At 36.2% G+C, this 60948-nt stretch overlaps 1 protein-coding gene across 1 annotated transcript; it reads right to left on the bottom strand.

Annotated features, from left to right (window-relative positions):
- Nucleotides 1–2337: 2337 nt before the first annotated feature.
- On the bottom strand, nt 2338–49703 carry OPRM1 (opioid receptor mu 1). Its single transcript, XM_045805387.2, has 5 exons — nt 49564–49703; nt 49027–49462; nt 6426–6778; nt 5187–5707; nt 2338–2382 (listed from the first exon to the last, which is right to left on the bottom strand). The coding sequence occupies exons 2-5, from the start codon at nt 49317–49319 to the stop codon at nt 2338–2340; spliced, it is 1212 nt and encodes a 403-aa protein (XP_045661343.2). The 5' UTR covers nt 49320–49462; nt 49564–49703.
- Between the last annotated feature and the right edge of the window lie 11245 nt (nt 49704–60948).

Raw genomic sequence — 60948 nt, 5'->3', positions numbered from 1 at the left:
CTTTTCCTTCTCGAATTATCTCTCCACAGATGTTTTATAAAAAAAAATCAAGGTCTAGTTTTTGAGAGTGATGTGGTTGATTTAAAAAACTAGGCTTCTGCTTTTAGTTTAGCTGGGGATAATATAGCTTTGTAGTTAATACGATTGCAAAGCATCTCCTGATTTCTTGACATGCTACCTGGATTAAAATGTTAGGAAAATGCTTTAAAAATGGTAACCGGAGGGCTTAGGGCTGGGCTTGTCATATTAATGAGAAGAAGTTGGCAGGAAGTACCATAATATTAGCTTTATCAATGTTATATCACTATATCCTATAAGACTCACTGATAGAAAGTGAAGTCTTTGTCCAATTATAGCTACATTATTTTGCTAAACACAAGACTCATTTGGTGAAAAAATTCTTACTAATCAGCTTGACTAAAATGGTAGCCAGGTTAGACAAAACAGTAACTTTAATAGCATTTGGATAAAGTTACAATTTAAATCAGTTTTCAGTTTCATGTTTTATTCAAAATGCAGATACTTGGACCCTACCTTGACCTTGACTCAGTGAACCAGAATTTCTTAGAGGAGTTTCTCAGAACTTATACTCATAATAAGGTTTGAGAATCTCTGGCTGAGACCACGTAATAATATTTGAGCACAAAGTGGCATTGTGTAGGAAAGCAGACAAAAGCTTTGGATTAATATTAGAAGCCCAGATGTTTGTCTGGGTTCTGCCATTTACTGGTGGTTTTATCTTTATAATCATTGAGCCTCCCTGAGCATTTAGTTTTTCATGTTTACCCATCAGGGCTGTTGTAGGAAGCCAAGGTGATAGTGCCCACAAAAGCACTTTTTAATCTGTATGCTGTGATACAAATGTAAGATAGCATTATTATGATGGTTATGGTTAATACAAACTCTTAAATAATAATCCAACTGGTCTAATAGAGTTGTTTCTTTTCCCATATAAACATTAAAGGACATAGTCCAGATATCACAACAGAAAATGCATTATGGAATGCAATCAGGGTGGGAAACCAAGCAGTGAAGGCAGGTTGGCGTGGCCAGCATCTCAGGTCTGAGCTGATCTGAACTGATCTGCACAAATGGGGAAGTGCTGTGAAGCAAGGTAAAGTCCAGTCACAATGGTTGTGTGGTACACATAACAGAGAAATTAAATTGCACAGAGAGCAGATGGAAAATGAATGTCTATGCCTAAGTCTACTTAATAAAAATCTAGAAGCCATAAAGACAATGTGCTGAACATAAATCAAGCATGGAGTCCTGCACCTGGAGCAGGAGGCTGAGCCCTGGAACGCACAAAAGGACATGAGGACATCTTTTATTTTTATTTTTTTATACATAGCCAAGGCAAGACCCCTTTAGGACACTGAATCCAGCTCTTGGTCGGCTCATCAATAGCACTTGTGAAAAATAAAATTAAAAGACAAGCACAAATGTAACAATTTTTTCTTCGGAAAGTAGAAATTTTGATCAGACGATTAGAGAAAAGAAAATGAAGAAACCCTCCTGTGAATATTTTCCAGTTACTGAAGGGTGAGCCTGGAATAACATCAGAGTGTCATGTAAGCATTGAGGTTGTCAATCAGTTGCCTAGGAAAGGGGTCATTCTTACCGCCCTCCATATCTTCTGAAATATCATGAGCCTTCTGATCATTCATTCATTCAACAGATATTTTTGGAGTACTTTTTAAATGTGTCAGACACTGTTTTAGGTAGCTGCTGGAGGAAGAAGAAGGAGCAAGGCAAATTTGGTTCATGCCCTCAGGAAGTTATGCCTGTCCAGGGCAGCATGGGCCTACTGTAGGTAGTTGGCCAAAGGGGCCACAAAGATTTCCCTCCCTATATCCACACCCCTTTGCCATGTAACTGTAGCTCCTATCATCAAGAGGTAAGGTCTGTTTGCCCCCTATTGAACCTAGGACTTGGGACCACCATGAGGTCAGCGGGGGCTAACGTGCTGGAAGATGAGGACCCATTGGAGCTTGACACTCTTGCAGGGCTCATCCCAGATCAGCTAGCTGACGTCAGTTCTGCCAGCTGCCGCCGCCCCTTGCGTGCACCCAGCTAAGACCGGAAGAACATTCTAGCCCAGCCCCACTCAAACTACTGATCCACAGAAGCACGAACTACATAAATGGTTGCTTTAAGCCACTATGTATTGGACTGATTTGTTATGTAGCAAAAGCTGACCGAGTAGCCCTTAACTATGTAAATATGATGCAAAGTTTATTTGGGACACAGAATTTTCTCATACGGCTTATCAAATTACCTTGATAACATCCAACTCTTCATTTTGCGCTGTAGGGACATGGTCTCAGTGTACAGTTGTCAGAATACAGACACCCTGGGAAGGTTTGATATTGGATCTCTGATCTGCAGAATATGAAGTTGACTAATGCGCTTGAAACATGACATATAGAGTAAAATCTATGTCTTGGAGAAAATACAAATACGTAGGTGGGACATAAACATGTACGACAGCACCAACTCCAAACAAGCAGTCAAAAAGTTCATGCAAATCCAATTAGTTTTGCTTCGCAACATAATGGCTCCTGGCGTCAAAACAAAAACACAAACGAACAAACAAAAAACCCCAAAACCTGTCTGACAGATTCTGAATTTGTCTGACTAACCAACTATATTCTATAGACACGGCCATAAAGTCTCCGATTTTTCCTTCAAATAATTTCATTATTTTAATATATTATTGAAACTATCACCAAAGGCTTATGTATGGTTCCAGATGTCTGTGTGTAACCGCCTCGATTCTAACAATGACACATCAGTGGAGATGAGTGAAACAGATCTTGGATTTATCTTAATTTTCAAACGTGTCTTTTCCTCTTTTCCTGGCAGCCGCTCTTCTCTGTCCAGCCCTCCCAGCTGGGCATTTTGGGAAAGCAGCCAATTCCAGGGCTAATGTGTTTCTGCTGTTATCTGACACTGATGTTGCTTCATAGAGGCTGCAATGAAGATAAGCCCTAATTGGATGTATTTCTAAAGCAAACCTTTTAGTTACTTAGAACAGAGCTTCCTCAATTAGCTTCCTTTCTCCTCTCTCTGGCTATGCAGGAACCACACTAATGTGAAAATGCTGGGTCTGGACGGGAGTCAAGAGCAGGGTCGGGGCAACTGAAGGACAATCAGACGGAACTCAGGAGAAGCTCTCTGCCAGGCAGGTTGGGAGCTGTGTTTTCAGGAGAGCAGGTGAGGGAAGGGCACTGGGAGAAGCAGAGGTGACAAGAGGCCCTGGGGAAGTGGCCCAGCGTAAGGCTACCCACAGCCCCACCCCAGCACGCCTGCAAGAGAGGGAAGGTGGGGCAGCTCCCGACAGAGCAAGAATCAATACCTTATAGCGTGCTCCATCCCTGGGCGCCAACGGAGGTACTTTGTTCCAAGGCAAAATGTGTTAACCTTGGTTTAGGATTGGGAGTTTTAAATTGCATTCTGCAATATATTATCCTCAGGTCAGGGAAAATCTATCTGAATCCCTACCCTCTTTAAGTTACCCACAAGCTTTTGGTAGCAGCTGAGAGGGAGAGCTGGGTCGTAGAGGAAGCAGGTTTAGAGTTCTTGATGTGAAAAAAACATAGCGAAAAGAAGCAGAGGAGAAAAAGATTTCTGTCTTTTACTCAGTCTGAAATGGAATTAGAAGTGACACAAAGTAAATTAGTAATTTCCCCTTGGTTGGTAGTGGGTCGGCCATCATTACCTTCTACGGCCTGGAGGGCCCAAGTGCCAGCGTTCCTTTCAGCATTATTTAATATCAGAGGTGTGAGCATTAGCGCCCCCTATGGCAGACCACGTGGGCCTCCTTAAGCTAGGCCTGTGGTCAGTAGGAAAGGGTGAGCCTGGGTGGGTCTGGGCTGGGGCCGGTAGTGGTGGTGGGGGAGACAGAGTGGGGCCTGGGGAAAAGAAAATGAAGAGGAAGCAGCCGCTCTGTACTGTAAGGCTTTCCGTCTGCCTCCTCAATTAGACTTCCTCGTCTTTTTTATGGAGGCATCTGTTCTCACAGTCCTGGCTTCCGACCAGGTTCTGACTGAAGGATTTACTTCACTGGGAGTTCGAATTTCAGTTCTGTGTTATAAAATTATGGAGGCTGCGATTTTTGGATGCTGACCCTATTATTTGAAAATTTACTTATTTAAATTAATATTAAGAGTTAAGTGGTATGTTTGATTTACCTTCTAGGTCAGATTCCAAATTTTGCACATGTGGCTTATCAAGGTCATGTTAACTTAGAGACAAATTTTTCTCTTTTCTGATTCTCATGCGATTCTAGTACTGTGTATAAATCTTGACTCGTCCATGCAGGCTGCCCTCTGTACTCTGCGCATAGCAATCTATCTTCCAAAAAATAGTCACTCCTCACCATATTAACCCGGACTGGTATAATGACTGTTAAAAAAGTAAGGTCGTTCTAATAAGTAATATGTTTGATGTTTCCTCTAGAGTTCAGGTATAAAAATTGACAAAGCAATGGCTGGAAAAGTTAGGGCTGGCTGTTTTCTTTCTTTCTTTCTTTCTTTCTTTCTTTCTTTCTTTCTTTCTCTCTCTCTCTCTCTCTCTCTCTCTTTCTCTCTCTTTCTTTCTTTCTTTCTCTCTCTCTCTTTCTTTCTTTCTTTCTTTCTTTCTTTCTTTCTTTCTTTCTTTCTTTCTTTCTTTTTTTTTTTCTCTTTTCTCCTTTGCTGTGGCACTGATTTGCTGGGAACATCTGGCACCCATCACCACAGTGAGTGAAGTGATGACCCTTTCTCTTTAACTACAGAACCAGAACAGGGTTGACTTTTGAGAAGCGACAGGCATATTGGAATGATATGCATGAAACATAAACACTGGGGGAAATGAGAAGAATTCTAGAACAGCAACACTTCCACAATGTGCTAACATCATTAATTTTGCATAGAAGCAACAGCTGTGAAGATACTGACTTTTAGCAGCTTTATGGATTTCTAGTTGGTGTATCTCTGTAGCTAAATAAATACATACAAATACATAGAGCTGTTTATATAATATACACCATAATTTGCTCTTCTCCTCCCTCAGTCCTCATGGGGGGGAACCGCCATCCCTTAGTTACTGATTCACTTCTAATGGATTAGAAATTTGGATTAGTACAAACTCTATAATTTTTATGTAACCCCCAGTAAGTGTACCCGATTCTAGAAGCTGCATACCTGATGGTTAGTCCTATCCACTGTATTGGCCGTGGAGGGGTGGTCTCTAGTGTTCTGACGGATTCTAGTGGAGTTTTGTTGCTCAATGGTGGAGGAAGTTGGGATACAGAACTCTCTGAAGCATCGTTTGAAGTTTTCATCCAGAAATGCGTAAAGGACTGGGTTCAGGCAGCTGTTTGTGTAACCCAGAGCAATGCAGAAGTGCCAGGAAACGGTCTGGAATGTAGTTTCTGGGATTGTAATCAAGGCTTTAATAATGACATAAATGTGAATGGGGGTCCAGCAGACAATGAACACAGCCACCACCACCAGCACCATCCTGGTGATTCTTCGCAGATTCCTATCCTTTTCTTTGGAGCCAGAGAGCATACGGACACTCTTGAGGCGTAAGATCATCAGTCCATAACACACCGTAATGATGAGGACGGGCATAATGAAGGCAAAGATGAAAACACAGATTTTCAGCAGGTTTTCCCAGTACCAGGTTGGGTGAGAGAATGTGAGTGTACAATCTATGGAACCTGGAAAACAATAATTATAAGGAAGAATTAGCAGCAACATCTAATTATAGCTTTGACCAGAACTAACTTAAAGACATTAAGAGAAGCCAATAAGGGAAGATTTAAAGAAATTGAGGGAGAAACAGCTCTCTGTTGATTTTCAGGGAGAGTTATTTTTAGATTTTTTTCCCCCTAAATATCTCATTTTTTGTCCATTTTGGTCACAGTCAGCTTTCATTCAGTCAACAATTGTGGAACCTTTCACTGTGAGCTAGATCCTCTATGGAGTATATGTTGACATAAAAAATACAATAACTGTCCAAAGTCTATAGGCAGTTCTAGCTAATGGATATTTTCATTCTACTTTTTGATGCGTGGTTGACCATTCTCATACGAGGACTAGAAAAATAAATTTGTCATATTGGCAGCCACTTGAAATTTTTAAACAACTTAATGTTTTTTGGGGTTTAAGTTCTAATCACTCTTGTAGGAGCTATATTCTTATTTTCCCATCATTTTGATGAAGTCAATGCAGAGAAACCAGGAAACAATAGATTATATTCTCTTTAAAATGTTTAGTGTGCTTAAAACTTGCGGGAAAATTCCTATTACAAAGCATTCAAAGGCATTTTGCTAGAAAAAAATCACCAAAATTACAATTTGACTAAGAAGTTGGACCACTCATGACTTCACCAGCATGTCAATCTATAAACCCTTCGTCCCTCAGGCCTGCACTTACCATGCCTGTACTTTGTTGTTGCCATGAACATTACAGGCAAACCAATGGCCGAAGAGAGGATCCAGTTGCAGACATTGACAATTTTGGCATTGCGGGGAGTACGGAAATCCAGGGCCTTGACGGGATGGCAGACTGCGATGTAGCGATCGACACTCATGGTACAGAGGGTAAAGATGCTGGTGAACATATTATAGTAATCTATGGAGATTACAATCTTGCAGAGGATGGTTCCAAATGGCCATGTGCCCATTAGGTAATTGACACTCTGGAAGGGGAGGGTACTGGTTGCTAAGGCATCTGCTAGAGCGAGGTTGAAAATGTAGATGTTGGTGGCAGTCTTCATTTTGGTGTATCTAGAAGGTGAAGGAGGAATGGTGGCAAAGTCAGAAAAAGACCAGTGTGAAATATATATAAGATTCCAATAATAAAAAATACTACAAGGGTTAGTGGAAAGCACTTAAGATTAGATATGGAAGAACTCTTTTCTGATACTAGATTGGCTATTCATAATCACGTGTCTGTGAGCTAAATGGTTTCTCTACCAACCAGTTTTACAGTCTGTAAGATGGCCATAATAGCAGCTGCCATACTGATTTATTAAGTCTTTTTTTAATGTGCCAGACACTGTGATAGATGTAATAGACACAGGGAGTGCTCAGTCATATATCCAAGTCCACTGATATTCATGAAATGAATATAAAATGAACAATAATTAACTTTAACTCTAAATATGTAAAAAAAAATTTCAGATGTATATAGTTAATAATATGGAAAGTATAATCATGCAAAAATGTGTATGTATATATATTAATGTAATAGTGCAAGTATGTTTATATGTATGTATAAATATATCCGTGTACACACACACACACGCACACACACACACACACACACGCTATTATGGTGGCACAAAGAAGGAATGAAGGGGTAAGATAAGGGAAGAAGAATGGTATCCTGGAATTGCAAATGTGCAAGTTTAATCTCATATTGGTAAGAGTAGCTTATTCTAGATAGAATACCTAAATAAAGGCATAGAGTTGAAATGGTATGATGTGTGTGTTTTGGCACTGCCAAAAGGTAAAATCGCACCAGAGAATGACAGTAAATCTGATTGCGTAGGACTACGGAGGCCAGTTCATGGAGGGATTTGTATGCCCTTGTAAGAAGGATGAACTTTATCCAATCCATGATGAGGCAGCTAAGTCTGTTTGTTTTGTTTTTATTTTTTAATAGCTTTATCGAGGCATAATTGACATACAATAAATGGCATATAATTAAAGTGTACAATTTGATAAGTTTTGACATATGTACACACTTGCAAAACAACCATCTTAATCAAGATCAGGAATTGGCAAACTGCAGCCTGCGGACTTGGTTGGGCTGCTGTCTGTTTGGTTGGAACACACTCACATTCATTTAATTACTTCTTATCGATAGCTGTTTTGATGATGCAGTGGCAGAGTTGAGTAGCTGTGATAGAGACCATATGGCCTGCAATGCCTAAAATATTTACTTTCTTGCCCTTTACAGCAAAAAATGCCAACTCTTGATCAAGATAATGAACGTATCCATCACCCTCAGAGTTCCTTGTGCAGCTCCTTAATCTTTCATCTTCCCTTCCCTGCCTTGACCCCCGGCCCTAGGCAATCACTGGTCTTGATCTGCTTTCTGTCATTATAGGTTAGTGTTCATATTCTAGAATTGTATGTAAATAGAATCATTCAGTAGTATTCTTTCTGTTTAGCTTCTTTCACTCTGCATAATATTTTGAGATTCATCCACATCTTGTTGCATGTATCAATAATTCATTCTTTTTTCTTACTAAGTATGGATATTATTATTATTATTACTGAGTATGGATATGGATATCATTGTGTGGATATGCCAGACTTGTTTATCCATTCATCTATTAATGGGAATTGAGTTGCAGCTTGTTTTTGGATACTGAAAGTTGGCTGTTATGAACATTAATTAAGTCTTTGCATGAAAATATGTTTTTCTTTCCTTTGTGTGAGTATCTGGGAGTATTGTATGTTTTCAAGGCCACAGAAATTAGAACTTAGAAGTGATGAGCAGGTGGACAAGTGATGACAAGTGGACAACACTAATAAATTACATATGATGGTAGAAATATCTTGCTAATGTATTGTCCACTTGTCAGATGTATTTGGCATTCCACATTACCTTAATGTTAGGAACAGTATTCAATTTCATTCTGGAAAACCATTCCTTTTCCACTTTTAGGCTGTAGGCTTTGTAGTGGGCTCTGTTACTAGTTCAAGGTATCAAAATGTAAAGTGTAAAGTGATTGGGGCCATGATGAATGTTGAGGGATGGTCTCATGTTTCAACCAGAGCCAATAAGATTTGGGGGAGACTTCTGGAGAAAGGGTAAACTATTTTTAGATAATTTAACTGGAGAGAATGTAAGGTTGTTGGAAAAGCCTGTCTGAAAGTGCATCCGATACAGAGGATGTGGATTTGAGAGAGCAAGAGAGGACTATCTACCTGAAGCCTTGGACTTTTTGTTTACAGGGTGCAATCAATTCACTTTAAACTTTAGCCTGTGTTTTTCAGTTACATGAAATTAAGAAGCTAACTCATTTAGCCCAAGATGGCTGTTGGTTGGAGGCAATATTATTATGGACTCATTTTTTAGGGCCTTAATTCAGTATTCAAGAAAGTTTGCTTGGTTTCAATAAGCACCAGGAAGCTGCAGTTATAATGGAGAATTTTATGAACTCTCTCAGGGTCAACAGACTCCAATTGTTTATTTGAGCTCTAAAATTCTGATACCCCATCTTGTCTGTCAAAATCACAGAAGTTGCATTAATGCCCGAAAGTCAGATCTGGGGTTTTTTGAATTGCTTTTGAAGTTTTATTTCTTTAAAAGATTTAAAAAGGAAAAGGTAGATAAATCCATTTAACTTGAGGAGGTAAACCAATTTGATGTTAGTGAAGACTCTAATTGTGGCAAACGAAAAAAAGTGATTCAGACAAGATCCTCCAAAGTCCAACAACAGACAAATAAAAACAAAATTAAAACTATGACTTTAAGGATTTTAGAATAACTGACCTGGATGCTCAAGAAGTTTAAAAAATTTTGATATTTATAAAAATAAATTTCTCCCACAAAGAAGGAAAAAAACCCAACTCTTATTTGCTACACCAGTGATAATAGACCTGCATGATACAAAAGCATGTTCAACTCATTAGTCACTTTCCCACCCAGCTGACCTTACATTTCACATCTTATCTTTAAGAACGTATTATGTTAAATAATCAGGTTCTTTACTGTCAGTTTTATGACTCAGAATACCTCTAACCTTTTCTTTGGGCTCATCGTGGCACTAGATATTTATTGATGTATGTTTATTTCAGTTAAAAAAATTTTTCTCCCCCAGAACGAGATATTTGTGAAACAAAATTAGGTTAGGGTCCTACATGACAAGAGGAAAATTGATTATCTACAAAAGCTGTTTCAACTGGTATTTTACAGGAACAAAGCTGTTTGACTTTTCTCAATTTATCCAAAGATCCTTTCTCTAAAGATAGCCAGTGTTCTTACCCCAATTACTCACACTTTGAGTCACGGCAGCATATAAAAGAGGGTTTAGCAATTTCCTAAATGTGTGTAAGAGAATTATACAAGACCAAAGGTTTGAGAATTCCAGTCGCCTCCAACGTAATCTATGGGACAGTCTGATCAGAAAAGGGGTCATGCAGTCCAGCAAACACGAGGTTTTCATTCTGTTCTGTTCTGATGCAGTGGTATGAATGTTGCCTCAGAAAAGTTACACGAACAATCGGAGTCACACTATAAGTTATAGGAGTATACAAAGCAGTGTTAGCAAACATGACAAAGAGGTGAGTTAAAGGAAGGATCGTCCTTGTGCTCAGTTTACCTGAGTGGACCTAAGTAGAGCCCCTAGATATTAACATACAAGCCTCTTTCCATCCTTTGTACCTATTCCTTCTTACTGTTCCATGAATGAGTTTGGTGACAAAATGGGCAAGTGACATGGAGGGATATATGACATATCCTTGGAATGTCTCTCCTGGACTCAGAGGGCCTTTCTGACCTTGGCTGGTTTTACTGTGCCCACTGAATGGGGGCTTTTCCTCGAGGTAGAGGCTCAAGCTATTTTTTAAAAAAGTTATTCCCATTGAAATTTTCCTAGTATGTATTTTAAAAAACCTGTTCCAGGTGATTGAGTAGCTTATTTGCTATATAAATCCAAATATATTACCATGCAATTATTATTTTTGAAAAATTATATTCTCAGGACCTTCAGCGTTTGACCCATTTTAGGGAGCTTCCAGATGCTGTGTTGGGGAAGAGACATTATGAAACCCATTTAACTGGTAGCTCAAATATTCTCCCAGGTTTCATATATGCTTTTTATTTGTAAATGCCCTTCTTCTCTTTGTGGTTATAAAAAAATTCTTATTTATTTTCAGACCCATTCTTGGTGTCATTTTTGCAATTATTACTACTTGCCAAAACATCATTGATTTTGACCAACATATGTTGAATGAAGCCATACTGAATAAATTACTTGTGTATACCCAATGGGCTTTGCAATCCTTTTGTTATTGTTTTATTTTGAGTTAATTTTTGTATTGTGATGGCCTTGTCTCTGGCCAGCAAAATAATGACCAAGGAAGCTTGAAAAGAGGAAGAACATATTCTAGAATCCAGCTTGTCAGTTTTGTACCATGTCATCCCCTACACATTGCTCCACTAATTTCTCTAGGAATTCACTACAGCGCCAATTGGGATGTGCAGAAGACTTTCACCTCTTTTTGGACTAATTTTCTGCTCTTTCATGTTTTTACCAAATGGAGTTTTTCTCTCTTTTTTCCTGTTTGCTAATCCCAGTGAAGTAGAAAGTTATCTGATCCAGTAAGGATTCAATGAGCCCTTTCCAGCACTGTGCTTGGAAAGATACTTTTCTTCCACCTGCCCTGGCTTTTATGTCTATACAACCTCACATAAAGAAATCCATGCTTTCAATAGAGAAAATAAAGTATTAATTAGGTGAGCAAAGTGGTTATATGACTACCTACTTAAATTCCTCATTTATTGTCCATTTCATTCTGATATTTCAGGCAAGCATGTGTGTGTGTGTGTGTGTGTGTGTGAGAGAGAGAGAGAGAGAGAAAGAGAGAGAGAGAGAGAGAGAGAGAGATTGAGATCTAAAATAAGAACCAAAGCCAAAGCCTATGATAATACTCTCATTAACATAGAGAGACCATATACTAATTTGTTATTTTTTGTTATGTTCTCCACTAGTTTAGGGAAAGAGGGAACAGGCGATTTCTCATTTTGCTATAAAATGTTTTAAAATATTTCACTTATATTTATTTCAAAGTCGCTTTATGTGGTCAATGACCAAATTTCTAATAAGCTTATGCTAAAAAAAGGAGAGAGTAGTAACCTCAGACCTCTGAGTCCTGTGGACAAGAAAGACTATTGCCTGCTAGTTTGGCTCAAAAAAGAAGACAGAGAGAGGCTTATAGGAAATTAAACAAAGAGACACCTCCTTCCAGAGGTTAATTGGCTCTTTCCATCTCTGTGTCACCAGAATGTGATGACCATCAGGGACTTTTTGGGTGAGTGTTACTTTCTCTTTATCTACACCTTCTTCATTTTTCATTCTCTCCCATCTCCCATTAAAGACAATTCATGAGAAAAATATCTCTCAAACAGAGCAAGGGAAAAATCTGCTTTCTTGAAGTAGATTGAATGGATTAACCTTTTAAATAGAAAATGTGAAATGAATAAGTGATTATATTTTTGCATTTGTGGCTTGGAAAAAATCAAAGTAAAATCCGTGTTTCCTCTTCATAATTGTGTAGAATCCTAAGAACATTAAAATCGAATACATTTCTACCGTATCAACTCTACTGCTGATCTCATCATTTCATTCTCTGTTGCCTATTCTTTGCCTACTTTCATCTTTATTTCTCTTATTTTATTGTATGCATTTTTGTAAGGTTCTTTAAGTTCTCCTTTTGGAAATGGAACTGAGGTGGAGGATGGAGTGAGAACATGGCTACATGCCCATACACCACTCCTCTGGTCAGAGGAAAAAGTGAGAGACTTCCATTATGGCCAAGAGACTTTGCTTAATCATTTTTTTTTTTTTTGAATTGTGCTTTTTGGAAGTGCTTATTTCCTGCTTTATTTCATTTCTGAAAATTTTACTTCAGAACATGAATAGCATTTATTTCATCAGAAGTTTATATGGAAAAAATTATGTTTTGCCTACTGATGCCAAATTCTGTGATAAATAATATTTAGTATCATAGAAAAATATTACTATGCTAAATCCTCTGATGTATTTAACCATTATAACTGGTTGAAATATTCTTGTCTTTAGCTTTAGATTTTTGTTTGCAGGAAAATCTTGCAAATAGACGAACTGACTTACAAAACAGCATGAGAACATTTACCTCAGAGCTAGAGCTTTTGGTTCATAAATAACAATGTTTTGCTTTTATTTTAAAGAACTGGTTTTTAGAACTTAGAAATATCTTAGATTTCAAATTTGGAAACTCTAGGAGAAAAAGAGATGTCTTCTATTTTAGAATCTGTAAGTTTTGTACTTAAAAAGTAATCAAATGTACATTACCATTAATTTCAAATAATGGTATGTCCCCAGGTACTTGATTAATAATGAAGGAACAACAATAACAAAAAAGAACACGACTTCAAAATATGATAAAACAATTCTATCAACATCAGTATTAGAACATTGCTTTCTGAAGAAACTCAAGCATATGCTACAGATTATAAATTTTTAGAAGACATGCTCTGCCTGTAAAATTATTAGCTATTATACTTAATACAACAAATATAAGGCTTCATTTATACTTTTGGTGATGATGTGCATATAATCACTCACTATCAGTGAAATATGAAAGATATCACAAATAGGAAAGTTAAAAGAAATAAAAATAGAGAAAATGTCTCCATTCAGCACAGAACTCAGCAGAAGATGGGCACCAATAAATGCTTGTTGAATGGAATTAAATATAGAATGAAGGATTTAGGTTATTTTATTTTATTGTGGTAAGATAAGCCAAACGTTTTTTAGGGAACCAGCAGTTTTTAAAGTAAAAATCAAGAGGGAGTATTCCTTTTTTTCTATCAATTCTTTGTCAAATTAAAAAGAACTTTGGTCAAAAAGGTCATGTAATGATAATTAGGTACTGAAAGGGGCTTTCCAAACCATGTTGTTTGATCACCTGGTTTTATGGTAAAAGGGCCCAAAGAATGGAGAGATGTACAAATGTTTGAGATTGTTTCCCTTCTTCTTTAGGCTTCACCTGAAAGTACAATGTGCCTTCTGTACTGTAATGTGGGCCATGTACATTTCTGGGAGTGTGTTGCTGATAACATTGCAAAGTAGTTTGCCCCAGAAATACTCCGCCTACTATCTAGCTAAAACATGGTAGGTATGCAAAGCTTTTTAATCTTCTTCTCAAAAATGGTCATGCTGGAACATCTTGGAAATCTTGAGACATTTTATCGTTATATTGAATGTTGCAACAGAATCAGAGTTTATATTTATTTATTTATTTATTTTTTCATTTATTTATTTATTTAATTTATTTTAGTATGTTCAATTAGCCAACATATAGTACATCATTAGTTTTTGATGTAGTGTTCAACAATTCATTAGTTTTTTTTTTTTTTAAAGAATAGCTGAGTAGATATTCTTTGCTTTACTTTCTCACAATCCTTTATCAGTTCTACATAGTTGATCCACAACCTCTCTCTCAAGGGCTCTGACTACCTTTCCAACTCTCTTTTGAATACCTGCGCCTGCTATTGGCTTCTCAAATGCAATATTTCCCCACATGTAGTTATTCTTTCTTACTCCTTAATCACCACTACCACCACCATCACACAATCAACAACCACAAAATAATCAGTAACATCATTTAAAAAGATGTAACATATGGAGAATTGAGGTGATTAGGAAGAAGGATCAACAAGACTTAATTACTTTAAAGAAATAAGGAATAAAGGAGGACGGGTATAATATGAATCCCAAATTCTAGTATGGAAGAATGGAGAGGGTGGTAATACCATTATCTAACAGGGAAGGAATACAGGGAAAGGAGATTTGGTATTGATAGTTTGATTTTGAGCTTATTATGTTGTGGGACAAGGAAAAATGATTATATTTGAATGTCAGCTAGAGCAATTCATTTATAAGTCATCAGCCTCTGGATGGTAATTCCAATCATGCAAGAGGATGAGATCACCTTGTGGCAAGATGCAAAATGTGAACAGTGTTAAGCCAGAGAAGGACAACGTTTCAGAAAAGGACAGAGAAGGAAGGAGGTAAAGGGAAAGGAGAGGATATGAATGTGTTACACAGGATGCATCAGAGTGTGAGTGGGAAGGAAATGAGGTTTAAAATGTCAGAGCCAGAATGTGGGCACAAGTCCTTTAATCACCAGACATACTTTTTTTGTAAGTGGGGGGTTTGACTTTTATAAATATCCAATCAAAATAGTTCTTTCTTATCATGACTGTATTTGATTATATAGTATAAAATGCAATTACTCAGGAATAATAAAACTCTTGATAACTGTTTGAAATAGAGTTTATCAGATTCTTTATTTTGAAAGCATGAATTTGTAGCAGTCCTACAGTCATTAGCACGTTTATATGTGAAATTGCATATTTCATACGTCCTAACATATTGGATCACATCTTACTTATTTGATAAATGCTTTTCTGATAAATCTTATAGCTCATATAAGAAATTTTATATGTATTTCCCTAAATTTGACAATTTATAATTTTGTACAATGCCACTATCAATCTATAAGGGAAAGAAGTTTTTCCAAAGAATCAATAAAAATAAATAAATTTTGATTGGCTATGTTAGAGGAAAATTAAATTAGTTTTCTTCTTTTCCATAGGAAAATGATAATGCAAAATGGTATCAAATAATAAGGCATTCAAAAACTATACAGCCTAAAATTTAGGAAAGTTTTACAAAAGTATGGCAGGGAATTAACTAATAAAAATAGTATTATTATGGATTTTGTGATGTTTGTGGTATTTATCAGCTTTTAAAAATTTGTATTTTTAATGATTTTTCAACCTAATTATTTGCTTTAATTTCTAATTAATTTCAACTCAATCCAATTTAGTTCAATTAATTTAAATTTAATTTCTAAATTAATTTTTAATTTAATTTTAAAAAATCAGTGTCTTAAAGTTCCAAAGCATATGAGCTGTGAGCTCTGCCTCACATATTCTGAGGCCATCCCTGCCTACGTCTCAACTTCCACTCACAGGGTACTTCCTGAGATTCAATCCCGTGATCTCTCTGGTTTCTGCCCTGGGCTTTCTACCACACAAGTTAACTGGAAGGCTCATTTATTGAGTCCGGCAGGGGTGCCTCTGGATGGCACAGTAGTTGTCAATTTAAATAATCTCCTACATCCCATTCTTGGATCTCCTCCATATAATGCAAAACCATCTCATTTCCTCTCTCTGCCTTGCTCTGCCCTGTCACCATTTTACTTCACCATCACTATCCGATGGTACCATGGGATGCTCTATGAGGCATCTTATTCCAGAATTCTAACCAGGAGTGAGGTCAAATCTCTTACTGTTTTGGGTTCACAGATTTGTGATTTATATCCTCCTAAAGGGTTGGCCCCTGGAGTAAGGTAGCGAGGTACGTAAGTGATAAAGGCAGGGCCCCAAATAAAGAGTTGACCTCCCTGTTCTCTTTTTCCTATCCTTCAAATGGACTTGCTCTAGCCCAGAAAGTTCTCTCTCCTCTTTGTGTTGCAGGAAAATTGCAATTTTTGCTAGCTTTCTGTCCTAACCTATGGTTTATTATATAAACTCTATTCTCCCAGTCCTTTAGGCTGAGCTTTCCATAATCAAGCCCAAACTTTTAGAATTCATTCAAAACATTTGTATTTTTTGTCTACCTAGTCTTGCATTTTAAAGCTAGGGCTTTCAAAACTCTATAATGGAACTTACAGTCAAGACCTTATTTTTTCCATCCACTCTGGGTTCTTTCATAGCCTCCTCTTTTTTTGGAAAATAAAGCTCAGCCCCATAGTTTGGTTTTAAATAAAAAAGAGCTGCAGGATTAAAAAGGAATTATTGAAAGGGAATATATGCATTAGATAGTATTTTAGTTTATTGTTTTGCCAAATTCCTATTAGATATCTGGTGAAGAAATGAAATAGGTAGTTGGAGTCTGAAGTCTAGGAGAGAAGACACACAGGAACTGTGAATTTGGGAGAGGTTAACATTTGTATAGTATATAAGCCTGGGGCCATGGAAGACCACTTGAGAAAAAAGTCTTCACAGGGGAGAGAAAATGGCTCAGGTTAAAGCCCTGATAAAGATGGAGAACTAAGGAATAGCCAGGATTTAAAGAAGAAACCCAGAGCTAGGGTGAAAGAAACCAAGAAAGGAAAACTGTTATGGAGTCTGTAGTGGTCAAATTCACCGAATACTGCAGAGATTAAGTAAAATGAGGACAGAGGTATGTTAGTTGGTTTTAGCAAAATACACATTATAAATGGTCTTGACAAGTACCATGGAGTGGTGGGGCTGGAAGATATGTAGATAAGAGCTAAAAATCTCCGCCCCCAAAAAGAGTTAAAAAGCAAATGGGGAGCGAGTTGGGAGGAGGATGTAGAATGCTTTTGCGATATTGTGCTATGCAGAATACAGGGAGTGTGATTTCAAGAAAGGATTTTTTAAAAAACTTAATCTGATGTACCAGAAAACGTGCGTGTAGTATGGAATCATGTAGTGATGAAAATTTGATGAATCGGGGAAGTAAGGGATACTCATGGGAGCAATGTCCTTGAGAAACTGAAAGGAAATAGGATTCACAGCACACATGAATGTCGGGTCCCTTCTTGATTATTACTAGCAGCAAGACTAAAAGTAGGGAGACAGATACAGAAAAGGTCTGCAGACTCATTGAAGACTTTTTTGCATGCTTATATTTTCCCCATGAAATCCTTCTCTTGGCCTCATTTTCCATTTTGTGGTTTCCATTTCTGTTTTTTGTTTCATCAAGCTTCTAGGGAAAAAAATCCATGTTCACTGTCTTCACTTCTACTGTGTAGGCATGCAATAAATATTCGTTAAATGAATGAATGAAGTAAAAGTCTGGGGCATCAATGAACAAAGTTGATGGAGCAAGAGAGGGGAGCAAGATGGGAGATCTGGCAGAGAGGAGAGCAGGAAAGTAAATTCATCAAAGAAACATTTGCTTGGCAGTGGTGGGCACTCACTTGAGATTTGTAGTTTGCAAAACAAGTGGTTAGAATGATGGATGGGAACACTCAGTTTTGAGGGAGTACCAGATTCAGGGTCTGAATTAGAAGGTATGAGTCTGAAAGGAGTAGGGATCCCTAAAGGGGAGATTTTGGAGTTGTTGATGAATCATGGTAGGGTGTGACTATGGAAGATGAGGTTAAAATCAAGCTAGAATAAAATATCACCAGTAAGCCCAATTCAAACACCATCCTTCACAATGCCTCTTGTCCTTCCCATGGTGTGATCTAGACTCTTCCCATAATGACTACTACTGTGATGCTGTTTCTACTACTACTATGTACTCCTCTTGTCCTCACTCTTTCTCTTGTTTTTCTGCTTCCTTCTCTTTCTCTTCCTCTTCCTCCTCCTTTCTTCTTTCTCCTGCTTTTCCTCCTCCAGTTAATCTGGTTTGCATGCAGTTGTGCATTTCTGCTATCTTCCGTGGCACATGTCTTTCTTTCAAAATAGTTATTACATCAAACTTGTCTTTTTTTTCTCTTCAGTCTTTAAATTCATTCAAAATCCTCTATGGTAACACAAGTTATACACAAGTCCCAGATAAAACTAAAGACCGTTGAATTCCCAACTCCAGTATCAAATGGCTGTCTTTTTCCCAAGCGCATACACACACAGTCTTACAGTTTTGGTCTATTACACAGCTTTTACAATAATTATATGCATAAACATATAAACAAAACTCTTAGAAAATGTGCAGTGCTGTATTATTTCCTTAACTCAAGAAGTACCATGCTGTCTGCAGCATTTTTGAGTTTCTTTAGTTTTTCAATCAGCAATATGATTTTGAAGACTCTCCATTTTAATACCTGAGACCTAATTCATTCTTTTTAACTGCTCTCTAGCAGTATTTTATATATCCTCATTTTACATATCCTTTTAGTTGATTGGCATTTGTGTTGTTGACTTCTTCAATATTGACAAGACCGCATGGATTTCGTGTCTGTCCCTTATGCTCATGTGCAAGTCTTCCTCTGGGCCGGCAATGCTGGGCCATGGATGATGCGTGTTTTCTGTTTAGAGAGATCTCCCTAATCATGTGGAAAGAGGGCTGTACTCCCACCTGTAACATGACAGTTTCTGGTTCCTACACTTTCCCCATATTTTGTGTTAAAAAACAGTCTTATGAGTGATATATACTATATCATTATCATTTTAGTTATGACTTTACTGATTATTCTAGAGGTTGAAAATAATTCATGTATTTCTCAGTGAGTTGTATTGCCTATTCCATTAATATGTTTTCATTTTTTGCCCATTTTTGTTGGGTTATCTTTTTCATATTGATTTCTTAGAGGTTAAAAATATATATTGCAAATATTTCCTCGCAGACTACTGCTCTTTATTTTATGTTATTTGTGTGTGTGGTTTTTTTGGTCCCTTAGAAGGATCAAATTTTAATTTACCTTATGGGGTGTGTGTGTGTGTGTGTGTGTGTGTGTTTGTGTGTGTGTGTGCGTGTGCACATTTTTCACAAAGGCCTCTTTTATTCTATTTCAGAAACCATTAAAATTTGTCTCTAAAATTTCCTTTTAATAATTTAAGAAACTTTTTGAATGCATTTTTAAATTAAAAAATGGTGCATGCTTAATGTAAAAATAAATCAAATAATACAAGAAAGTGTGAAGAATAGAATAAAAAATAAACTGAAACTCTAGCCCCTGAAGAGAGGGGATTTCGCCGTTTTGGCCAATATCCTTCCAAACATCTCATACACAAGAAGAATAACGTTTATTAATATTGGCTACATGCCTGTTATGGAATAAGTTGTTTACAAAATTGATGGGACAGGCACTTTATCATTCCCATTTTACAGATGAGCAAACTAAGGCTCAGGAATCAGCAGTCTTACCCAAGTTTGTAAAGCCAGTGAGTGACAGAACTGGGATGCCCCCTGGTCTGTTCACTGCTCTGGTTCCCTCCCCCCAAAAAACAAAAAGTTCCCGAGTCAGGGTCTGAGTCTTAGTACTCTTCCACCAAGCTCATAGTAGGCACTCAAAAGTGCTTATTTTATTTGATTACTTAAAAAATACCCTTAACCTTTTTCAAAGAAACCCCTGCACATAATTTCATCCTGGTGATGAAAGATGTCAGTTTCTCATATTGTGTCTCATTCCTGAATGTGATCAATTTTAGTACTTGAAACAGATTATTTTGGTGCTTACTTCAACATCTGTAAATAACATGCTTATAGTGTACGTAGAGGGTGTAACCTCTAAAGTATCTAGTTTGGTTTGTCATTCAAAGTGGGTTTTGCTCACCTTGTAAATGCTTCTCCATTCATCTTTTTCTTTACTCCCACGGTGTTGATGAGGACTGATTTTATTCCCTTACATCATATTATTTTCTTCTCTCTTTTTTTGCAATTTTACCTCTATCTTTTATGTTTTTGAGCCTCATTAAAATGTGAGAATTTCTTTTTAAAAATTTATTGTGCTTGGCATTCAGAGAACCCTTCCAGTTTAAAGTCTTATCACTTTCTTTAGTCCTGGGAAATTTGGGGCTCTTCTTCAGATACTGCCTCTCTGCCATTCCCTCTGTTCTCTGCTTCTAATAGAGTCATCTGAGCTATTTTGTCTTCCCTTTTGCACCTTATTTGCTTTTCCACTCTCTACTCCTATCCCATTTACTATTCTTCCAGCTCACTGATACACTCTTAGCCTCCCTTCATTCTGTTTTTCAGGTCACCCATAGAGTCTTGAATGCTAAAAATTATGGCCATTATTCTCAGGATTTCAAATTTATTTCTATATTTCACAGACACTTAAGTGTCAGCTATTGCTCTGAGTGTTTTACAAACACTAAATAAATAGGTAGGTATTATGATTATCTCCATTATACAGATGCAAAAACTAAGACAAACAGTGGCTAAATAAATTGCCTTCAGGGCTTCTGACTAGAAATTGCTGGGGCCAGGATTGAGCCCAGGTTGTTTGGGACCTTCATTGCCATCCTTTTTTATTAATAACCATTTCTTATTTCCTAATTGCTTCTTCTTGTTTCATGGGCACAATACTCTTTTTCCTCCTCCTGAAGATACTAAATATATCTTAAAGTCCTTGTGTGATTGCTTTTTCATTGTTTCTTCAAGTGTCAATTCTTTAGCTTGTTGTATTCCCCCCCAGACATCATCTCTTTTATGGCATAGTCATTCTATTAACAACATGATGACTATTGATTTTGAGATGATCCTTGAAATTAATATTCCTTGGCAGACTGTTCACACCTGTGCTGTGCAGCCTGACTGGCAGCAGAGGTTAGAATCTGCTCCTGAGCCTTGTCCACCATAGTTTTCTATAAGAAATGATGGCGGGGTGGGCTTGAGTAGACATAGTCCATTGGTGGCCACCTTCTAATTTTTAGAGCATTTCTGGTCTCTCAGGTACAGCCTAGTATGTCTGCCCCAAACACTGCATCAGTTTTAAAATGGAGAATGTTGCTTCTGTCTAGTCTGTAGACTGGAAAACACACAAAGGTCAACTAACATGGCTGCCAGCTCTGTGGAAATCCAGTCTGTTATGAAATTCCCTGTGCTGTGTCCTCCACAACCCGAGGCTTAGATTGTCTGTTCTCTGTTCCAGATATTCGTTCATGGTTCAGTTTGTCTTATGTAAAAGAATCTTTTTTCTTCTGAATTCATATTTCATGAGTAGAGTCATCAATGACTCTAGCATTCAATCTCATCTGCTGCATCATTCACTCCTTTCAAAAGGAGGAAGAGTGACATACCTAGTTTACATGTTTAGGGTGACGAGTTGGAACAGGGTAAAGAATATGTATACCTTTAACCCTTCTCCTATCTCTTTTTGAGACTCCGATGCTCAAAGGAAACACAGGTTATATCCAACTACTTCACGTTCTATATTTTAAAGGGGCTGATTTCCAAATGAGGAGGTCACCGGTGGTCCAGGACTATGAATAGGTGGATGAGTGTATTTCATTCTGGATTTAGAATTAGGAAACAGTTAATACTGCATATCTAAGTCACACCTACCAGCAAAGGATTCATCCTAATAAAGCTGGTTTTTTTTCTCCATTTCATCTCATCTCTCAGTTGGTTCAAACACTGACAAGGAAAGTAGGTGTGGCATTTAATAGACTCCTATAAACACCCACATTACTTACCAAGAATTTCTCTATAATTTTCATAAATTTACATGTGTCTGCTGATTGATTTATTTTTCTAATTTATGCTATTTAAAAAATAATTTCTGGGGTGTCTGGCTGGCTCAGTCAGAAGAGCATGTGACTCTTGATCTCCAGGTCATGAGTTTGAGCCCCATGTTGGGTGTAGAGATTATTTAAATAAATAAAACTGAAAAAATAATTTCTAAAAGTTGTTCTAGAGTTTGGAGGCTGTGAGTGGAGTGCTGTGCTTGTTTTCAGTCGATCTGAAAATGAAACATTGTATGGTATTTACTCTCAACAAGTCCTTGAGTATTCAATAAAGGCAAATCTTGTACTATTAATGAATCTGAGAATAAATTTCAACTTTTTGCATGCTTGCATATGAAATCTTAGTGCCGTGCAACCTATGTGGTGATTATATTGGAATTAGCTGTTTTGTCTTTTGGTCTGTAAGCTTCTGGAGTATAGGGACCACACTCAATCTCGACTCTACTGTCTGCTTGCCCAAGCAACATAATGAATTCTCCTGACTCAAATACCTGCATCTATATATCTCTTTAAATACGACATTCCTGTTCATCTCGTATTCTTAAGGAATCCTCTCTACCTTAATAGAAACAAATCATACCTTCTCGTCTGATGTCATCTTATCACTCACATTGATCCCCATTATCTCTCCTCTATCACCAGAGGAGAGCAGGGGATGGCATGTAATGGTAGGGAGGTAGAGGAATATGAGGGGAAAAGCCCCTGCCAGCTTTCAGGGAGCTAGCCTAGTTTCTAACAGCCTGGCTGTGGTATTTTTCTGTGGAACATAATTCTATAGAATATTAACATCATAGGAGAACTCTTCTTGGCCGTGATGCAACAAGACGAAACCAAGTTGACTCTATAACTATGTCTGAACAGAGATAAAACCCAAATCACCCACAACCATAAAAATGCCAAACATCTCCCCTCTCCTGGTTAATATTAAGTGACCGCTGCTTCTTCTTCAATGATGACTCCAGCCCTACTTTGTTTTTTCTGTGTCCTAGATAAAAAAAATCATTGACAGTCATACATCAGATTACTCTTGCTTTGAGACAACACCCTGTCCAGATAGACCTCTGTTTCCTTGAATCCCATCTTAAATCACTAAACAGGAACTAAAATTCCTGTGGTGTACTGTCTCTTTGTGCCAGGCATTGCTATACAGTAGTCCCCCTTATCCGTGTGGACTACATTCCCAAGGATGCCTGAAATTATGGATACACAGGATCAAACCCTGTGTATACTATGTTCTTTCTTATACATCTATACCTATGATAAAACTAATTCCTAAATTAGGTACAATAAGATAAGAGGCTAACCACAATAACTAATAATAAAATAAAGAATTTATATCTATTTCTCTATTATAAAATAGAGAAATTATATCAATATACTGTAATAAAAGTTATGTGAATGTGGTCTCTGTTTCCACCAAAATGTCTTATTGTACTGTGCTCAGCCTTCTTGTGATGATGTGAGATGATAAAATGCCCATGTGATGAGATGATGTGAGGGGAATGAAGATAGACGTTGTGACACAGCATTAGTCTATTGACCTTCAGATGCTAGTTTTAGAAGAAGGGTCATTTTCCTTGAGAGGACTGGTAACTGCAGGTCTGGAAAGCGAAGCCGCAGGTAAGGGGGCACGGCTGTAAGCAGTTTACTTGGATTTTCTTGCTCAGTCTTCCTAACAGACTTATGGATTGCATATTGTCACTTCTTTTTGTAGAGGAATAAACTGGGGTTCACGGAAGTTAAATGGCTTGCTCAGGAATAACAGCGGCAGAGGCAGAATTTAAATCCACATCTCTTATGCTTTACACTCTTCACTATTACATGGCACTGCTACAACACAAACCATGCAATATAAGCTGTCTATATAACAAATACTAACTTTTAAAAAGTGCACTGAGGTTTACAAACACTTCTACATACATTGTGTAGACTAATGCTCACAAAAGTCTTACTGGTAGCTGAAGCAACTATGGTTATTGTCCCCATTTTAAAGGGAACAGAGGTTTGGAGCAGCATCCAGAACAAACGTGTAGCATTATACATTTGAAATACCAAGGTATTTTGTTGCTATGCGAACAAAATACCTGTATAATTTAGATGTTTTGCATGTGGTTGTGTGTGTGTGTGTGTGTCCTGTGGAAAGAACTATTAACCAGTGTTTAACAACAGCACAGCATGTTGGAGAGAATCGTGTATCAAGATACTGTGTAGTGAGTTGAAATAGAAATGTTCTCATTGCTCCTGAGTTTTGCAACAGAGAGATCTAATTAAGATACACAAAGACTCAATTTCAAATTCCATTTGTCAAAACTGTTGATGGGCATTCCCTGTCTACCTCTTCTAATGTGTCATAGAACCTGCCGTTATCTAAATATTTTGGCATTCAATTAATTCCTGCAAAAATAGCTGTCCGAAATCTTTCAGGACCGAATGAATGAGAAATAAAGGTAATACAATTAGTTTCTCTCTAGATCTTCACTTATGTAAAGTAGTCTATTTATGAAGACTGTTTTCCATCCAAGAATTATACATTCTTTATCACTTAATGACCTGGGATGCTGGTCATGGGGATGATCAGCTCATGATCATGATCTCAACTTATATTTTGGGTAAAGAGCCCTCTAATGAATATCTTATTCCTTTTTAAGATCATCTATTACTTTAAAAAACTTTTGTCCCCTTTTATTTTCATATTATTGTGTTCTTCTTCATTATAAGATTGTATACCATTATAAAAAACATGAAGAATATAAAAGTGAAATACCAAACATCATAAGCTTAACATGTAGAGACAAACTCTTGTAACATTTTATTATATTTAATAGTTTAATTTTGTGATCAAAGTTATACACTTCACATTTCCTTTAGCTTAATATAAAAACTATAGGGGACCTTTTGTTATGAAATAGAACATCCGAAGAATTATAGGCATGTCTTTAATTTTCATAAGAAACATTTATATTTTTTTTACAAAAATATTATTTATTTATTTATTTTTGTATGTTATATGTATTTTTTTATTTCAAGCTTTTATTTAAATTCCAGTTTGTTAACATATAGTGTAATATTAGTTTCAGAAGTAGAATTTTGAGATTCATCACTTACATACAACACTCAGTGCTCATTACAACAACAGACCTCTTTAATACCCAACACCCATTTAACCAATCCTCCACCTACCTCCCCTCCAGCAAGCTTCAGTTCGTTCTCTATAGTCAAGAGTCTATTTTATGGTTTGCCTCTTTTTTTCCCTTCCTCTATGTTCATCAGTTTCATTTCTTAAATTCCACATACGAGTGAAGTCATATAGTATTTGCCTTTCTCTGACTGACTTATTTTGCTTGGCATAATACACTTTAGTTCTATCTATGTCATTCATTGCAAGTGGCAAGATTTCATTCTTTTCGATGGCTAAATAATGCTCCATTTTGTGTGTGTGTGTGTGTGTGTGTGTGTGTATCCCACATCTTCTTTATTCACTCAACAGTAGATGGACATTTGAGCTCTTTCCGTAATTGGTTATTGTTGATAATGCTGCTATAAACATTGGGGTGCATGTGTCTCTTTTTTCTTGTATCCTTTGGGTAAATACTTAGTAGTGCAATTGCTGGATAGTAGGGTAATTCTATTTTTAACTTTTCGAGGAACCTCCATACTGTTTTCTACAGTGGCTGCACCAGTTTGCATTCTCACCAACACTGCAAGAGGGTTCCCCTTTCTCTGCATCCTAGCCAACGTCTGTTGTTCATTTTAGCCATTCTGACAGGTGTGAGGTGCTATCTCATTGTAGTTTTGATTTGTATGTCCCTGATGATGAGTGATGTTGAGCATTTTTTCATATGTCTGTTAGCTATCTGTATGTCTTCTTTGGAAAAATGTCTTTTAATGTCTTCTGCCCATTTCTTCACTGGATTATTTGGTTTTTGGGTGTTAAGTATGATCAGTTCTTTATGGCTTTTGTATACTAACCTTTTATCAGATATATCATTTGCAAATATCTTCTCCCATTCTGAAGCTTGCCTTTTAGTTTTGTTGATTGTCTCCTTCACTGTGCTGAGGCTTTTTATCTTGACGAAATCCCAACAGTTTATTTTTGCTTTTGTTTTCCTTGCTTCCAGTCTCATATCTAGTAAGAAGTTGCTATAGCCAATGTCGAAGAGGTTACTGCCTGTGTTCTCCTCTAGGATTTTGATGGTTTCCTGTCTAACATTTAGGTCTTTTATCCATTTTGAATTTATTGTTGTGTATGGTATTAGAAAGTCAGCCCGTTCCATTCTTTCATATGTTGCTGTTCAGTTTTTTCAACACCGTTTGTTGGAGAAACAGTCTTTTTTTCATTAAATATTCTTTCCTGCTTTGTCAATGAGTAGTTGACCATATTGGGTTTTCTATTCTGTTCCACTGATCTATCTGTCTGTTTCTGTCCCAGTACCATAAGGTTTTGATCACTACAGCTTTGTAATGTAACTTGAAGTCTGGAATTGTGATGCCTTCAGCTTTGCTTTCCCCCTCCTCCAAGATTTCTTTGGCTATTTGAGGTCTTTTGTGGTTCCATACAAATTTTAGAATTGTTTGTTTTAGCTTTGTGAAAAATGCTTTGGTATTTTGATAAGGATTGCATTAAGTGTGTAGATTGCTTTGGGTAGTATAGACATTTTAACAATACTTGTTCTTCCAGTTCATGAGCATGGAATGCCTTTCCATTTCTTTGTGTCCTCTTCGACTTCTTTCATAAGTGTTCTATAGTTTTCAGAGTACAGATCTTTTACGTCTTTGGTTAGGTTTATTCCTAGGTATCTTATGGTTTTTGGTGCAATTTTACATGGGACTGATTCCTTGATATCTCTTTCTGCTGCTTCATTATTGCTGTATAGAAATGCCACAGATTTCTGTACATTGGTTTTGTATCCTGCTATTTTACTGAATTCATGTATCAGTTCTAGCAATTTTTTGATGGAGTCCTTTGAGTTTTCAACATAGAGTACCATGTCATCGGTGAATAGTTGAAGTTTTACTTCTTCCTTGCTGATTTGGATGCCTTTTATTTATTTGTGTTGTCTGATTGCTGAGGCTAGGACTTCCAGTACTATGTTAAATAAAAATGGTGAGAATGGGCATCCCTGTCTTTTTCTTGACCATAGAGCTCAGTTTTTCCCCATTGAGAATGATATTAGCTGTATGTTTTTCATATATGTCTTTTATGATATTGAGGTATGTTCCCTCTGTCCCTACTTTGTTGAGGCTTTTTATCAAGAATGGATGCTGTACTTTGTCAAATGCCTTTTCTGCAGCTATTGAAAGGATCATATTGTTCTTACTATATTTTCATAATTACTTTTTTTTACCATAAAATCCTCTAAGTGTCAATACTAAGTCAAACATACATTTATTTAACACCTTTTAATTTTTGTGGTAAGCAATGGTTTTGTGGTAAGCAATGGTTATCAACTGAGACATGACCCTCCTGCTTTGAAGGGATCCTTAGTCTGGTAAGAGATGAGAACTGATTGATTTCAAAATAGTATGTTAGATATTATGGCAAGGTAGGGGTGACGTGGCAATGTTGAGAGGAGAACCTAACCTTCATTTAGTGTCAGGAAAGCTGCAATTATTCAAAATATGTTTTATTACCTGGGAATATCCATGAAAATATCAAATTTGCTTCTTGGAGTCATATGCCTAGTCCATGCTGTGGAGGATTGTGTATCTGATGGTGGTAGGAAGAGAGTAGTAGAGGGATGGCCCCAAATAAGCCAATCTACTATCTGTTTTCTAGAAATAAAAGTAAATCTTGTTCTTCCAATTATTCTATCATGTATCTGTTTTCCAGAAATGCTGTTAAATACATTTAAATTGGCAAATTTTACTATTCACTTTACTGATAGTAATTATCAAAATTTTATTGCCAGTTTATTTTCTGCTGTGTGAACTAGGACTTCTTTTTCTTGACCTAAGCTTCATATTTTTAAATGTCTGTGAAATGGTTAGTCCATTGTGTGGATTCATCAGTAAGATGAATCTGGATTTCTTAGCCATACGTTATCTTATAATTTATTTCTTTCCATTTTCTGGGGAAGAACCCCACTCTCATTTTCCCTTGTTATTATGGGTATTGTCACCTCATCTTTCTTCTCCTGGAGAGGTGTAGTCCATTGGCTTTTCAGGGGGAGAAACATCTCACCACTGGTAATTCTCCTAATGTTTGTCAGTTTTTGGTCTATCATGTTTATGCAAGAAGCAGAATTCCATTTACTCATAATCTCTTGGGATATTTCATATTACCCAATCTGTTTTCTTTTTTTCTTTTTTTAAATAATTTTTATTTTGTTATATTAGTCACCATAGAGTACATCCCCAGTTTTTGATGCAATATTCTGTGACTCATTACTTGCGTATAACACCCAGTGCACCATGCAATATGTGCCCTCCTTAATACCCATCACCAGCCTATCCCAATCCTCCACCCTTCTCCCCTCTGAAGCCCTCAGTTTGTTTCCCAGAGTCCACAGTCTCTACCCAATCTGTTTTCAAGGCATGGCATGTGGAATGAACTGGAGTAGAATGTATGGAAAGAATTTGGCATAGGAGTTGAAAAGGCTAGGTTTCCATATTTTTCATAAATGGCCCCATAAGCCATTTGAGAAGAAAAAAAAAAGTGTCACAGGTAAGAGCCACAAGTGAGAAGGGAAGATTTCTATTGACTCTATTTAGGCTGTCTGAAGTAACACCAAGATGCCTTGCTACTTTTATCTGGAGTAATTCCAGCTAGCTTGCCTCTAGCCTGTCCATCTGATGTTTTGCTCACCAGGAAGATAAAGGCATGAAATAGGATGCTTTTCTTTGAATATTTAATTAGGTGACTCCTGAATAAAGGCCTATCTTTCCTTGCAGAAATTCTTCTCAGATTCTTTTAGAATTAATTCTTCCAGATTCAGTTTTTCTCATTCACTAATATCTCCTTACGGCCCTTATCCCATTTGGACTCCTTGGGACAGTGAGTTGGAAGAAGGAAAACGCAGACTCTACGGACTTGGGTTCTCTACTTGAATGTGGAAAACAACCCTGGGATATATATTTGCTTCTAAATTAAACAATAGAATTTTAGAATAGAATTTTAATTTTAGGAATTCTAAGTTTATTTCAATCATTAACTCTCAGAGAAGTGATAATACAAAAGTTATTATTTTCACAAACCAGATAGGGGGCACTTAAACTCAGAGGGTTAAAATTAATCTAGCATTAATATAACAGTGTAATCAATTCAATATACTGAAATATTTCAGCAACCCTATGTCCTATGACCATTTCTTACTCTTTTGGCTTCAGGATAAAAGAGTGAAAAAAATATACAGTCAAATCCTCAAGAAGCTTACATTTTCCAAATTGGAAATTTCCTCTTTCCAGAAATGTACGAAGGGATCACTGATGTAAATAGAAATATAAAAATGGCATGGTGTTTGGCTAGATAACAGATTCAAAAGCCAAACTTGATCTATAGCTGTCAGCACTGAGTCTGGCATACAAACTCTCCCCTGATCAGTGTGTTGATATGAATTATTGGCATCCATTTGTCACAGCATAAAAACATGCTATTGGGGATCTGTCCAAATTAGACAGTAGCTATGGATCACAACTGAATTTTTGTAATTGAAAGTTTCACAAATAATGGTTTCTATTAATTAGAACTAATCAGTCTACCTTTCAGCTGAAAGGTAGACCCAATTAGACAGATCCAGTTGGTCCAAAGGCATACGTCCACTTCAAAGTGTCACAGTCCAATATTAAGGAGAAACTCCGGATTTAGACCCTGTAAGGACACGAGTTTTCTCTTTGCTTCATTTCCATGTCAGTGGGGGCACAGCCTAGCAACAAAGGGAAAATCATGAACAGGTTGTCAGTTAAGGAATGTTCTTGGAGGTATGATGTAGAAGATAAGATAAAAATCTAATCAGCCCTGATGAAGCCTCCATAACTGGCTTGAAAATCTTGCCTTGATGGAATTAAACATAACAGTTTTGAAAGTTAAATTTCAGGGTCACGTATATCTTGATTCAAATCTTAGTTCTATCCTTTAGTAACTGGACAAACTTGGGCTTCTTACTTATGTTTTCTGAGTTCTATTTTTCTCTTCTGTAAAACTCGGAATATAATTAACACCTTTTTTAGGTGGTTCATGTAATGATGACAATTTTTAAAGAATGGTGTATTTAAGGATTGCTAATATGGAATCTAATGTGTAGTAACTTTCAACAAATGTTAGCTACAAGGATGGATATGTTTCTGGTGGGTTTCAAGTTTATTGAGGCCGATACTATTCTCCAACAAGACACTGGTAAATGTTCATAAAAGTGTTATTTTTATTTTGCTTGTACCAACAGTATTTGTAGCATGTTTCTCATGTATGCTAAGGTTGCATCCTGACCTATGATTATTCTAAAAAACACAGCTATAATCTTTGACCAATTATCTCTCCCCAGAATATTTTGGTTCATTAAATGCCTGACCTCATGTATGTTAGCTAGAGTGCTGATCAGTATGTTTTACATATCAGCTTAACTTCAAACAACTGTTGAACAAAACATCTCAGTTACACCAAAGCATGGTATCTATCACTGTACTAGAATTAAACTTTTTGGTGGAGCAGAAGCCATATAATTTTATATAAAATATATTTTAAAAGGCAATTAAAGCAAGGGTGTGTAGATGACATGTTAATTCATATGTTCATGGATTATTTTGAGTTTCTAAATTGTTGAGAAAATAATGCTCTTGTGGAAATGATCATTGGTGTGGTTCATGTGTTTTAATATATGTGTTGTGGCATTGATTCATGTAGTAATGTCTTTCATGGAAATGTGACATATTTATTTTTATGCAGGAAGTATCTCCTTTGTTCAGAGAAATAATCCTTTTCAAAGGATGGCATCAATTTTTCCTTTTAAACTTATATCCTAAATTCCACCAAAAGGATAGTAATTTTAGATAATAGAAATTTGCTGTCTGACTTCCAGGTTGAGCTTTCTGCTGCCTGTGTTCATGTTACAAGGTATTCAGAAGACTGGTCAGGGTTACAGTACAGTGACTGTAATGAATCTCCTAAAGCAATGATTCTTGGGGTTTTTCTTCCTCTGTATCCTATTCATTTAGGACTCTACTATTCCATTGCAATATCTGTATTATTTGTAAAATGTTTACAATAACTGCTTTGAGAAATACTTGTAAGTTATGGCTGATAGGATTCTCTTTCATTGTTTTCTTAAATTAACCAGGGACCTGTCCACTCACTTTTCTTTATCTTGTCTCTGAGACATAAATAATGCCTTTAAAAATTTTGGAAAAGTGAATAAACACTTAAATCAGGAGTTAACCCATTGCTGGGCTTGGTAATAGAGAAAGAACTATACTAACTGATTGTTAAAAAGCTTGGGAATAGTGTTTGCCTGATAGTGTGGTTGAAAAATATAGGTTAGTGGTTATAGTTCTATCCTTGGCATTTATCAACTGATGAAATGGTTTGATTTTCTTCTCCACTAGACTGTACTTTTAGGGACAGAGAGGACTATATCAATTTTCTCACTGATATATCTAGAGTCCCTGGGAGAGTGCTTTGTACGTGGTTAGTATCCAACAAGCGTAGCAAATAAACCCATGAGCCTCACTTTCATCCTCTTTAGTATTAGTCCAGTTAACAATTTTTTTCCCTGTCTATGGTCACAAAAAATTTATGAAATTCAAATTAGTCAATATAATGAAAAAATTAGGGTCCTTTAAAATTGTAAGGTATAATATTTTTTATTTAGATATATGTTTTATTTATTTTACAAAGAAGTTAAATAAGCTTTCTTTTGTTTTAGAAGGAAAGACTGTGGGATCTCAATTTATGCTGCCTGATTTTAACAGGACCTCTTATTTGGGTGGCCTTGGTTCACCAGCATCATCAGAAGCACATTCATACTTAATTTTATTCAACTCATGTGGTTGCCTTTTCATAGGCAATGGGGGCTGGATAAGTATGAAATTATAATGTCTATAGTAATTTCCCTTGTTCTTGGCAGGCACAATCAGGTTCTGATGTTCAGGTTATACTGCTGGCAGCATTTTTTAATTAACATTTAATACTCCCCCTCAAAATGCTCAATCTCTCATTGGCACTGAACCCACTGTTTCAGTGGAAAAATGCTCAGAAGGCCTTCCCTTTCATTGATCTCCTTGTTCCCCACAGTTTTTATACTTGGAATAGTCTTAATTCTCAGGGACACTAAGTTCCATGGATGTTATTTTTCTACAGCGTGGTTGCTTATTTATACAATTCATTACCCTTAGGACATTTACAGACATGGCTTTGCAAGTTCTGAAAAAATCTATTAGGTAGGTGTTAGGAATAGACAGACACACAGACTCACTGTATCATCATTACTGCATCCATCATGAAGAGCTCCACCTTTTTGACCAATTTTACTGTGATTAGTGAGTCAGACTCATAAAAAAAGCTAGGACTCTCTTCCCAGAGATGGAATTTTAAATGCCTACATTTCCAAAGCTAGTGTTTGAGAACACCGTTATTATAAGTTATTTCTTCTAATTCAAATAAACAACGCTGATGGCTAAAAAGGAGTTTCATCACATGCAATCAGCATTTTGACTTAAATTCTGCTTTAGATGCTTTGACTGTAATATCAATTTAAATGTGAAACATTTAAGTAACAAATAGCTATTTGCTCCCTAAAACAATTGGTTTGCAAATTTTTATATGTATTTTATATGTATAAAAAGGCTTATCAATAAGGAACCAAGTAAACTGCACTTCTCTGTTTTTAGAATTCTCTTAGAATCATCATGGTGGTCAACAAGATGATCTTGGAATGATCCAGTGTTGGGAAGAAGTTGACTCGAATGAAGGGAAGAATGACAATAGTGACACCCATGCAATGCCCTGCTTTGCGTCTGCAGAAATTGTGATTCCAAAACAATAAACTGTATTTCAAAATATTATAATGGGTAATATATTTGACTTATGAGAAAACAAAGCACTGGCTGAGTGTTCAGATCCCACATGCTCATGGTGTGAGCCTAGTGGGAAGGAAGATGAATTCACAGTAGGAGGGGAGCAAATTATAAAAGCAAGGAGTTTTGTTATTCATATATCACTTTCATATATCTCGTGTAATTTGGACCTAAAATCCATGTGAGATTGATTATGGTTATTATTTCTTTAGTAAAGATTAACTAATGAGATTTAGGGAGATTGAGTGACAATGTTAACTAGCAAGAGGCAGGGATTCAAACACAGTTCTTCTCGTTCCAGGTTCAGCACTCTGTCCACTCCACCATATGCCTATTATGAAGAGAGCCAATTGGTCAATTTTTGGGAAATTTTGGAAACATCCTGAGCTTTAGCTTTTCTGAGAAGTAATTTAATTTACTACTTACTCTATAAACAGCTTCTTAAAGTTCAGAGAAGACATATGTATAAACCTCTTAAACCTTGACAAACAAGCTTCAGTTTTCTCATCCATAAAATGAATGGTGTTTGTGCCTCTTAATCTCGGCTGAACATTAAAAGGCCTTCCTGCCTATGTCCAAAACTGCCCCCAGAAATTCTGATTTAATTAACCTTAAACTTGGTTGGAGATGGGCTTCCATTTTTTTTTTTTTTAAGACTTACCAGGTGATTCTGATGTGCAAACCAAGATTGAGCACCACTGGAATGCATGATCTGGGAGGTCTCTTTCTATGTGTCTGAGCATATTGCAAGGATTTATTCAATAGTTCTGATGTTCCAAGAGCTAATTGGAATGAAACTAAAATTTTATTATTTATTTTAACCTCTCTGGGTTCCTTGATAGAATATAGATCTAATTCTCACGTATGTGATTCTGGGATCTACAGAATTGCTTAGCTGGACTGTCTATCACCCAGTTAAATCTCTCCTCAACTTTGCTCCCCTTGCAAACTTATACCCAGTGGCTATCTGGATGAGCTAAAGAATTCCTGTACATGCCAGAAAGTTTTCTCTGAGCACAACTCTTCAAAGTAGCAGCCATTTGGAGACAGATAGAGACTGAGTTAAAGAGGCGGAGCCAGGCAGAAAAGAGATTTCAGTGAATCCTTAGAAAATCAATGAGTAAAACCATGGACAAGAAACTACGGGATTACAAACACCACAGAATGCGTCGGCCTAACTGGTTCTCCTTTTAATCCAGCTAGCCAGTCTGAATACTAAAACACAAGGGATAATATTTCTCAAAGCAAACTTTGAGAACTGCAGAAAAAGATTTTTTTTTTAAATGAGCAAGTTACATAAATTGGAAAGAAAAAAAAAAATCCAAGCAATGAGCTTTTGTGCTTGAAAGGGCATAATGAGAGGTTGAATGAAATGAAGCTGCCAGTCACCATCTGGGTGCATGGAGGTGGGTGCAGAGTGGCTGCTGTGCAGGCATAGGTGTCTTTGAGGGCAGATTTTGTATTTGCTAAGAAGTTAATATGAATTTGCAGATGACAGTTTCAATTTTTCCTGAAAGCTTCAAATAGTTGAAGATGAAAATACTGTGAGAAAGCCTAGAAAATTGCACCGATTTAAGATAACCATAAAGCATGTCCAATTGAGGGAAACTTTTCAGCAATGCTATTTTCTAAGCACTTATTCCCTAATCACTGGCTAAAGGTGGTAATGAATATTGCCGATTATCTGGGGGGAGAAGAGCTCAAGATAGTGGCATAGGAGGATCTTGAACTCACCTTCTCTCACAAACACAACAAACCCACAGCTATATATGGGGCAATTCCTTCTGAAAAGGACCTGGAAGCTAGCTGAACAGTGTCTTCATGACAAAAGTTAAAAAGGTCACATCAAGATGGGTAGGAGAGGCAGACATGGTCTTGCAAGAAACCCCAACCCCACATGTGGAGAGATTTCTTTTTTTTTCTTTTCTTTTTTTAAAAAATATTTTATTTATTTATTTTGTCAGAGAATGTGTGAGCACACAAGCAGAGGGAGGGGCGGACAGAGGAAGAGGGAGAAGCAGACTCCCTGCTGAGCAGGAAGCCCAATGTGGCACTCCATCCCAGCACCCTGGGATCATGACCTGAGCTTAAGGCAGTCACTTAACTGACTGAGCCACCCAGGCACCCCAAGGAGGGATTTCATAATACAGAGCTTGTCCCTCAGGAGTGAGGGGTTTTTGTCCCATATCAGGCACCTCCACCCTTGGGAACTGCACCAGACAGATTAGCTCTGAAAGAGTTTGGCCTTAAAAGCGACCAGGGCTTGCTTAAACCATAGGGTATAGGGACAGAAAATCCACTCTAAAAGGGCTCAGCACAGATCCACTCACACGGGGACCCAGTACAAAAGCAATAATCTGAAAGGCGACTAAACCATATGAGAAGACTTGTTAATTAACCTTAAAGCACCTTCCACAGGCAAGAACATTCTGGGACTCTGTCTGGGTATGGAAGTGCTGGCAGGTGCCGCTTTTGCATTCACCTTCTGCCTTATTGGTGCTGGGGCTTGTGGGTACCATTTATCACACCTGCCTTCTGGCCCGTTAGCTCCAGGGGCAGTGCCCCATCCCCTCACACCACAGCCATAGTTGTTGAGTGTCCTGCCCTCATGCACCACAGCTGGGCAGTCAAGTACCTCACATTGCACCTTGGCGGTGGGCTGCCCTGCCCCAGTCCCCATGTGTCACAACCACAGCCTGCTGCTCCACAGATGATGGGTATGCACAACCCACATAGGGAAGGCCCCTTGAGTGCCTGGCTCTGGTGGCCAGCAAGGATTGTGTTTCTGTGCCTTATGGGTCTAAAATAATCAGAGAGACAGTCCTTGACAGGCTACCATCTCTAAGGTAATGCGTGAACAGCAGACTGACACATATCCTCAGTCTCCATGAGAAAAAAGCCTACTTTTTTGTCCTGGAGCTTCAGCCTCAGGGGCAGGCTTCAGATTTGTCATACGTCCATATGCTATAGAGGTGTTCCCAGGGAGTGTGGGCAGGGAGATACCATATTAGAGCCCTCCCTTGGCTTTACCACAGCTCATTGATGCATTCCAGAAATAAGTTTATACACATGACTAAAGCCACATTTTTCAAAAATGTTGCTGACGGACACCTCCAGATCTCCTGGTCTAGAAGTCAATAGGATTTATGATCACAGACTCAAAAGATATATGTATATATAGATATAGATATAGATATAGATATAGATAGATATATATAGATATATATAGATATATAGATAGATATATATAGATATAGATATATATAGATATATAGATATATAGATATATATAGATATATAGATATATAGATATATAGATATATAGATATAGATATAGATAGATATAGACAGATAGAGATATAGAGATATAGATAGAGATATAGAGATATAGATAGATTTAGATAGATATAGATATATCTGTATCTATCTAAATCTATCTATATATCTATATCTATCTAAATCTATCTATATCTCTATATCTATCTAAATCTATCTCTATCTATCTATATATAGATATATATGTATATCTTTAAAGTTGCTGTCTGATCTGATGATCCATTAACCTGAAATTAGGCACTGTCTGAGATCCATCCCTTTGGAACACTGACAGACTTGGCACAATGTCAACAACTGGGACAGATCAAAAACAAATCAGACTACTTAGATAATCAAAGAGGTCTGAGAAATAACCAAAACCTAGGGCAAAGTTGAATGATAAGGTTCATCCCCTATACAAGGCCACTGTTTCAAGACTGGAAGGCAGCATTTATTCATCTAATAAGTAGAAACAGAATTGAGCAAAATGAGGACACAGAAGAATATGTTCCAAATGAAACCATAAGACAAAATCTTAGAAAAATACCTTAATGAAATAAAGATAGATTATCTACCTGATAAAAAGTTCAAAGTAATGGTCATAAAAATGTTCATTGAACTCAGGAGAAGAATGGATGAACACAGTGAAAACTTAAACAAAGAGATAGAAAACATAACAAGGTACCAAACAAAAGTCATAGAGCTGAAGAATACTATTGCTGAATTGAAAAATAAACTGAAGCAGTGCAACAGCAGACTAGATGAAAAAGAAGAATGGATCAGCAACCTGGAAGATCACCCAATCAGAGGAATGAAAGAAAACAGAATTAAACAAAGTGAAAATAGTTTAAAGGACCCATGGGACAATATCAAGATAAATAATATCTGCATACAGAGGTCCCAGATGGAGAAGAGAGAGAAAGAGGTAGAAAAGCTTTTTAAAGAAATAGTGGCTGAACAGTTCTCTCGTGAAGGAAATAGACACTGAGGTCCAGGAAGCAAAGAGAGTTTCAAATAAGATGAACCCAAAGAGATCACACTAAGACACATTATAATTATAAGGGCAAACATTAAATACAAAGAGATATAACAGCTTCAAGGGAAAAACAACTTGTTACATACAAGGGAACCCCCATAAGACTATCAGTTAATTTTTCAGTAGAAACCTTGCAGTCCAGAAGAGAGTGGCATGATATATTCAAAGTGCTGATGAGAAAAAGCTTCCAACCAAGAATATTCTACCCAGCAAGGGTATCATTCAGAACTGAAGGAGATATAAAGAGTTTTCCAGATAAACAAAAACTAAAGGAGTTTATCAACACTAGACTGACCTTGCAAGAAATGTCAAAGATATTTTTTTAAGCTGAAAAGAAAATGCACTAATTAGTAACAAGAAAACATATGAAAGTAAAAATCTCACTGGTAAATGCAAATATATAGTAAAGGTAGTGGATTAACCACTTACAATGCTAACATGAAAGTTAATAGAAAAAAGTAGTAAAATTAACTATTACTATAATAATTAATTAAGGGATATGCAAAATAAAAGATGAAAAATATAGTATTAAAAACAGAACACATGGGGGAGAGACTTGCCCCATAAAAGAGGACTCTGAATAATTTTAGCCAATACATTCCACAACCTAGAAGAAATAGATGAATTCCTAAAAACATGCAGCCTACCAAAACTGACTAATGATGAAATAGAAAATCTGAACAGAGTGATTACTAGCAAGGAGATCAAACCATTAATCAAAATCTCCCAACAAACAAAAGTCCAGACCAAAGTCTTCACTGGCGAATTCTACCAAACATTCAAAGAATATTTAATACTTATCCTTCTTTTCCAAAAAACTGAAGAGAAGGGAATGCTTCCAAACTTATTTTATGAGACCAGCATTACCCTGATACCAAAACCAGACAATAAAATCATAGAAAAAGAAAATTGCAGGCCAATATTCCTGATGAACATATGCAAAAATTCTCAACAAATTATTAGCAAGCTGAATTTAACAACACTTTAAAAGGATCGTGCACCATGATCAAGGGGGATCTATTTTAGGAATGCAGAAATTGTTCAACATCTGCAAATAATCAGTGTGATACACACACCACATTAACAAAAACGAAGGATAAAAATCATGTGACCATTTCAATAGATGCAGAAAAAACACCTGACAAATTTCAACATCCATTTATGATAAAAACTCTCAACAAAGTGGATATAGAGAGAATGTACCTCAATATAATAAAGGCCATAAATGATAAGCCCAAAGCTAACATAATACTCAATAGTGAAAAACTGAAAGGTTTCTCTAAGATAAGTATTAAGAAAAGGGTGCCCATTCTTGTCATTTTATTCAACATAGTATTGGAAGTCCTAGCCACAGCAATTAGGCAACAAAAAAGAAATTTAAAAAATCCAAATTGGAAAGGAAGAAGTAAAACTGTCACTATTTGCAGATGACATGACACTAAATATATAAAACCCTAAAAGCTCCACCAAAAAACCGTTAGAATTAATAACTGAATTCAGTAAAGTTGCATGATACAGTATCAATATACAGAAATCTGCTGCACTTCTATACATGAATAACAAACAATCAGAAAGAGAAATTAAGAAAACAATTCCATATATGATTGCATCTAAAACAATAAAATTCTTAGGAATAAATTTAACTAAGGAGATAAAAGGTCTCTGTACTCTGAAAACTACAAGATATTGATGAAAGAAATCAGAGGACACAAACAAATGGAAAGGTACCCCATATTCATGGATTGGATGTATTAATATTGTTAAAATGTCAATATTACCAAAAGCCATCTATAAATTCAATGCAGTCCCTATCAAGATCCCAAAGGCATTTTTATAGATGTACAAAAAACACTTCTAAAATTTGTATGACACCACAAAAGACCCTGAATAGCCAAAGGAATCTTGAGAAAGAACAAAACAGGCGATATCACATTTCCTGATTTCAAGCTATATTATAAAGCCATCATCATCAAAACAGTATGGAGCTGGCATAAAAACAGACAAATAGACCAATAAAACAGAATCAAGAGCCCAGAAATAAACCCAAACATATATGGTCAACTAATATTTGACAAAGGAGCCAAGAATAGTCAATGGTGAAAAGACGGTCTCTTCAATAAATGGTGCTGTAATAATTGTATGTTGACTTGTAAAAGAATGAGACTGGACCCATATCTTACACCACTCTCAAAAATTAACTCAAAATAGACTTAAGACTTGTATGTAAGACCAGAACCATGAAACACCTAGAAGACAACATAGGAACAAGTTTCCTTGACATTGGTCTTGGTAATGATTTTTTGGATATGACACAAAAAGCACAGGCAACAAAATCAAAAATAAACAAATGGGACCACATCAAACTAAGAAACCTTCTGCGCAACAAATAAACCATCAACAAAGTGAAAAGATGACCTATGGAGTGGGAAAAGTATTTGCAAGCCACATATATGATAAAATGTTAATAGTCAAAGTATATAAGAGAACTCGTATAACTCAATAACAAGAAAACAAATAACCTGATTAAAAAATGGGTGCAGGACCTGAATAGACATTTTTCCAAAGAATATATACAAATGCGCCAACAGGTACATGGAAAAATGTTCAATATAATTAGTCATTAGGGAAATGCAAATTAAAACCACAATGAGATACCACTTCATACCTGTTAGGATGACCATTATCAAAAAAGTCAAGAAATAACAAATGCTGGCATGGTTACAGAGAAAAGGGACCCTTATGCATCATGTATATTTTTAAATTAGTTGTGCCAACCTAGGTATCTAGTGACAGAATGATGGTTGATTCATATGGGAATCCATTTTGTTTTCAAGCTATTCCCTTTGATTATGATAAATGATAATAAAAACATAAAACTTGCCTTCATGTTATGAGATTGTATTTATATTTAATATGGAACATACTTTCTGATTTTTCTTCAGCCATGTTTTTAAAATACCTCCTTGGAAAACATTTGCATATGCAGTCAATCCTCATTATTAATGGATTCTGTATTTGCAAACAACCTTGCATGCTAAACTTTATTTTAACCCTAAAAATCTATACTTATGAGCTTTGTGGTCATTTGCAGATCTGTACAGAGTGACAAAAAATTTTGGGTTGCTCTGATGGGCAAGTTCTCAGCTGAGGTCAAAGCAACACTTTGCCTTCCCATTTCAGCTCTCAGACTATAAACGTCTCCTTTATGAGGCCTATATAGTGACACATTTTTTAAAATTATTTTTTAAAATTTAAATGGAATTAATTAACATATAGTGTATTATTACTTTCAGAGGTAGAGTTCAGTGATTCGTCAGTTGCATATAACACCCAGTTATCATTACATCACATGTCCACCTTAATGCCCATCACCCAGTTGCCCCATCCCCCCCACCTCCCCTCAGCAACCCTCAGTTTGTTTCCTATAAAAAGTCTCATGGTTTTTCTCCCACTCTGATTTTCTTATTTTATTTTCCCCTCCCTTCCCCTGTGATCATTTGTTTTGTTTCTTAAATTCCACATATGCATGAAATCGTATGACAATTATCTTTCTCTGATTGACTTATTTCACTTAGCATAATATCCTCTAGTTCCATCCATGTCATTGCAAATGTTAAGATTTCATCCTTTTTGATGGCTGAATAATATTCCATTGTATATATAAGACATCTTTATCCATTCATCGTCAATGGACATCTGGGCTCTTTCCATAGCTATTGTGGACATTGCTTCTATAAACATTGGGGTGCAGGTGCCCCTTCAGATCATTACGTCTGTATCCTTTGGCTAAATGCCTAGCAGTGCAATCGCTGGGTCATAGGATAGCTCTTTTTTTTACTTTTTGAAGAACCTCCATACTGTTTTCCAGAGTGACTCTACCAATGTGCATTCCCACTAGCAGTGTAACACGTCTTCAAAGGCAAGGGAATCAAAAGCAAAAATGAACTGTTGGGACTTCATCAAGATAACAAGCTTTTGCACAGCAAAGGAAACAGTTGACAAAACCAAAAGACAACCTACTGAATGGGAGAAATATTTGCAAATGTCTTATCAGATAAAGGGCTAGTATCCAAAATCTATAAAGAACTTATCAAACTCAAGACCTGAAGAACAAATAATCCAGTTGTGAAATGGGCAGAAAACATAAACAGACATTTCTTCAAAAAAGACATACAAATGGCCAACGGAGATGTGAAAAAATGCTAAACATCACTTGGCATCAGGGAAATACAAATCGAAACCACAATGAGATACCATCTCACACCAGTCAGAATGACTAAAATTAACAAGTCAGGAAATGACAGATGTTGGCGAGGATGTGGAGAAAGGGGAACCCCCTTATTTAGAGACACATTTTAGCATTTTTGTGTTTTTTGTTGGTGATCTCAGTGTTTAAAAATGGACCTCAAACAGAGGGCTGAAGGCTGTCAGGTGTTTCTAAGTACAAGATGGTAGTGATGTGTTTAGTGGAGAAAGTAGGTATCTTAGATTAGCTTCATGCAGGCATTAGTCATAATACTGTTGACCATACATTCAATGCTAATGAATCAACAATATACATTAACTAGATGCCTTTAAACAGAACCACAAATAAATAAAATGCCCAGATTTTTCAGTCAGAGCCTTTATCATGGGTTAAGCTGCAGGGAACTTGGTTGTAGAAATACTATGGGGTAGGCTGCAAAGAGACATGGATTTAAGTTGAGACTTAAAGAATAAGAAGCATTTTATTAGAAAAAAGTAGATGATAGGGGAAAATAGAAAAAGTAAAGAAAAACCTATAGAAAAAATTAATAGGTAGTGTATTTGGAGTCAGTGAATGTGTCAGGTTAGTTTAATTTATTTATTTTTAATAAGATTTATTTATTTATTTTAGAGAGGGCGAGAGAGCACATCAGTGGGAGGGGCAGAAGGAGAGGGAGAGGGAATCTCAAGCAGACTCCACACTTAGCAAGGAGCCTGATGCGGGGCTGGATCCGATGACCCTGAGATCATGACCTGAACCCAAACCAAGAGTTGGACATTTAACTGACTGGGTCACTTAGGTGCCCCCGGTGTAATTTATTTATACATTAATTTAAATTATAAAGAATAATTTTTAGTGTGATTGCCATTTGAATCACTTTAAGACATCTACTTATATGTAACTAATAAGATAACACATGATTGAATTAATAAAAAACATACAACAGTACTTGACAATATTCTTGCCTGGGCAGAAGCTTATATCCAGAACAGAATAATGTCTCTCTCATTCAAACCCATCCAGGTTTCCATCATGTGTCAAAGCCCTATCCACCGTACTTTAGAATGCAACATCTAGAATATAATTAATTTCTGAAAGCAAATATTAAAGCAATCTTTACATGAATTAAAAAGAGAATGAGAAAGAGGGAGGGGAAAAGGGAGATAGAGGGTGTTAGAGGGGGAGAGAGAGAAAGACAGAGAAGAGAGGGGAATATAAGTGAGGAGAGGAGAGAGGTGTCAGGGTTTAAGCTGAATCTGAGAGGTCTGAGTTCAGGCAAAATCCTATGTGTGATCTTTGAGGCTTAACCATAGGCAATTACAAAGGTTTACCTGGCGGGGTCATGGGGAGAAGCTACCCTCCTCACAACAGACTCGGTACATAATCTGGAGGGAGTTGTGATCTAGGACTCATGCCTCTCCTCCACCTCAACAACCATGCTCTTAGATGTCTAAGTATTGCTAGTCCAACAGCCTCCATTTGGAGCCTCCTTATTGAGGAGCTCTTCACAAGGCTATTTCCGGGTGTTTCAGTTGTGACCTCCATATCAGGAGTTCTTGAAGAAACTCCTCTCCTCTTTGACTTCATACTTTCCTATTCCTAGTCCTTCTTCTCTCCCTCTCCCTGGCCCCCAGGTCCATAAAACATGTTTGTTTGGGGCTCCCTGTACAGCAAGATGACAATGCTCTTTCCCCCTCTGCCACATCTATACTCATACATGTCACCTGGTGCTTTTCTGTGGGGAAAAATGGAACACTGGGGAGCTGACACCTTTTTCCTGTCTCAGGCCTTGCTTATACTTTCACAATAAGTGAATAAAGTCTTGACTGTTGTTTTCAGTTTGGCTCATTGTATTAACTGACCACCGCAAAACTTGCAGCTCGGCTTTTTCTCTCTGACAGAATCCATTTGAGCTTATATAGAATTCAAGGGGGTGAGATGGAATTGAAACCAAGGTTATTTGATTTGGTCAATCATTACTTTTTTCTCTAAATAGTATAGCTACAAAAATTATGGAGAAATAGTCCTTGAAGTTGCCATAGGAATTCTTAGTACTGGAAGGGACTCCAAGATTTTTAGTTTAATTCTCACATTTTACAGATGAGGAGAATGAGACATAGAACAATTTGAAGTTGAGCCACAATTGACACTTGGGGTTCTGAGCTAAAGCAAAAATTTTTTTCCAAGTGACCTTTCCATTCTAAATGTCTATCTTGGTTCAAGGACCCTCAGCCTGAAGAATTGGTGGGGAAAGAAAGAAAGTGGCCTGAAGCAGGAACAGATGGTTAAGGGAAAGGAGATGCTAGAACAAACTCATTATATGATGTTTCTTGTATATGACATTTCTTGTACCTGTAGTTTCAGTTCACTTTGAGGATCCTGAAATTTTCTTGAGCCTAGTTATTATAAGAACTCTTATAGTTACTATACAACTTGGAATCAGTGGAGAAGGGAGTGGTAGTTTTTGTCTTCTGATAATTTGTTAGACGGCACAGGAGGCTTTATTTCTTTTACATATCAGAGAACCTACTGCCACCATCACCTTGAGCTCAAGAAGTAATCTGAACGCTATACAAGACTGTTGTCTACTCCCTGTCCATAAAGCAAAAAATGTACTAAAATAAATAGTTTCCTGAATCCTGAGGCAGGAAAACAAATAAAAGAAAAATCTTCACTCATGAACTCTCTTCATTGTTCTTATTTGGGTTACTTATTCAAATTTTTCTTAAGAAATTTTAATTATTAAGAAAAACTTATATTCTATGAATATGTAAAGCCCTGTTTATTAGTTGGATTTTACTGTGCCAACATGCTGTAGCCAATTATAAAATAACAGGAAGCTTCTTATATATATATATATTATTTTTTGTAATATAATTTATAAATTACACAACATTATGTCTATATAATCATGTATTATTATGTAATACATTTTGTATATATATTAAATTGTATATATTATGTATATATGTTATATTATGTATATAATTATGTATATATTATATAATGTATATAAATAATGGATATTACGTATAATATATAATATATATTACTTGAAGTATATATAATTATTATAATTATATATAATTTTTAAAGGTGAAGAATCTCCTATTACTCTATATACATTTCTTTATGTTGGAAGTATTTTATAAAATATAAGATAGCTCATTCTTTCAAGAAAGAGCGGAGAGAAGGAAAAAAACTCAGTGATAACGCTATGCAAATGACAGACACAGCTTACAATAGAGGAAATGAAAAACAACTTTTGCTTTTGGGACACTCTGAAGAAGACTGTTCTGATAGAATTAACACCTGTATGGGAAATAGCAGTTAAAGTTGAAATTGTAATAGATGATACTAGAAGCTCTCCAATGTTAAGTGAAAGGAATATAATTAAATTCTTATGTTTTCATGTAAACCATTATGTCAAGGACAGCTTTTATTTAGTAGGATTATTTCCCCTTTAAATCCATTGTTTAACTGGGTATTTTATAGTTTTAAAAAAACAAAGTGAGCTTTATTAGTATTTGAGCTTTCTAAATAAATAACTCTTTTTTATTTTATAAAAATTACTAATGATCACATTCAGGGACATATGCATTGAAATTAATTCATATGTATATATGTATTTGTAGAAGTAATATATATTGTATTTATATATGTATTTATATATGTTGTATTTGTAAATACAACATATATAACCTTAGATGAAATATTGTTATTCCTTATTTCCCCAGCAACTTACATATGAAGTAAAAAAGCTTGTACTTCTGTTCCAATCAGGCATGACTGATCACTTTGTAGTTTAAACCTGAATCAAATATTTAGTGTATAGAACAAGTGTTTTAAAATGAGAAATACTTTTTAGTGAAAGAAAAATGATAATAAAATCTTGCATATATTTAAATGCTCTGCTCTAATAACTAGTCATATTGAGAATTCATCTAGTTGAATTAAGAAATAATCTGAAAAATGAAGGCAATATCATTTGGCACTCTTCATTGGAAATTTAGTGGGAAGGATGGTTTATACAGCTCATAAAGATCTAACAGTTTCCAACCCTCTACTTTTTTAAAACAGTGTGTGCATAGGCCATTACATGATTATATGGACAAATCTTTTTGAAAAAAAAATCTCACAAAATAAATCCACGTGGGACAATATCAGTTTTTATATTTATGGTTAATTCTATACTTGGGTCAAGTGTTCTCAGAAAGTTAAACATTCTTGGTGGCTATAACTTTGTGTACTATTTTGGTTAATTTAAAAAAAAATACGTTCTTTTTCTTTTAAAGATTTGATTTTTAAGTAACCTCTACATTTAACCTGGGGCTTGAACTCGCAACCCCCAGATTAAGAGATGTGTGCTCCACTGACTGAGCCAGTCAGGTGGCCCTAGAAAACATTTTTGACAATAATAAAGTATCATCACATTTTAAATAATCGCTACATTTTATAATATTTTATCTCTAATTCTTTAGAATCAGTGGTAATTTTTATATTATTATCTTGCAAGTAATTTTTTCTTTAAAACCAAAAAAGTTTGCATGTGGTGAATAGTTATAACATTTTTATCATTTAACATCTAGATTTTAAATCTTTAGATCATACGATGGTATCTCTTTTCCTCTCTTATGATCCTCAGAATAGCACTGCATAAGATTCCTACTTAAGTTATACTGTTTAATAATGTTATTGATGAAGGCATGATGATGATGCAGTTGAGACACAGAGCAGAGAAGTATTCATCATGGCATCTGTATTACCAGTTACTTTTGTTGTTGTTTTGGTTGCTATAGTCATCTAAGACTCATAATTCATTTGATGTATGTTCTAATATCACCTTAATCTGAGTAGAAGACTGTAACTTGACCATTAACTGCACTTGACCATTCAAAAGCATTGGTTGAATTTTAAATAATAGCAGGAAGTGAGAATTTCATCTCAATAATTTAATGGATGTAACATTATAGTCATCTTTTTAACAGGGGCAATAATATCTCTGAACTATCATTTGTAGTGAAAACACCACTGCCTGGAGACAGTCCAGTTAAATATTCTAAGCTAAATAAACATATTTTTTTCAATCCCCAAATGCTTTCTTCATCAATTCATTGGTCACTAAACTGTCCATTTTTCTGTTTTGCAGTCATATTCCCAGAGGTTTACCTGACTATGGAATTAAACACCCAACTTGCGATAGGTGGATGTTTGGGGTGACCTTTCAAATCATACTGCATTTTGTTCAAACTTTCAGTACAGAGAAGTAAAGCATAGTATCATGTTCTCACTAAGATACAATGTCACTATCCTCCAAGTCATCAAGAGGTCAGAGGTAATGCCTTTAAAATAAACTCAATGAACCAGCATTCTCTTAAACACTGAAATAATACAAATCTTCTTATTTCACAGCCAGTTGCTAAGCTTTATTGGCTCTCTCTTTGTAGAAAAGAATAAGCTAGAGGGGAGAAAAATAAGGAAGGAAAACACCAAAAGAAGCAATAAAAGGGAATAAAGGATTATGTTTCAGACAGCAGGATTTCTAGACACTTCGGTAATTTCTCTTCATCATTTATTCTCCAGGATTCCAGACATAAATTTGGGGTATTTTATTATTTCCACATTATTACTGCTAATTAAATCTACTCTGTCAATATTTTAGTTGAGTTAACTCAAATCATGATTTGCCACTCCAATAACAAGAAAATTATATTGGCTAAGATAGATACTATATTGAACTAATACAGTGTTATTGAACTAATGAACTATCTGTCCTTGAAGAAATCATTAGTATTTTCTGTGCCTCAGTTTATGCATCTGGCATAGATAAACCCTAGATTCCCTTCTAGCCTTATCAGCTTATGATTCTATGAATTTTCTTAGGACAAATGAGAAACGTATTTTCTCTTCATAAGGCAGGCCTTTAATTATGATTTTTATTATCATAACTATAAGTGAGACTCGGTTTTTATCTTTGATATGAGCCTTTGTATTAGATTATACGCAGTAAATGTTTTAAAAAATAAATTCTTCCATTGATTTCCTTCCTGCATTTTCCCTTCTGTTGTTAGCCTTCTTCTCAATAGATGGTGCTCTTTTCTCAGAGACACTACTTGTCTTATTCCTCATCAAAATATTAGAGAAATTAGTTTTATTCTTTAACAATCATTAATTAAGGAAATCAGACATACAAGAAATAATTGATTACAAGCAACTCACATACCTTGATCATGAAAGCATAATAGGAAAAATGATTGTTAAATGATTAAGGAACTCCATGAAAACCTGCAGTACTTGCTGAGTAGATGAAGTAAATATTGTAACTAAGTATGAAAATGCCATGTCCACTACATACATATAACCTCTAGTAGGAAGAAAATCCCAAATTAGAAACCATTTTGAAGTGTTAAAATATTTATCTACTTTAACAAAAATGAGTATATAGCATTCCATTATTAGCATGTAGGACTTGAATATGCACACCAATACTAACACAGTCTACATTAATGTCAATTAATATTGAAAGCTTGCACACTCTTTGCCAAGTAAATGTGGAGCACTAGGTATACAGAAAATGGGCCACAAACACTTTTGAAATAATTTCACTGATAAAGACACTTTTTCCTCCCAGAGCAACCACTGTAACTTACTGTATACTAGTTTATAACCCAGAATTAATGCTACTTTTGGTCACTTCTATTTGGTTCCCACTTTCAGAGGATTTGGAAAACAGTCATGCCCTGCATTTCTCCTGAATCACACTACCTGTTCCCAATTCAGTTTGTGACTCCCCTAGCAGATCTGGCAGCTGCCAACTGCAAAATGGTCTAGGCAACACAAATGTCACGTTTGTTACTACAAAGCAACACTATTTACTGTAGAGAGACACCAGAAAAACTTTCTCACTGAGTGTGGCCTCAGGATGGAAGGAACGGTGGGGTAAGGACAAGTGTGACAAGAAATTGGGGGGGGGGGTGGCTGTGGTGCAGCAAAGTACAGGGAAACCAGCAGGGATAGGAAAGTTGCCAAGGTTCATGTCTGAAAAGAACTGAGAAGGACATTGGCCCCCTCATCAGGAAACCTAACTAGAATTCCTCTTCCATTATTCACAAATTACTGTTTCCACAGCTCCTGTGGAAGGGACTGTGGGATTCTGTGCCCAAGAGCCCTCTTGGCTCAGTGTAAGTGAGCTCTAAGACAGAGCATATCTTTTTTTTTCCTCCCAGATCTTTACATCTTCTACCAAGGCAACTTCTCTGTTTCTGAAATTTTTGATTCTTTCTTTAACAGTGGAGGGGGAAAATAGAAAAGTGGATTTTTGCACTCACAATAACCACTCTATTCACTGTCGCCCCCTTATTCTCCCTTGTTTACCTCCCTTCTCTCATCCTCCCGCCAAACACTGCCTGGGAGGGTCAGGTGTCCCTTTATACCCCTATTAGCTGCTGAAGTCTCCGTCGGAGCCCTGGCGCCTTCCTTACCTGACAATGACATACATGACCAGGAAGTTTCCGAAGAGACCCACCACGCACACGATGGAGTAGAGGGCCATGATGGTGATGGCCGTGATCATGGAAGGACTGCCGGTCGGAGGGCACGAGCTGTCGCTCCCGCCCAGCTCGGTGCGGTTCGGACCGCATGGGTCGGACAGGTTGCCATCTAGGTGGGAGAAGTTGACCCAGGAACCGGGGCTAGGTGCTGGGGAGCAACTTGAAGAGTGCGTATAGGGATCAGTGCAATTGCTGGCGTTGGTATGGACGGTGCTGCTGTCCATGGTGCTGACGGCTGGCTGGGACCTAGCTATGAGGTAACCCCGAGCACCCAGACTTTTTCAGGTTCCACGCGTCTCAGCCGCTTCCTCTCGCCGCTGCCACAGTTCCTGCTTTTTCTTACAGAGACCAACCCTGGTGCAGCCAGAGAGGAGCGTCAGGTAGAAGGGGAGAGCTGGGCATCTGACATTATCCACTGCTTGTAGACCCCTTCCGCCTTAGTAGTAGAGACACATCCTCAGCCCCACACCGCTGTGGGGAGGGGAGCGAGGGCTATGCGGGATCCGGAGGCTGGAGGGGAGGGAGGAGAGAGAAGGGGTGGATTTTGCGCAAAGCGATGCAACGAGTTGGTCTGTCTCCCCATTCGGCACTCGTCCGTGCAAACACATCTAAGGAGGGGCAGAAAGGGGAAGGGAGTTGGAAGGAAGGGGCGGGGGAGACAGAGTTAGTTCTCGGCAGCACTAAAGCATAAGAAAGGGGGCTGACATCAGTCTATTTTCCCAGCTCCGTTTTCTCTGTATAATATGAAAGGAAAGACATTGGCCTGGTGCAACCCGGACAATCCTTACACCCCAACGCTCCTCCAGCCCTCCAGTCTGCTGAAATCATTCGGGACAGGGTACACAAACTCCTTTTCTTTAGTCTTTCTTGCCTCCGTCCTGCAAGTCCACACAAAAGTAACCGTGTTTTTTACATCACTAAATGAGATTTCAACCCTTCAAACCTGTCTGAAGCAAAAGTGGTCCTTTCTCTGAAAAAGAAGTGAGAAACAAACTTTTGTGTAGGAAACCTATTCCTTTCACTCCATATTCCCCTAATTTCTCTTAAAGTAGAAGTTCTAGTTACATCTGATTTCTATCCTGGTGGCGACTAGGCACAAGAACTTGTTACAGCAATCAGGGGGTTGTGGCATCCAGGAAAGCCAAAGAAGTATAATGGTGATCCTCCACATCTTAAATCTCAAAGATCCGTTTAGAATTATTTATTATCCCTTTCATTGCCAGACTTCCTACATGGACATGTGCTTCTCAGGAGAAAGTTGTCAAAATCAAACATTTGCATTATTTCAGTCTGTTTTCTAGTGTAGAGATTCCAGGAGGAATTTCATAAACATAGGAACTGGAGTGGCCCACACAAGGTTGAGGAATATTGATACATTTTAAAATTTGATATCTAACTTCCAAGACCCCAAATACTTCTATTTTAGAGATAAATTTGTAAATCAACTGTGGGTAAGATGTGTTTGTTGTTGTTTATTTGTTTGTTTTTTGGCAAATTAACACTAATTCTGAAGTAAATCTTGTAACTCTATGTGTGTATTTGTGTATGTTTATATCTTCTAAAAATAAGCATTGGTGTTAGGTATCCCCAATTCGTTGTAGAAAGCAACACTCTTGGGGAACAGGGAGAGGAGTGGGTTAGGGAGCTTGCAAAAAACATTTAATTCCAGTATTATTTTACCATTATCTTGAAAACAGATAACTCATAGGTAAACTCCATTAATCATAGGTTACTTTGCCAATGTTCAGTATTATTTTTATCCTTTTACACCAAAGGGTATAATTTCAGCAATAAAAGTTCATAGAGATCTCCTAAGGACTAGTAAAAATACCTTGCCACGTATTCTCATGTGAACTAGTTTATCAATTCACACACATTGAGCTGAAATCTGCCTGGCATTAGTCTCTTGAGGACACATAGAACCAGTTTAAGCTTACTTCGTGTGAAAGACAAACACAATGTAATAAGCCCTGGCCTTGGGCTTGAATCATTTTGTGAATTTTGGTTTTATAACTTTCTAGCTGTGTGAGTTTGAATATGTTACTTTATCTCACTGAGTGACAGTTTTCTTATCAGTAAAAAAAAGGTTAATAATACCTCATAGGTCTGCTAGCAGGATTAAATGAAATATACAATAGTAGTTATTTAATAAATGATAGCTTATTATTACTCTTTCATATATTTGAAAATAACTAGCCTCTTCTAAAGTTAAATATTAGCTTCTTTTGGCTGTTCTTATAAAAGGTAGTTTTGGTTTTTTTCAGTAGCCTTTCCTTTTTTCTATTCACCTTGCAGTTTGTATGTCTATTCTATTTTTTTTTTTTTTTGTATGTCTGTTCTTAAGGTACAGCTCCAAAGCTAGAAACAGTACCCTAAGTTTGGCTTGACCAATAAAAACAGCAAGATTATAAACTTTTCTTTCTACCAATATAGGTATTGGAAGGTCCCATTAACCTTTTTTTTTTTTTGATGTCACATTGCTTTCTTGACACCCTTGAGGTTTAGTATTGACAACATTCTCTAAACATGATCCAAATGAGTTCAATAAATATTTATTAAAGATCTACTTTGGTCAGGTGTTGGAGTTTTAAAAGATAGATACAATTGTTTTTGAACACAGGAGCTGACTTCTTATACCTTGTAAGTTATGTTTTTGTTCTCCTATAAATTTGTAGTTGTTTAGAGAGTTCTGAGTACAACAAACATTTTTAATTTTTAAATTACATCTTGTTAGATCTAGTTCATGATTCGCATCTAACAAAATCTTTTGGAATTGTGATTCTGTCATCTTTTGTATGCCTGCTTCTGACTTTATATATTTTATTTACCCTCCCAGCTTTATATACTGTAAAATATGATTCCTGAGGGCAGGCCTGTTCATTATGTAGTATTTAATACATAGTGGACTCTTTCCTTCTCTATGTATTAAATATATAGTATATGTACATATATAATATGTTAATTTAATTGAAATATAATTAGCATATGTTTCATAAATGTTATGGACTGAATGCTTGTGTCCCTCCAAAATTCAGATGTTAAAATCCTAACACCCAATGTGGTGGTATTAGGAGATAGGGTCTTTGAGAAGCAATTAGGTCATGAGAGTGGAGGCTTCGGAAATGGGACTATTGCCTTTATAAAAGAAACTCCAGAAAATTCTCTAGCTCTCTTTTCACCATGTGAAGGTACAACCCAAAAGAGCAATTTGGCTGTTTGCAGCCTGGAAGAACACCCTTATCAGAACCTGACCATGCTGGCACCCTTAATTTGGAATTCCAGCTTCCAGAACAGTGAGAAATAAATTTCTCTTGCTTTTAAACCACTCGGTTTATGGTATTTTTGTTATAGCAGCCCAAACTGAGTAAGACAATAATATCTTTTAAAATAATCTGGCACTGGAGGAGATAATGCTAAGTGAAATAATTCAAGCAGAGAAAGACAATTATATGGTTTCACTCATCTATGGAACATAAGAAGTAGGAAGATTGGTAGGAGAAGAAAGGGATAAAGAAAGGGGGGGTAATCAGAAGGGGGAATGAAGCATGAGAGACTATGGACTCTGAGAAACAAACTGAGGGCTTCAGAGGGGAGAGGAGTGGGGGAATGGGAGAGGCTGGTGATGGGTAATAAGGAGGGCACATATCGCATGGTGTGCTGGGTGTTATACGCAACTAATGAATCATGGAACTTTACATCAAAAACCAGGGATGTACTGTATGGTGACTAACATAATATAATAAAAATATTATTATAAAAAATAAAATAAAATAATCTGGGTGAGTTTTAAACGGTACAACTTAAAAACAAAACACTTTTATGAGTATAATAACATTTGTCCTTTTAAATTCAGGATATTCTGTCAACTAGCCAGAACTTAAATGAACAGACATATGGACTGGCCATGGGACTTTTCTCTTAGAATTACTGTCACAGAGTACAAATTCCTGTTGTCTTTCTCTAGAAACATCATTTGTTTTTCATTCTATTTTGTAAATGTATAATTATTCTATGGAGTAGGTATTTGAACTCTGGGCTTCAACTACATATGTTTAACTGAAATTTGATATTTTCCTTTTCTATTATTCTTTCACAAGTTTCATTAAGGAAATTATTATGTCTATTTTGAATGCAGGATTTTCTGGACATCAATGCAAGTCTTTCCTTAAATTATAGTAACATCTACATCTCAGTATCTCCTATCTATTCAATATAAAATTTGAGAAAATGCAGGACAAACTTAATTTCTCTTTCAAATATTGTAGGACAGCCTTGAGAAACCCAGGAAAAAGCTGTTATAGAAATAAAAAATTGCTATCACTTAATAGATAGTACAAAATTTCAGCTTCCATTATATCTTAGTTGCCTATTGGGTGTTCTCTTTTTCTCCTAATTGTAATGTTTCTACCAGAGGGGTCTTAAGTCTGCTGTGAAATCTCAGGTCTCCTGTAAAAGGAGGTGAAATGTAAATATGTAAGTCAATTTATTACATGCCTAATTATTTTATATAACATGGATTCTAACCACATAATCTTTAATTTCCTTAAGCCTTGGTGTGTTATCTGTATAATAGGAATGTTTGCTTTTTTGTCAGTATTTCTTGATTAGATTAGGTTTTTTTATTTGAAGAAAAACGGATCTATCAGTCAAGATTTAACATTGATATCAAACCCCTGTCATAAAACATTTTTCATACAAAAATTTGCTTCAAAGCAATGCGTTTAGTAATAGAATGGATTCTAGACAAGGTTAAAAGCTATATGCTTCAAAATATATTAGCTTTAGTTATTCATATAATTGCCATTATCCCACACATATTTTAATAGCTTAGTCCTGATTTTTTGGAGACTGACTGTTAACGGAACCCAAGATTAACAGCTATTAATGAAGAATACAGACATAAATACAATGCATAAAACTATTACAGTGGATTGAAGTTCAAGAAAAATGCAATATCTAAGGTTTCATTAGAAGACACTTAATGTGTTTATTGACTGATATTTTCTATGCTATCTGACATCTAAATGTGTGTAACTAAAGAGAATTTAAATGCATTATGATGCAATATTATCCTTGATCTCTGTATTGTTGCATAAACATTCAGTAAAATGGAACAGGTTTGTTTATTTATATGGTAAAAATAAAACAAAAAAGAAAAAATAATTTCACAACTACCTCAACTTGATAAACCTAAGAGAGAGATGTCTGGGATAGAGTGGACAAAAATCCCGGACTTTATTTATTTAAAACATTAAAAAGTTATTTATTTATTGAATTGTAATTGACGTGCCCTGTTATATTAGTTTTAGGTGTACCACATAGTGACCCACATTTTGAGGGGGTTGGATAATTCTTTATTAGGGTTGTGGGGAGTGCTTTCCTGTAAACTTTTTTTAATTGAAATATAGTTGACACACAATGCTGCAGTAGTTTGAGGTGTGCAACATAGGGATTCAACAACTCTGTATCTGTGCTCACAAGTGTAGCTACCACCTGTCACCACACAACACTATTACAGTACCATTGACTATAAACCTTATGTTGTACCTTTCATCCCCATGACTCATTTACTTTATAACTGGAAGCCTGTACCTCCTACTCCCTTACACCAATTTTGCCTGTCCCCCCTCCTCCCTCTGGCAACCAGCAGTTTGTTTGTTCATTTGTTTTGTTTTTCAGGTTCCTCATATAAGTGAAATCATGCAGTATTTGTCTATCTCCAACTTTTTTCATGTAGCATAAGACCCTCTAGGTCCACCCACCTTGTCACTAATGACAAGGTTTCATTCTTTTTTACTGGGTAATGTTCCATTATGTGAAAGTATTTATCCTTCACCTTTTGGATTTTTATATCTTGTTGTATGCGGCTTGAAGATTAGCAAGACGAATTATAGGAAATATTACAGTGTATTTAATAGCACAAAACTGACCTTAAAGGGCCTGATTCCTTTAAGGACCTGAAGATGTTATCTATGAGTCCAACTCTGTTAACTCTCTTGAATAATTCATAAAAGCAGCTAGTTGAAGTGAGTCATAGACCTAAATATCTTTCTTAAAATCTGGATCCTCATTTCTGTTTGAGTCTTTCTCTTCGATTTCCAGTTACGGAGGACTGCCATTATTCTATTAATATAGTCTTTTATCACTTTATAGTTAGACAAAACGCTGTCAGATTTTTTGATCTCAAGGCTCTACGCATTTAAAAATTATTGATGATTCACAGAAACTTTTGTTTATGTAGGTAATTCTTTATCACAATTTATAACATTAAAAATTCAGACAAAAAATTTCAAAGTATTTACCAATTCATTCAAAATAACAACAGTAAACTTATTATAGGTAAACATTTTTTTTAGCAGAAAAAAAATCACTATATTTTCCAAAGTAAGAAAATATTTAGTGAGAAGAGTGACATTGTTTTACCTTATGGGTTTATTTTTAATATCTGGTTTAGAAAAAGACATTTGGATTCTCATATCTGTTTCTTCATGCAATCAGTTGCAATATGTTGTTTGGTTGAAGGATATGAAGAAAATATAGCCTTACACAAATATGTGGTTAGAAAGGGGAATGGTATTTCAGTGGCCTTTCCTGATAATTGTGGTTATTTTTCTTTGATACTAAACCCAAACTGAACAAGTGCAGGTTACTTAAAGGTTAGTTGGAATGTGGAAATTGAAGTAGTGATTTTTTTTCATGTGTTCTGTTACATTAAAATCCATTGATTTATCTTCCATTTTGAATGAATCTGCTGTACAGATTCACATAACTGGATCATTTGGAAAATGTTGGTTTACTGGATTATGTCAATTTTCCAAATGCTGTAACAGTTCACTATATAATATAAAAAAAATCACGTTTGTTAATGTCACCACTGGTATTATAGGAAATTTCTTCAGATGTTGGGATGTTGTCAAGCTGCAATAGAAGACAAATGTTTCTAATTTCCAATTTTACTTGAAAGACTGGATTTTATCATTGGTAAGAAATATCTTCAGTTTTCCTTGAAGTGACAGGCTCATTTCCTTCATTTTTAGGAAAGTATTTGCCAAACATTCAACTCTGAATACATGCAGTTTATATTTCAGTCATATTTTAAGTCTAATAGTGGTCCATGGAAAAGTTCAGTTCACCCCCCATCACAGAAATGCTTTTCCTGGAGATGGCCATCCTACTGTGGTAAGCAGCAGAAGCACTTTTTGTGCACTTCCCGTTTCATCATTCAGAACATCAGAAAGACATGTACTCAAGGGTCAAGATTTAATAAAATTAATTATTTTTACTGATCTGTCAATGACATTTTAAAAGTGAAACTTTTTTTTTTTTCTGTGAATGTGTGTTTCTGAAAAATACTGTGACACAGTTTTGTGTCACTGCCTTGATTCCTACTAAGGTGCTAGCAGTTTCAACCCATCATTTCTTTGGTACTATTGATGCAAATTTCAACACAGTGAAAAAGCTGTATAACTTTCTAGGGTTATTATGGAAACAGTTTTGACCTCATGGATCCCTTGAAGGAGTCTTAGAGACCCCCAGGAATCCCTAGACCACACGTTCAGAACCACTGGTTTAGACTTTTATAAATATTTCCTGGTTTCTGCTTTTGTTTCCTATCAATCTACTGGACATCTGTGTCAGTGCCATATAAATCTTCTTAAAATCATTCCTTGAGCAAATCATTCCTTTGTACCATAGCCTTTAACGATTCACCGAAACCAACTTTATTAACCTGTATTCTTATCTATACACTACTCTATATTTCCTCTTTCTTAATTCATTTCCCCATCTTTCCCGTCCTTGAAATTCCATGCTCCACAGATCACATAGAAAGTGATGGTGGCAGCCTTTTCCTAGAGTGTTAATTTTGCATTCAAACCATTTCACATCTGCCTTTGTACAAAAGACTCTTTTACTTTGTGTTAATAAAATCAAGCCATTCCATTCTCATTAAAATGGCACTTTATTCATGTTTATATCTCTAACCCAAGCCCTGCCCTTAATATTTCCTCTCTTTTCTCACAGCCTCATTTACTCCTCCACACTTAAAAATCTGGCCTTCATTTCCAAGGACATTAGGGACTTTCATAATGCTAACCTCCTGGCATTTTCAGTCTTACAGGATTTCTCTTCCTGATCCTCCTCAGTGTCTCTCCTCAACTCTATTTCTTGATTATCCTATCACTCTGATCATACCTTTTCATTTATTTTATTTTATTTTATTTTATTTTATTTTTTAATTTATTTTAAATTCAATTAGCCAACACATAGTACATCACTAGTTTCAGATGTGGTGTTCAACAATTCATCAGTTGCATACAGCACCCAGTGCTCATCACATCACATCCTTTTTGTTTATTTTAATTGTTCCTTCCTCCTTTACTTGCTCCTTAAATATTGATGTTTTTCAGCATTCCCTCTACTAACCTTCTCAACATGCTTTTCCAAAGTAATATCAAACCACTCTTGATTTTAACCTATATGCTGATGGACCGAATCAATTTATATCTCCAGCTCTGTCTTTATCTAAATTCAGATTCTAATGTTTGGTAGACATTTCCACTTGAACAACTCATGGGTACCGGAAATGCCACATGTCCAAAGTATTTTCACCATCCAATCCAAACATACTTCTCTTGATGGTGTCACCATCCCCTGAGTCTCCCAACTGAGAAACCTGGCAGCCATCCTAGCATTTCTAGATGGGCAGCATGTGGTGGTTAGGAGTGTGAACCCTAGTGCCCCATTCATTGGTAAAATCCCATTTTAACTGCAAACAAGCCATGCGACTATGATCAGCATACTTAATCTACTGATAGCCAGTGTTTTCATCTGCAAAATTGAGTTCCCATTATGGCTTTTATGGGTATTGTTTCAGTTGTTGTTAATAAGAGCACTTACAAGAGTCTTTGCACATGTAAACATGCTATAAATATTTGTTAAATAAATACATAGACTGTTCCCACTATTTTTTTTATCCCCTTATTCAGTTTCTGTGATTGCTGATTCTACCTGTTAAATTTCCTCTCATTATTGCTATCAGTCTTCTAATTCAGGCTTTTATTACTTCTATAGAGTTAAATAGTAAATTCTTAACTGTTCTCTCTTTCTCTCTATGCCTTACACAGCGTTGCCAAAAGGAGATGTTAAAAGTGGAAACCTGACTGTGCTGCTACTGATCTTGTTTGTTGGCTTCCCAGTGTTGATAAGATAAAGTTGAATTTCCTATTATATACAGTCCTTCAGGATAAGCCCTTTTAGCTTCATCTCTGGGGTACTCACAGTTTGCAATTCGCTCCCTGTGAATACTGAACAACTTATAGTTCCTTGTACTTGCCATACTCTTTCTTGTCTCTGTATTTTCATCATTGTCTTCTCTGGAACACAGGAAGTGTTTAGTAAGTATTTGTTGACTGACTGTAAGGCACTGTTTTGACCCCATTTGACCATGTGGACTGGCACATTGATGGAATACCACAAATCTTCAGTAAACATCCTGTAACACTGATTAGCAGGAAAGTGGTGAAGACCCAATGGTTAGATGCATTCTAGACATATGGAGCAGAGTGTCTCAGAACTTAATGCATTTGTGCCCAACTGATCGGTCAATTCCCCCTTAAGCACCTTTAGTAAAACAAAGTAAAATTGTCTAAATGCAATATTTTTATATTAACATTAAGGCACTGTGTTTTTGAGATAGGGTTTAAAGAGATATAAACTGTCACAGAGCTTTTGATGGGATTAAACTACCATAGATTTTTCTTTAATTTCTTTTTTCTTATTGTTTTTAATATAAAGTTAAGACAAACTTCTATGATAACTCCACCATTAAGTAACACTTGGATTCTTTGTGGTTGTAATTTCTTTTTTTTTTTTTTTGAGATTTTATTTATTTATTCGACAGAGATAGAGACAGCCAGCGAGAGATGGAACACAAGCAGGGGGAGTGGGAGAGGAAGAAGCAGGCTTATAGCGGAGGAGCCTGACGTGGGGCTCGATCCCATAACGCCGGGATCACGCTCTGAGCCGAAGGCAGACGCTTAACCGCTGTGCCACCCAGGCGCCCCTGTGGTTGTAATTTCTGACCATTACCTTGGATTACATATTCTAGCCTTCACCCGTGTCCACTTGCAGGTTCAGAGAGATGTTAATATAATTTTTCCTTATTTTTTTTTGTCTTTTCTGTGATCCCTTTTCTACAGGAACAATGAAAGCAATGCATATATTTTTAAAGCTGTTTTTAATTCTGGTTGTTTCTGATCTTCATATAATTTTCCTCCCTTTCCATGAATAGATTGCACAAAATTTGAGGTAAGACAATGTCTATCACCCAAACATCTTGTCCAATCTCCCTGTACGTCCCAAGTCCTACAAGGAAAATATCCCAGAATTTTCTTTACTAAAAACAAATTTGTGAGGGGAAAGCTGAGTACATATCTCTGATTAACACTATTTTCCTTTGATTTTTAGCTTATAATTTTACTTTTCACTGCACTACTCTTGAAAGATTCCAGGCAGTCAGTAAGATTTTTGATTCAGGCAAACTAACACTTCCAAGCTCATACTTGATAACACACTCTTATTAAAATTTTTAATTCTTAAAGGAAACAGGCATAGTCCTATTTTGAATTTTTATAATTTTTTTCAGCATAAATGAAAATTTCTAAAATCCTAATGTCCCCATAGTACCTGTCAACTTATTTCCTTAAACAAGTTTAAAGAACCTCAAGAGCAAAACCCAGGATTTACACTCCCTTGTATATATGTTAATATATCTTCTTAAGTGTAAACACATACCTGGATAGCACGAGGAAACTCTGAGAAGGGTACAATATGTCAGGTATACTCTGAATGTTTAAAGGAACATTTCTGAATATAAATATAAATGGGAATTTGTCTCTTCAAACTTTCCCTGATAGGAGCCTTCAGAATTATCAATGATAGTCCATCTCATTTGGATAGAAAATCTCACCTGGAACTGTGCTTCTTTATAATTATTAATGTGTCCTTTGGAATAGCTGCAAATGTTAGAGTCTTCTTTCTTTGAGGTTAAGATTGATTTTCTAACATAATAAAAATGTCATTTAGAGCCAAGTTCACGTATTCTGATTTTATCATTTTATTTTGGGTTTAAAACAAGATAAGAGAGTCAGCCTTAGAGTATGGAGATGGATTTTTAAAATATTTGGTTTATACATTTTTTGAAGGCAACGTCAAGATTAGTTCTTGAAACAGGAAGCTTTTCTAGAAGTATAATGTTATAAAATGACCATACGAAAAAGTACTCTCACTTATGTTCTAGAGTGCTTAGTTTTTTTTTTTAAATTTAATTTTCTGTCATGTTGAATGTATACTACCTTAGAAAGTGTTAGTCTTATGTATATTAAATATTTTAAGGAAAGATCAAAGCATAAAGGGGAATTTTTTTAATGTATGAAACTATATTTGAGCTCGGTGAAGGCCCATGGAAGGGATATAGAGACCTGTACAAAAAGGAGGGGAGGCTATAAGCTGGACAAAATGAGATGGTCACATTGTTAGAAAAGTGGCAATAGAATGAAAAAAAAAAAGTTTGTAGGGGAGAAATTCTGTGTTCAGAAAGAGGAAAGAGGTATTAATGGGGTGGGAGTAGAGTGCTTGGGAAAACAGCTTAATGATGGATCCAAGAAGGGGAGATCTTGCACCCAAATAGAAAATGGTTTCTTTTTCCAAGGATGTACAAAACACAAAAAGAAAGATTATCATAGGTCTGAGCATAGTAGTATTTTCAGGACTTGAGTACTCATTCCTGGGCCTGAAGTGTGGGTGAGAGAATGACAGTGTACCTCAAAGAGAAATCTAATGCTTTCTCCTGGG

This window comes from Ursus americanus, chromosome 11, assembly GCF_024610735.1.
Source record: "Ursus americanus isolate L20-20 chromosome 11, mUrsAme1.1.p, whole genome shotgun sequence".
NCBI lineage: Eukaryota > Metazoa > Chordata > Mammalia > Carnivora > Ursidae > Ursus > Ursus americanus.
The sequence above is the reverse complement of the archived record's forward strand: the minus strand, read 5'-3'. Positions and strand labels throughout refer to the sequence as shown.

Bases quoted from the DNA above. Each gene is read 5' to 3' on its own strand.
- OPRM1 (XM_045805387.2), bottom strand. From the start codon at position 49,319: ATGGACAGCAGCACCGTCCATACCAACGCCAGCAATTGCACTGATCCC. The intron at 6,779-49,026 runs GTAAGGAAGGCG...TTCACCTTCTAG, and splicing joins GTCATGTATGTCATTGTCAG to ATACACCAAAATGAAGACTG. The intron at 2,383-5,186 runs GTATGCAGCTTC...CATATTCTGCAG, and splicing joins TGGATAGGACTAACCATCAG to ATCAGAGATCCAATATCAAA.